General features: G+C 52.4%; 1 protein-coding gene across 1 annotated transcript; it reads left to right on the top strand.

The window, feature by feature from the left end:
• Positions 1-10,350: 10,350 nt before the first annotated feature.
• On the top strand, positions 10,351-41,414 carry TNFRSF21 (TNF receptor superfamily member 21; the record flags this gene model as incomplete). The annotated part of the gene is made up of 7 exons (XM_079549882.1): positions 10,351-10,383; positions 13,907-14,561; positions 16,266-16,763; positions 31,681-31,946; positions 37,734-37,787; positions 40,107-40,326; positions 41,185-41,414. The coding sequence occupies 7 exons, from the start codon at positions 10,351-10,353 to the stop codon at positions 41,412-41,414; spliced, it is 1,956 nt and encodes a 651-aa protein (XP_079406008.1).
• Positions 41,415-70,621: the final 29,207 nt, after the last annotated feature.

The following is a 70,621-nucleotide window of genomic DNA, read 5'->3' as shown; positions in this document are numbered from 1 at the left end:
AATGCAGACATCCTCAGAGAGGAGGAGCAGACTATGGGGACCATGAGAGCCAGTCATACATTTCCAAGTAAAACCACTTCATTGCAACACCACAAGAGAAGGACAGATAAGTCCCAGATAAAGAGGGTGGGAATGCACCAGGAGGATCTATGAACACGTCAGAAGGAAAAGAAAGAGGAAAGGGATGACTCAGAGAAGGCCTGGGCTGCGTTCACAAGAAGGTTCTTTGTGACGGGCTCATTCATTTTAAGTGAATCACAGAATCACAGAATGGTTTGGGTTGGATGGGGCCTCAAGGATCACGAAGCTCCAACCCCCCTGTGCCATGCAGGGCCACCAACCTCCCCTCCCTCAACTCCAAACCATTTCCCCTTGTCCTGCTGCCATCTCCCCTTTCCAAGAGCTGACTCCCCTCCTGTCTGCAGGCTCCCTTTAGGTACTGCAGGCTGCACTGAGGTCATCCCGCAGCTTCTCTTCTCCATGCTGAACAAGCCCAGCTCCCTCAGCCTGTCTTTGTCATGGAGGTGCTGCAGCCCCCTGATCATCTCTGTGGCTCCTCTGGACCCTACAGAAGGAGCAAGCCTCCTTCCAGGATGCAGTAACGGGGCAGTTGTGTGTAAGCCAGAGGAGGCAGTGATTTGGCTTTGCTTTGTGCTGACGAGGTCTCAGCTGGTGCAAGTCTCTTATTTAGGGTGCACTTTGAAAGCGATGTTAATTAATTAAAGAGATTAAGATACACAAAAGTAAAAAGGTGGAGTGGGTCTTCTGGCTGCTGCCCCAGCCCCTGAGCAAGCTGCTGGGTATGCTCCATTGAAAACAAAGCCAAAGTAACTAGAGCACTGTGTAATGCCTTCCCTTGGGGAAGAAAATTTGGAGGGAAAAAAATAAAAAAGGAAAAGAAATGTTTGCATTTTTGGCCCCAATTTCCATAGCTTTTTGCTACAGGAAACAGTTGTTAAGGATGACTGTGCCACATCGCTGCCCATGCTACTGTGTTATGCAAAGGCTAAAAGCACCATTAGCACCGAGGCTGCTGAGCTCACTGCTGCCTGGCACACAGCCTGAGCCCAGCGCACACAGCCCTCCAGAGCCTCAAAACCCAGCAACAGCCTTGTGGAAGCAGCAGGAGACAACACAGGAAAGCAAGGGGCACGTTCATGTTACAGCTCTGAGTTACGGCACACCAGGAAGTGCTACGGAGAGAAATGAATGAGGAAGAGCCTTCGTTGCACTGCTCACTACTGAGCACCACCAGTGTGAGATTTGTCTGGCTGTCAGAGCCCTGGCAGCTTGGCAGTAACCACCCCCAGTGCCCCTGGGCCTCACTGTCAGGGCTTCCATGCTTGCATCTTTGGGGCCAGAATGGAAAGTGCAATTATTTAGTTTATTAAAATTCAACCCCAGTAACTCAAATCTAACACTAAGGGCAGCTAAGCACCCAGATGCTGTGGGGCTGAACCTCCCAGGCATGGCCCCGTGCACCAGGTGCTGGGAAGGACAGGCTGGGCTGGGCCACTCCCCAGTCAGTTTCTGGAGGGAAAGAGAGCAGCAAATTGTGCCAAATGCATCAATAATTGCATTTCTAGGCTGGAGAGCTCCAGCTCCCTGGGGATGTGCACGAAAAGCAGGCAGAGGCACAGAGCCCGAGAGCGAGCTGTGCTCCACACTTTCCAAGAACAGCTGCTGGCACGCAGCTCCTGCACGGCACTGCTGGCTGCACTCCCTGGATGCACTCCTTCATGGGCCACTGCTCTCTACCTGCTTTGGGATGGCTCTGCTCACCATCAGGGGTTAGAGGCATCTTTGGGCTGGCTTTGTTGCTCTCCCAGAGCCAGCAGGGCACTGTGCCAGCCTGGGGTATCTGATGGCTCCTGTGGAACCAGCCCTGGTGGGTGCAGGAGCATCTGGGCTGTGTGCAAACAGCAGCCGCAGCCTCCTCCCAAGAAGGATTTCTTCACTGCATCACAGCCCTGGTGTGGTGGTGGGGAGAGCAAAACCCCTCGCAGGAGGGCTGTGGGTCAGACTGAGCCCCACGGCCCACAAGTGCCGTGCTCTACTTCTCCCTTTGGATGGGAGTCTCTGAATGGCTGCGGTGGGCAAGGACCCTGCGTCCCTCTGCTGCCCAACCCCCAGCAGTGCCGGCTCCACGGCCCTGGGGAGGCCTCCAAGGAGAAGCTCTCAGCATCTCTCCGGGGAACCTGGAAGGTTTCGCTGTGCTCTGTATGGCTGTGCTGCAGCTGCCCCCAGAAGCCGTCCTGTGAAGGCCAGTGCCTCGGGTCACAGAGCTCTGGTGGCACAAGACCACCCGAGGGACAGAGCACAGCTGAGCAGACAGAACTGCGGCTGCGAGCAGACCAGAGGGCATCCCAGGGAGGAGTCGGGTAGAGATAACACCAGGGTGTGAGACCTCAGGGCAGCTGGGAGGGGCGGCAGAGGAAACGGCTCTGTTAGCAGCTGAGGTGTGGGGGAATCGAAGAGCCGTGGTGCCTTGGCATGCGGGGCCCTGCCTCCAGCTTTCTCGGCATGTTCCCACCTCCCTGGGGACAACGCTCAGCCTCTCAGGCTGATAAACTTCTTACGTCAGCGCACGTCCCAGCAGATTCCCCCATCTGTTTCTCATCTCTGGTGGTGAAGGATCTCATGGGGAGCTCGGCCTGCTCAGCATCTGCTCTTGTGACAGCTCCATTCTGTTTGCGAGAGATGAACGAGCAGCCCTGGAGATGGGAAGTCCTGGGAATGTTTCATCCGTGTCAGCACGGCAATAAATCCTCCGGCCTGGGGAAGGGGCCTTTCTATCACAAGGGCCAGACCCTGAACCGCTGCTGTGGTAAGCCGGGGAGAATGGGAGCTTCTTGTCAAAGGAGCCAAGGGGGTCTTTGTCTTCACCCTAATAAAATAAATGGTGTCTTCTTACTTGTCTCACTTAATAAGGCCTTTAAAGGCACCGAGACCATGGGCACCACAGCTTGTCTGTATGTACTGTCACTCCTCAGCTGGTAGTGGAGGACATTATCCTGCCTTCCAGCACCACATGTGATGACCGCCTTCACCTCGGCTGTCGGCCATAGGGCTCACACACAGCAAAGGGGGCTCAGCAGGGCAGCCAGGGCAACCAGCTGGCAAGTGAGGACACAGCGGCCAGGCCACCCAAGAGCAGCTCCTTGCCACACTCGGCCTGCTCAAAATAGCTGTGCAACAGGACTTGCGTTGAGGGATATCACACCCAGGTATCCCCCCCAGGCTTTCAAAGCTGGAAATGACACAGGTCTGCCCTTCCTCCTGGCAGTACAACAGAGGACATGTAAGCTCCTGACTGCTGAGGAACTTGGAGAGAGCCATCATCAGGGCAAGTCCTGTCTGAGGCCCCCGGTGCTCCTACATCCATTTCAGAGTCGTAAGTGAATATAAGGAGGTTTTGGACTGGATATGATGAAAAATATTTCTACCACGAGAACAGGTCCAGCACTGACAGAGGACACCCAGGGAGATTGTGCTGCCTTCATCCTGTTCTGACCCCAAACCCAGCTCTGCTCCATCAGCAGTTGAGCTGGAGACATCCACAGGCAGGTCTTCAAGTGAAGCTACCCTGTGATCCTCATAGAATCATCAAATAGTTTTGGTTGGAAAAGACTTGCAAGGCCAAGTCCAACCATCGACACTACCAAATCCATGACTAAACTGCATCCCCAAGCACCACAGCCACACCTCTCTTCAACAGCTCCAAGGGGAGGGCTCTGCCACTTCCCCAGGCAGCCTGTTTTGAAGCCTAACCTTCCTTTCCACGAAATAATTCTTCCAAATGTGCAATCTAAACTTTCTCTGGTGCAACTGAGGCCATTTCCTCACGCCATATCATTTGTCCCATGAGAAAAGAGACAGTGCCTACAGCACCCCATGCCCACACGACACACCTGCGGCAGAGCCGGTGCCAAACACTGGCTCTGTAGTCTAGGAACAGGAGGCTGGTGACTGCCTATTGCCTCTGGCCGCAGGACCACCACGAAACCCACAGCTACCAGGTGGCCAGAAGCTGCCTCTCCCCCAGTGTGAGCAGAGGGAGCAGGAACCACTTAGCTCCATCCCAGGCACCCCCAGCTTGTGAGTCCAACCACAGCGCATTGTTCCGGGCATCAGCACCAACTCCAAACAAAGCAGGACACCATGTCGGGGTGGGATATGTCATCATGTCCGGAATGCTGCACGTCAGCCCAAGGAACAAAGCCTTGCAGGGGAGCGCAGGGGCTGTGCGTGCTCCCCCCACCTAGTGAAGGCTGCAGAAGGGATGAGCAGTGCAGACCTCCATCCTCTGCTGCAATCAGCGTGTGGTTATCCAAACCAGGGATCGTAAAAGTCCGCTGCTCATCTGGTAACAATAATGAACAGGGGAACAGCTCATCCCTTTGCTGGCACCACATCACCATAGAGTCACAGAAGCACAGAATGGTTTGAGCAGGAAGGGACCCCGGAGGCCATCAGCGCAGGCCTGCAGCGCACAGCACACCGCAGCTCCTCAGTGCTCAGAGCCCCGTCCCCTGGCCTTGGCTGCGTGCAGGACGGGGCAGCAGCACCTCTGGGCACCCTGTGCAGCGCCTCACCGCCTCACCGCCAGCGGCTCCTTCCTTACATCCAACCTACATCATTCATCAGGTGATCCAGACAGAAACACACACAGCTATGCTCCTCCGTGTTCCAAGGCTCTCCTCTTCTACTCCCGCTTGAATGCAAGGTGAATGGCAGTGAAAAGCAGAGATCCAGAAGCACTCCTGTTTCTGCGTCCAATTCCTCTCACCCTGTAATACTGAGAGCTCAACTCCACACGACTGCAATTAGAAATCCTGCATGTTAAATGGGCTGTCCTTGGGCTTTGACTTTATCTAAGACTTCTTCCAATAGAGGTCAATATGGAGCTCCTGCCTAAGAAGGGGAATCATCAAATAGGTGATGCTGAGCAGGGGATAATGGGCTGGCTGGTTGGCTCGTGGGTTGGTTGGATGGCTGGATGAATGGGGTGTTGATGAGTTCACAGAATCACAGAATCACAAGGTTGGAAACGACCTGCAAGATCATCTAGTCCAACCACCCTCCCATTCCTATCAGTACCACAAGCTACTAAACCATATCTGGTAGCTCCTCATCCAGTTGGATGGCTGGATGAATGGGGTGTTGATGAGTTGGATGGCTGGATGAATGGATAGATGGACAGGCAGACATCTGCTGCCCGGGACAAATGCATACATAGCCCAAAGCCTGACACCAGTGAACAGAGGTCAGCAGAAGGTTGTGGGATGGAGGAAGTAGCCAGCTTTCCTAGGAGGGCCTGGAAAAGCAAAGAGAAAGGGAGAGCTGAACATTTCTCTGCAAATTTTGGCTGGGATGCATGTTTATTGTTGTATTATTTGTTTCCCTTGCTTCTCTTCCTTTCAGAGAAGCATCGTTTGTTCATGAGTGGAGAAAGACAGGTGGAAGAGGTACGGGGGAAGGATGGTGGGATGGCAGTGGGCAAAGGCTCACAGGGCAGGAGAGTCCCCTGCGTATCCAGGCTGCTTTGAATGAATTTTCCCAGGCTTTTGGCTGAAGACTAGTAACGCATTTGGAAGGATCCTTGGAAATTAAGGCTGGCTGAAAAGCTGCCAGCAAGATTGAGAAAAGCTGCCCAGTGCTGAGGACGGACCCTGAGGGGGCAGTGAGGCAGGAGGGAGGTGTCCTTGCTTGAGCTGGATGCGATCTCTATGCTTTAGGGACCACCCTTAGCCAGTAGCAGACCCACTCCCCTGAAAGGCTTTTTAGAGGTATGACATCCAACTGTTGGTCTGACACATCAAAGCAGTGATTCATCACATCTGTATTGATTGGATTGCCATAAGAACGCAGAGAGCAACACTTTTCTTGAAAGCTGGTGACAAACCCTGTCTGCAGTGATGCTTACCAGTGGTGCTAAGATCTCCAGCTGGTTCTGTCTTTACTTTACACTGGGCATTAAGTCTCTGGGGATACATGAGCTTCTGCACTGCTAAATGGGAGCAACACCACAAGACCTTAAACTGCAACTATTTCTGGTCACTCAGCATCACATCCCTCCCTGCTGGGTGCAGCTAAGCAGGGTCACTCGGGAAGCGACATCCTCCTGGGGCTCCAAAAATACCCCAGGGCTGTACATCTGGCGTTCAGTTCTCACTCGAGGAAAAAAATAAAATAAAAAGTGCTGAGCCAAGCTGGGCTCGAGGTGGTGAGAGTCCTTAGCTGCTTTATCTCTGAGCCAGGACAGCTTGCCCAATCAATGTCTTTTTCAGCTGCTGAACCAACCAGCGCACACAGCCCAGGGAAGCTTTGCTGGGCAGCTTCAGCTGCAGAGACCCAGGGGAGAGCAGAAAGCAAACAAGGGCATCGTGCGACTTGCCCAGGGCACCGTGCTCATGGGGAGGCTGAGATGAGCGTCCAGGTGTCAAAATGTGGGCCTCGCTCCCATCCAGCAAAGCCAAAGCAAAGGCTGCTGGACTTGCAAAGCAAGACTTCTATACATCAACACCCCCAACCCCAAAGAAGTGTTCACCCTTCCTACTTGCATTACTTTTGCTCTGGGAGGCACAGACATGGCTGCATGGAGACAGGCAGTTCCACTTTGCAGCATTTGCTTTGGGACAGAAGGGAAGCTTCATCACAGCCACCCACTGACTGAAAAAGATTTGACATGCAAGTCCCCTGTGCTTTCCCTTCCTGCCAAGGGGTGAAGAAGCAGCTCCAGATGTGCTCCATTTGCAGAAGTATCTCCCCACTGTCACCTCACAGACACTGGTCTGCACAAGGGAGGGTGTCTCCTTGATACACTCAGCATTGCTGTCTGCTGCTGAGCTTCTCTTTCTCCAGCTGTGCTGGGAGAACGAATCCCCAGCCGTGTGTCAGCCTTTACAGAGGCCGTACAGCCAGGAGCCATCAAACCTGCACTTCACAGCGCCCCAGCTTCCTATGGGGATGCAGGAAATCCATCAGTGATAGCACACCTGAGATGGAGGAAATTCCTCCTTCAAGACCCTTCCCACTCAGCTGAATTGAGGTAACACATAAAAGCAACTCACAGTATTGCTGCTGGCAGAAAGTTTAAGGCAGGATCTGGAGACCCAGCTCTGTAACAGGACGTGCATTTCTTTTCCCACAGCAGAAAGTGAGAAAAGATCATTCCTGGGGCCATAGAATCCCAGCATGGCCTGGGTTGCAAAGGCCCACAGCGCTCCTCCAGTCCCAACCCCCTGCTGTGTGCAGGTCGCCAACCAGCAGCCCAGGCTGCCCAGAGCCACATCCAGCCTGGCCTTGAATGCCTGCAGGGATGGGGCATCCACAGCCTCCTTGGGCAACCTGTGCCACTGCCTCACCACCCTCGGGGGGAAAAACTTCCTCCTCATATCCAACCTAAACCTCCCCTGTCTCACTTTAAAACCATTCCCCTTGTCCCATCACCACCCACCCTCACAAACAGCCGTTCCCCTCCTGTTTATGCACTCCCTTCAATTACTGGAAGGCCACAGTGAGTTGGCAGAAGTGCTCTCCATCACAGGGTGGCTGCGGGAGCTCTCACACTCCTTTTAGGTTGCCAGTACCATTGCACCTCCAGCACCCCAGAGACCTTCCCTACAACTCCTGCTTTTCCATGTCTCTTGCTAGGAACCACTGTGCCTGTGTGTGTGTGCACGTATATATACCTATATGTGTGTGTGAAATGTATGTTCTTGCTGGGAATGGCTGCTCTTGGAAGATGTTTCCCTTCCCATTCCCTGGAGATCATAAGAAGGACCAGAAGGGTGAGAAATCCCACCCACGTTCTTCCTCCCCTCACCCAGGCTGAGCCCATGGGCTCTGTTGGCTTAGCTTCCTGATTTATGTTTACACAAGTGATAGATGTGGTTTCTGCAGGAATTTGGAAACGCAAATTTTCTCACACAGGGGCGATTTTGCTAGAACAGCTTCAGAAAAAGAAATTTTCTAAGGGAGATATGAAAGCGATGGTCCACATACAGAGAACGAGAAAGTCTAGAAGTAAATGACGTCTGCGCCGCTAACCTGCCTTCTTTCATCACAAATAAATGATGTGAAAATGTTCCCACACGGCTTCTGGTTTCCACAGGACCCAGCAAGCAGCAGCTGTGCAGTGCATCCCGCACCATTTCCCACATAGTGCCTTCGGTGAGAAACTTCCTCCCATTTCATGAACTCTGGGGAGCACTTCCAACAGCCAACTGCTGCACGCAGCCAAGGCCAGGGGACGGGGCTCTGAGCACTGAGGAGCTGCGGTGTGCTGTGTGCTGCAGGCCTGCACTGATGGCCTTCAGGGGTCCTTTCCTGCTCAAACCATTCCGTATTCTGTGCCAATTCTACTAACACAAGCATTGGCTTTTCTTCACAAGAAGAGTGAGACTGCAGCCTCAGAGAAGATGGCTTCTGGTGGCCAACCAGGTTGGTGGACATCACTGCATCACCTCCCCAACCCCCATGGCCCCTTAGTGAACAACAGCAGTGAGGTTTGCTGACTGTGATTAAAAACACCCCCCCTCTTGGTGTTGTTCAAGTCAGCAGTTCAGCGACTTGGCTGATCCCACAGCCCGTGACAGGCTGTCTTTGCATGACTCATGGGGTGGCACACGGGGAAAAAGGAACCAAAAGAAGGAGGAACTCCTTGAGCCGCCAAAAACACTGAACACGAAACTAAGCTTGCTCACCCACTTCCCCATTTTTTTGCCAAAGATGCAGAAAAGCAGCAATGCAGTGAGAGGAGAACTCCATCAGCAGTTTCTGGAGCAGACGGCGTGATCCAGCCTGAGCAGCGTGGCCTGTGTTTGTCACAGCCAGGGGGACGGAGATCTACAGGGCAGCCCATGCATTTCTGGATCATCCCAGGACTGCCTGTAGGTTCTGTGTAAATAATCATAATTGAAAGTGAATGGAACTAATTGGAATCTAAGCCAGGGCAGCAACAAGATCCATCTCATCGCCCATCCCCTGAGTCACTCCATGCTCCCGATTACTCTTTTCCAGCCAGAGCAACGCTGTCATGCTGCTGGCCAGTCCTACAGGGCTGGGGGGCTGCAGCCCCATCACCAGCCTGCCGTGCCCACTTTGCACCAGAAAGATGCATTTCTCCAAGCTCCAAATCCTCTCCAACATCCACAATTCCAATGTCTGCCCATGTTATCACCTGCCATTTACCCCCAGTATCACAGAATCATCATCACAGAATCCCAGCATGGCCTGGGTTCAAAGGCCCACAGCGCTCCTCCAGTCCCAACCCCCTGCTGTGTGCAGGTCGCCAACCAGCAGCCCAGGCTGCCCAGAGCCACATCCAGCCTGGCCTTGAATGCCTGCAGGGATGGGGCATCCACAGCCTCCTTGGGCAACCTGTGCCACTGCCTCACCATCCTCTGGGGGGAAAAACTTCCTCCTCAGATCCAACCCAAACCTCCCCTGTCTCACTTTAAAGCCATTCCCCTTGTCCCATCACCACCCACCCTCACACACAGCCGTTCCCCTCCTGTTTATCCGCTCCCTTCAAGCACTGCAAGGCCACCATGAGGTCACCTCACAGCCTTCTCTTCTCCAGGCTAAACAAGCCCAGTTCCCTCATCCTTTCCTCACAGCAGAGCTGCTCCAGCCCTCTGCCATCTCAGTGCCTCCTCTGGACCCGCTCCCCGAGCTCCACGTCCTTCCTGTGCTGGGGCCCAATACTTTGCATCATGAGCAGCCCTGGGCACCCTGTGCTTCCTGCTGGGCAGCTCTGCACCCTGGGTCATCACGTCCCTGAGGTCATCGCTGCCTTCCAGCATTAGATGGGACGAAATACAGGACAAGAGATCTGCTCGAGGTGGAAAAGGAGCCTTTAAACTGCACTGTAATCTGTGAAATCAACAAAAGGCTTCGTGAGCACTTCGGAAGGGTTTGGATGTGACCCGTGCTTCTGTGAAACAGGAAAGTCTCCTTTCATCTTCGTTGCTGGAGATTTTCTGTCCTTCGCAGAGGCTCAGCGCGGCGCTGCGCTTCGCAATCCGGCCCGCGGCGCTGCGCGCTTCCCCTCAAGCCCGCCAGGGGGCGCGCTCCTCTTCCCCGCGCCGCGATGACGTCACACTGCCGGCCCCGCCCCCTCCGCGCCGCCCCACGTGCACCGCCCCCGCCCCGCGCGCAGCCGGCGGCGCCGCAGGCAGGTGGGAGCGCGGCGGGCGGCAGGGCCCCCCGGGCCGGCCATGGGCTCCCGCCGCCGCGGGCAGCCGCCGCCGCCGGCCCCGCGCCGCCCCTCCGCCGCCGTATGAAGGAGAGACGCCTCTGACCGGGCAGCGCCCCGCTCGCTGCGGCGCGGCGGCCCCGGCCACCATGGGGGCTGCCGTGCTGGCCGCCGTCCTCCCGGTGAGTGGTGCCGGCGGGTCGGGACCGGGGTCGGTATTGGGGCTGGGGCTGCGGTTTTCACGGGGCCCGCGCCGTGTCCCTGCGGGGCCGCATCTCCTTCCGTGGCTGCTTTCAGGGATTCAGGGATGCGCCCAGACTCCCGTTTCCTTTATTTAATGCTATCGCTGTTTTATTTTTCGCTTCCCCCCCCACGCGGTGTTATCCGGGGGTTCATCTCCAGGATCGGCGCTTGTAGGCAGAATCCCATCGTGCTGGGGGTCCTGCTGGGGAGGGTCTGCCATCGGCACTGCAGCGGTGCGGCGGGTTGTGTAACCGGCAGCGCGTTGGCTCCCGCAGTAGCGGCTGTGCAGGAATTTAGGGGAGGAAGAGCCCAAAGCCATCCCTTCCCTTCCCCGGGGAACGGCGGCACCGCTTCGGGCGCAGAGCAGAACTCGGCGTGGCCGCGGTGCCCCGCAGGGATGCCGTCCCCATCGCTGGGGCGCTCGGAGCGGCACGGCGTGGGGCGTTGGGCAGCGCCGGGAGCTGCAGTGCTGCAGGAGCGCTGCCCTCCGAGAGCAGCCTGGCTGCTGATGTGGCACGCTGTTACTTTCGCTAACCCCAGGCCGGCAGAAATAAGGTGTTGCTTTTAATGAAGAAACAGTTCTTTGTCGAGACCCTCAGCACGACCAACTTTTTTCAGTCAGTAACGTGCTCCTTTCGGCAGGAGGTGGGGCTCCTCGTGTCTCTGAATTGCCATCAAACTTGGGGCCGTGCTCACTGGCACTGCTTCTTGTTTGATGTGGCTTCCCCTCCTTGCAGAGATGCAGGCTGTGCAGCCAGACCCGTGCCCATGGGCAGTAGTGCTTCAGCTGCTCCAGATCCTCACTCTTTTCCTTCAGAAATGGTTCCCAGTGAGCAGCTGATGATATGATGGCCCTCCACTGCCACTGCACAGCTCAGGCCCAGGGCCCATCCATGGCCTCGGGATGCTGCAGGGATGGGGCAGCCTGCAGCGTCCCATGGGCTCGCACTTGGGTCCGTACAAACTATTGACTTCACGTTGCTCATTGGATTTGTGGGATGCGTGGATGCAGTGTGCAGTCTGATAGCGGTGCTGCGTGACAGTGAGCATTAGGACTGACTCATCCAGCTCCTGGTTGTAAGGTGGGTCGTGCCTGCGTCAGCTGCTGGCTGCTTCCCAGCTGCCTCTCCTGCCTCTCCCATGTGAGTCCTTCAGGTGTTGGGATGGGTTGGGGCAGATGGGCAGCGACGTGGGTGCTGAGGTGTGCAGGTCCTGGGAGCCTTCAGGTTGGGCGTTCGGAGCCTCTTGTGCATGAAGAGCTGCACTGTGGGCTGTGTTACTCTGTGCTCTTTCTCTGGTACTGGAATATTGGACAGAGTCTGGTGGTAAGTAGGGCTTCCTCCTTTATCCTGGTGCTCCTGCCTCCGAAGCTGCACGCATCATCCCCAGGAGCAGTCAATGAGGATGGTGGTTGTGGCCAGCAGACATCCTCCTGCTGTACATGTCCTCCTCAGAGCCACAAGCAGTGCCAGCCTCCAGATCTCAGCAGCAGTTACTTTTAGGGAGCAGAAGCACCGATCTGGCAGCACAGCTGCACAGTTGCTCGGTGCTGCTGAGCCTTCCCTGCTGTGATGATGCTGTGGTTAGGTGTGGAGATGCCTGCGCCCCAAAGCTGCCGGCCCAGCACGGGGTGATGGCATGGGCTCGTGCCCCCGCACAGGGCAGCAGCAAGCCCTGCGAGCTGGATCCTGTTGCATCTGGTTTGCTAATTCGGCGTTGCGTCAGGGAGCTCAGGGTGGCAGGTTTCTGTAGTGCTTTGTGCAATCGCATCTTGGGGAGGCGGGGGGAGGCATGGTGTGAGCCGGCAGTGCCTGCCACAGCAGCCTCGCTCTTTGTTTTAATTTGACGTGCCGTAATTGGCCTGGCCACCGCAGGCTCCTTGTCAGTTCCTGCAGGCCTGTCTGCTGCCGCCTCTGTGATTGCTGCTTCAGGAAAATAACAGACCTGAGGTGTTTTGCACGGCCATACATTATTTAGCGGGTGGGACAGAACGGCGCTGCCGGACGGTGTGTTTTCCAGGAAGGGAGAGACTGCACCAAAAATGACGCGGTGCAGCTCTGCTGTGATGTGTTCTGCAGAGTCATGTTGGTGGAGGCTCTTGTTTAATGTATTCTTGCTGGCTGATAGCCCAGGGTATGTAGCGGAGCAAAAGCAAGGTCCTGTGCAGCACAGCAAGGTGATTTATGTCCGTGGCTGTTCCGCTGAAAAGCAGTAGGGTCTGTGGTCTGCATGCCTGCAGGGTAAGAAATCACCTTTGGAAATCCAAGGTAATGTTCCTCCTTCCCTCTGAGCTCAGCCTGCTGCTGCTTAGAAATGCATCTCCAGCTGCTTTGTGTGCTGAGTGAGGCTGGGGCAGCTGCACTGGAGCTGCCTTTTGTTCTCTGTGTGTCGCTTCTGCGGGCATAGCTGATGCTGTGCCTGCAGTGCAGAGGTCTTCTGGAAGAAGCAGAGGTCCTACCGCGTCCCTCGGGGATGGAGCAGCCTGTTGGTGTCAGCACACAGGGCTGAGGGGATCAAACTGTGAGGCTGGATGTAGTCATTGATGAGCCCAGCTGGCTGCCGTTGGGTGTCTAAAACTTGAGAACTTTTACCTGTATCTGATGCAATGAGGAACTAAGTTACAGCAGAGCCCCTAGGAGAGCTTAAGAATAGTGTCCCTTCTTCCTTTCCTGTTGCAATTAAGGCTGGTTTCAAGTGGTGAGGTCCTGGTACAGGCTGCCCGGGGAAGATGTGGATGCCCATCCCCGGAGGTGCTCCTGGCCAGGCTGGTGGTTCCACCCAGCCTGAGCTACTGCCTGAGCCCACAGCAGGGGATGGAACTGGGTGAGCTTTGAGGTCCCTTCCGACCCAAAACATTCAGTGGTCAAGGTGGAGGCTTGAAGCAGAGCCCTGGAGAACCATGCTGCTCGCACAGAGGTGTGTGGGTTGTGCCAGGGTAGGAGGGCTGAGAAGTCATGTGCCAGCCCAGGTTTCAACCTGTTCTGTGCTATTTAAAAAGGCAGATGTTTGAACAAGTGCTGCTTAATGCTTAGTGGAAAACAGTTTCATGGGTCAGCGCTGCCACCTGCATGGGTGCTGCTTTCTTGGCTCCTGCTGGGACCTCTCAGCCTTGAAATGCAGAGCTGGTCTGAGCGCTCTCAGGGTGGGCTGTATGCTGAGACACAGATAGCGGCGCTCGCTGCCCTGGCAGCCTGCAGTGTAAATGAGGCATAGTCTGAGAAGGGTGGTATCAGATTTAAGGAATTGTAGCTGATTTGTAATGCCCCGGTAGCCATCTCTGTGTCAGGGTGCTGGTGGAGCAGCCAGAACGCACTCCATCAGCCCACCCTGTTGTGGTGCAAGACCTCCTGCAGTCTCCCAGCCCTGGGATATCCCCCGTGGTCCCACACGGGTGCCGAAGGTATTTGGCAGAGGGCTCCGGGCGCGCGCTGCTTTCACCAATGTTTTACATCTGTCTTTCAGCTGCTCGTGTTCCTTGGCACCGCTGACGCTCAGCCCAAGCTGACCTCGGAGCAGAACGCCGTGAGCCTCCCTGCTGGCAAGTACCTCCACCTCGACCGTGCCACCAATCAGGAGCTGATCTGCGACAAATGCCCCGCGGGAACCTACGTGTCCAAGCATTGCACGAAGAGTACCTTAAGAGAGTGCAGCCCTTGTCCGGATGGGACCTTCACTAAGCACGAGAACGGCATAGAGCGATGCCACCCGTGCAGAAAACCCTGCGAACTGCCAATGATTGAGAAAACTCATTGCACTGCCTTGACCGACCGTGAGTGCACTTGCCTGTCGGGTACGTTTCAGATTAACGATACCTGCGTCCCTTACACAGTGTGCCCGGTCGGCTGGGGCGTCCGCAAGAAAGGAACCGAGACAGAAGACGTGAGGTGCAAGCCCTGCCCTCGGGGTACTTTTTCTGATGTGCCTTCTAGTGTGATGAAGTGCAAAACCTACACTGACTGCTTTGGGAAAAACATGGTGGTCGTAAAGCCGGGGACGAAGGAAAGCGACAACGTCTGTGGCTCCCCGGCGTCTCTTCCAAACACATCTTTGACTTCATCGGATGCAGAAGCGGATGGAGAGACCTACGAAGCTCCACCGACCGCTTACCTTCCCAAAGGTAACGTCCCCGATGAAGTTCAGCTGTGTTTTTGCTCACGGGGTTGCATTCCTGCTTCGGTTGTTTTTAGGCTGTCGAAGGGCAACCTGATCCGTAGTGTGGGTGGTGCTTTTGCTTTTTGGCCAGAACGTAGCTGTGCAGTACGTCAGGTTACCATTGCTTGTGTTAAACTACGTTTAATAGTGTTTTCCGTGAGACTCTGCTGATGACTGGACTTCTGGCTGTCCTGCTCTTTGGATTAAAAGGACAGCGTGTTCCCAGCTGCTTTTCCCATGTGTGTGTCGTGCCGGCACAAGCCTTCGTGTTTGTGGCAAATGGGAGCAGAGAGCAAGTGCAGCAGAGAAGCCCCAGCAAGGAGAGGAAAGCTTCTCTCTGTCAGACTGGTTTCCTGCTGGGTTTGTTGCTTTTGTGCCTGTGCTTTCCCTGGTTCCTTTTACCCTGCACTGTGCCACTGTATCGGCTTGAATGGGAACCATTGCCAGAACAGGGCTCTGGGCTGTGCTTATTAACTTCTTTTCTTTAACCACCGAGACTTCCATTATTTACCACTGATGGGACAGACTGACTTGAATTCCACATTCTCTCACTTAGTCAGAAATGACAGCTGGCCGCAGTCTTCATCTTATCTGTGCACAGATAGGTGAGTGCCCAGAGACCCCAGGGTTCATGCTGTTGTGTTCAGCACAGCTGCGGTAGCCATAGCTGACTGTAGAGGTGCTGCAGGACTCTTCTTGAGGTGGTGCTCAGCACATCTTATGGTGCCTGAAACTTTGCATTTTAACAACAAAATGCAACTTTTGATGCCCTTTACACCTGAGGAAGTGTTGACAGTGGTAGGCACCATTACTTCCCGTTTGTTAGGACTCAAAGCTCAGTTTGGTGTCGGTGCGTCACTGGGAGAGGAAGGGAGGGTTCCCTGAACTTTGATATCAACTGTAGACAATTAGATAAAAGTTAGTGGTTTCCCTGTTTGTGTACTGGTCAGAGTGTTTTGAGTAACCGAGTCAGAGACAAAAATCACAGTACAGATGATGACACCCACGCTCTGCCTCAGCTGGGATGAGACATAATTTTTAAAAGCCGAGTTTCCAGAGTAGGCTCTTGTTTTTGCTGCAGCAAGCCTTCTCATCAGACTGGCTGGGATGTGGGAGCTGTTTGTTGGTAAGAAAGCTCAATAAAGGTGGGAAAGAGGCTCTCGGAGTTTGGGTCATTTCTGTCCTTTCAGAAACCTGTTTAGGAGTTGAAGCACTCAAGCCTGTTTGCAGCATGGATATGTTTGTGCTGCTTTAGATTGATTGAGAGATACTATCAGGCTCTGCATTCTTGTTGTTTCTAGCCCAAATACCAGATTTTCCGTGATTAAAGGTAATGTTCATAAGCTAGGAAAGGAAAGCCAGCTCCCTCGAAGCTGCAGATCTTCCAAGAAGTACTGAATTAGGATCAAACACAAAGTGATTAAGAGCATCACTCAGTTTTGTGAGAGAGCTGCCACTGGTGTTAACCAGCAAGGGGCAACTTGATGTTGAACCCGACTCTGTAATGTAGCTGTCTGTTATAGAGCTGAACTTTAATTTCACCTCTTCCCTTTCTCACTGTCTCACTGGGCTTTGGCCTACAGGCCAGTGTCCAAAGAGGGTCTGGGCCAAGCCATGACGCCCCGTCACCCCTAGCGCTGCAGCGCTGACCGCTCCTTTTGTCTTGCAGGTCTGAACTCTTCAGTTTTTGATCTCACCTCCTCTCCGGAGCCGCGTGTGTCCAATGGCACAGCAGAGCCAGTAGCTGACTACAACGACACCTCGGCCAACGGCACGGTTGGTGCCCCTGGGAGCCTCTCCAGCGCGGGCGCCGCTGGCCAGGCACAGAGCTACCGGCACAAGCACAGCAGCCAAGCGGCGGGCAAGCAGCCGGCGCAGGAGATGGCCGGGGGTGAGAAGTCCAGCATCCCCTACAGGCCGCCCCGCAGAGGGCCGCCCAGCGTCCACCAGCACTTCGATATCAATGAACACTTGCCCTGGATGATCGTCCTCTTCCTGCTGCTGGTCCTGGTGGTCATCGTTGTCTGCAGCGTCAGGAAGAGCTCACGGACTCTGAAGAAGGGACCGAGGCAAGATCCCAGTGCCATTGTGGAGAAAGCTATTATGAAAAAATCCACCACCCCCACGCAGAACAGGGAGAAATGGATCTACTACTGCAACGGGCACGGTGAGCGGCAACGGCCTGGGGCTTTAGCAGCAGATCTGGGCAGTAGTGTTCTCTCCTCCTTGTGCGGCGGCAGTTCTCGTGGTGCTTTGGATGGGCCGTTCCATCTCTGCTCCCTGGTTGCTTTTCTGGGATGCTGGACTTCATAGTAAGGGCAAAACGCAGACCCGTGGTTCCTCAGCTGTTTCTTGGCTTCTCCCTATCCCTGTTCTGTTGGCTTCTCTCCTGTTCCAGGAGGAATTAATAACGAAGAAAACAGCACTTGCTCTCTTCAGCTCCTCTCCTGCTTCTACTCTTCATTAGAGGATCTGAAAAGAAGACCTTATTTATTTTTAATTGATCTCACCCTTTCCATTGCTCTTCTGTTTTTCTCCATCCTTATCTTCTTAGTGACTCAGGCATGCATCTGATTATCTTTTGTGCTGTCCCTTTTCCTTCACCACTTCTGTTTCTGGAAGGCTGAGTCATCCCTCTGCCTGTTGGCAGCACCTCAGTCAAAGCTCTAAATCCCAAATGCTGGCATCTTTCCCCAGCCCTTTTTCCTTGCTGGAGTGAGGAGAGTTATCCTTAACAGCCATAGGGCGCAGTTCTGCGTGTTCTGAGATCTTGGAGGTGCTGCTTCCCTCGTGGTTTCTATTCTTTGGCAGATGACTTCCTATGTGCTTTTCAGTGAGATCTGAAGGTGAGCTGCTGTGGTCATAGACAGGGATTCATAAGGGTCAGTGATAAAACAGTGGCATAAACGTGAGCAGCCTGTCTGAGCATCGCGTGCCCGTGCTCTCCCCAGCAGGATGTGTGGTTCTACCTCCTCAAAGCCTTGGTGACAAATTTGTCCCCTTTGTCTTGCAGAGACGGATTAAGGAGTAACAAACAAACGTCCCTCCACAGTTAACCTTTAGGAAGGCACTTTCAGCAAGGGACCCCAGCAAAGAACAGATTGGAAAATAAAGATTTAAAGGTTTAAGAGATCAGTGCTTGATGGAAGTCATCCTTGAGTGCTTAAGTACAAAGCAAAGAAGGCTTTGAGTAGGGCGTCTTGTTATGTTCTCTGTTCTCCTTCCTGCTGATTAACAGAGCTACACTTTGTTTGCCTTCATTAATGCATTTATAGAACCAGTAAGGTCTTGCTGGAATTAGCTGTGTGCCTTCTCTTGTGTTTGTGCTTTTTATTGGTTTCCTTTTAACTCTTGAATTCTTGAGGAGCTGTTTCTTGAGCTTATAAGCAGTTCCTTTTGCAATAAGTTTTAACAACTTTTTTTTCCTGTAAGATCTGCGCTCCTTTGTCCCTGAAGTCAGTAGTGCCTGAAGTGTGGTCCCTGGGGCTATGGTAAGTGATCCACAGCAGGGTTATGGAACCTTTTTAAGCACCTTTATTTGTGTGTGCTTCGGAAATACCGAGCTTCATTGCTTCAGCCACGGTTCATTGGCCAGGAGGTGCTGGCTGTTACTAAGCAGAATTGTTTCTTCTTTCATTTCCTTTCATTTTCCTTTTCTTTCTTCTCCCATTACCCTCATTACCAGCTCCCTGGGTTGGTTGGATATCTCCTTCCTTTTCTTGGAGCAGTGAATACTGTCCCCTCAAAGCAGAGATTGGATCTGTACAGCTCAGGGAATGATGGTGTTTTGGATGCCTTCTGACACGCCTGTACTACAGCTGGTCTTTGTGCAGCAGCGCTGGAGCTGCCTTTGGGCAGGGCTCATTTGTTCACTGAGGATGATTCAGGTTAAAGAAGCCATGCAGATAAGACAGGCTGATATGTGGTGAGTAACCAGACCGTGTAAGACTGCTCAGATATAACCACACCTCCTAGATTCTGCGTCCTTTGGAGGACAGTGGAATTCCTGGGTCATCCTTCCCAAAGCACATCGCCTCTCTCATCCTTTAACAGCTGAATTCAGCTAATGCATCAAATCCATCGTGTGTTCGCAAAGCTTTCTCCCTGTCTTGGGCAATAAGCTGATGTAAGTGCAGAAGCAGTGCTCAGTTAATGAGCTGGCCCAGTATCTGATGGAGCCCCTGCAGTCTGGAGGCCAATTCCCCGTTGCTCAGAGGCTCTGGTCAGGCAGTTGGGCACAGCCCTCCCAGCAGTTCTGGCCAGTCATGCTGGTGCCTGCTTGCCCAGCTGGCTTCGTGACCTGCTCCCACCACAGAATGTCCTCAGCTGAACTTGTTGCTGCAAAGGCAAAATGAGCACAAACCAATTAATGCTTTGTCTTGCTTTAAGGGCAGCTCTGATGTTGCCTAAATCACACTGTTTAGCTGGGACAGCCTCGCTCGTTAGTTCTTATTTGGCGGTGTTGCTCTGTTGTATCAAGCACGTAAATTGTTCTTCTCCACAGTGATATAGAAATCCCTCTTTGGATTTTGTGTTGACGTGTCTGGCTCTTAAGACCCTGTTTACTTGAAATGAGAGAAAACGTAGTAAAACAGCAGAACTGACTTTTATTTTCCGAGCAGCTGACCATGCTGCAGAGCTGAAGCATCTTGGCTTTGCTTTCTGCTGCTCCAGCAGTGCTTATCCCCAAACTGTGCTTTGTGGCTGTATCCTGAGGCAGCGTTTTGAATGAGGATATAGCCCAGAACTAACTTCAGACTCTTGCAGAGAGGAGATCTTTGCCCCGCCGTGCTGCTGGTGCCAATTGCTCTGCGGTGGGAAGCCAGCACAAAGCCTCTGTGCGTCTCTCAAATTGTTAGCCTGGTTTGTGGTCACACTGAGGTTGTATGGGGCAGCTGATTAGGCTTTAAATCATCTCTGTGGGCTGAGAATGAAGCCCTGGGCTCTGGTGCTGACAGGTTATGGGCATTTGCATGACCTCTCCACCAATACATGAGTTGGGTCGATAGAGTCATAAAAACACCCAAATTCATAGAGACCCTCTAGGATCCCCGAGTCCCACTCCTGGCTGCGCAGCACCACCCACAGCCTACGTTGGAGAGCCCCCTTTTCCCTAACCCCAGCCGACCCTCCCCTGCCACAGCTCCGTGTTGTCCCTCAGGCCTTGTCACAGCCTTGTCACTGTCACAGAGAGCAGAGCTCTGTGCTGCCCCTCCGTGCCCTGGGAGGGGCTCTGTGGGCTGCCATGAGGCCTCCCTTCAGCCTCCACGGCTTGTTCCCATAGGCTGTGCCAACAAGATGTCAGGGCAATTGCGCACAGTTTCCCCTCTGCTTCCTCCTAGTTGACCATCTCCTCCCTCTTAATCCTTTCAGTAAACAGCTTTAACCTTTGAAAGGGAAGAGCTGCTCTGATGCAGGTGCCGGGCCTGGCACAGAGGAGCCATGCTGACGGAAGTGCCCCACTGCATCCTCAGACGGGCATCGCAGCGATGGGTGGCCAGCAGGGCTCACCTCGTGGGCTTTGCCCTCTTTGGAAGGTCTGGGGCAGTCGATTCCTGTAAGCTGGGGCTCCGTGGTGAGGGCAGTGCTGCTGGAGCAGACCCATCACGCTGGGGGTGGGCTCCTTCCCCACACAGGAGTAGCCCAGGGCTGGTATGTGATCAGTACTTCTTTAGGTAGTTGTTGTAAGGGTCTTTCTGCGATAATGTAACTTGCCACGTGCAGGAACTACGGCATGTAAAAATACATATTTCTGCCCATCTACTGTTCTGGACTGTACTGCTCTGACAGAGCTCAGGTAAATGGGCCCAAAGCCCTGTGTGTTCCTGGGGCACTCGATACCCAGTAGCTGCAGCAGCTGTGATGCACTTGTGACCCAGCAGTTGCTGCGGCGGGGCATTTTGCTCGTGCTCATCCTCATGAGCTGGTGTCTGCCCCACGCTCCCTCTGGCCGCAGCACATGCCTTAAGTAACAAACTAAAATTAGCAGCGGTGCGGGAGGCCGGTGTTAAAACGGGACCCGTGTCCTCAGTGTGGACGTGTTCCAGCTAAGGCTGTGAATGACACTGATTCTCACTGGATTAAATGGTTCAGAGGTCTGAGTCTTCCCAGACCTCTAGTTTGTGATGACTAACGGCCTGAGCTAGCACAGCCGGCCTGCCTCCATGTCTATCCCCAGGGTGGGGGCTCTTCTTGGTGGTCCCAGAATCCCCAGGTCTCATCTGCACAGGATCTTGAAGCTGGAGCAGCACCAATGGTGCAGCCTTGCTGGGAGGAGTTGGATCTCACTGCTTCATCTCACCCTGCCGGTGGGACCTGGAATGGTAGGGGCAGCTTGGCCAAGATTTGTGAAGAAAGTAGTGGTTAATTGTTAGCGTGGAGCCTAAACTGTGTACAGGGAAGTGGTTTTAACCTTGTGTGACTCCTTTCTTTGAGAGCAGCCTATGTACTGGAAATACTGTTCTTCCAATCTCTTTCTTCATCAGCTTCCAAAGGGGAGGAATTGAACAATGAGAGTCTTTGTAATAAGAAAGGAGAACTGAAGCTGTAATTCTTGGCAACATCACATTTTGCATCAGTCTATGCTAAAGAAGATAGCAAGATAGCAATGAAGATAGGGTTGAAATAGTTTTTCAGTGGTTGTCTTTGATTGTCACCTATGGAGTATTAGTGGGTGAGTAGTAAGGAATGAAATGGGTTGTTCAGGAAGTTCTCTTTTGGTATAAAACCTTATGCATGTAGAGCAAGGTGCCTGAAATGATGTGCTGAGAGACAAGAAGAGGATTTAGTCTTTCAGCTTCTGAAATCACCGAAAAATGCATCTTGGCATTTCCTGCCAGGCCAGAGCTTTCATATTTTTTTTTTCGTTATAGTCTGGTAGATGCACATCATTGCAGTGGGCGGTGAGAGAAAAGCCAGGAAGCCTCTACTTAAATAATCAAGAGAAATGAGCTGGTCTGCAATGCTGTTTGCAGCAGGGAAGGAGGCTTGACTGCAGATAGAAGAGAGCTTGCCAGAAGTGGCTTTGGATGGAAATCCCATCTGGAAGCAGAGTGGGGAGCTGAGAAGCGATGGTGAACAGAAGCAGTGTGTTGGGATCTGGGGGTCTTGGTTGCTCAGCTGCCAGCCTGCAGTGCTGGGATCTTCTGGGTGGTGATTTTTTGGGGTATGATCCTTGCCTTGCAGCTCGGTAGCTGTAACACAGAGCTAGGCTAGAGCTTGTTCTGCTCCAAAGCACAGGCTTTCCAGGCTTGGGTGGTTGAGGAGCCTCACTAAAAAGCCCCATGGCCTATGCTGCAGCTCCTAAGCATCCCCATGTGAATATGATAATCGGAATTGGGTGGTGTTTTTTTAAGAGCACGTTGACTAAAAAAGCCTTCCTGCAGCCTTGATCTGTACAGATTCACCGCTAAAATGGTAAGCAAGCGTATGGAAACAACTCAGCAATGGGTGTTCTTCCATAAGCCTGCTTTTTCTCACCCTTCAACTGCTGTTCTTGCTAAAAGGGTAAGCCCAGCTGCAGGAGTGGCACAAGCATAAGCACAAACCTATGAGGTGGCTTCTTGCAGCTCAGTGCCACTTCAGGCCCCTTCCTTAATGCTTGTGTAGGTAAATGAGCTAAAAGCCACTTGGTGGATTGGTTTCGCAGTTATTTTCCCTTTGATCAGCTCCTGACTACATGTCTGCAGAGCATGGGGAAGAGAGATGGGCATACAAGTTGAATTGGGCTCCAACTGTGGTGACCTGAAGGATCGTGGGCAGGGTAGAGCAGCATCTCCCAAGGGCAGATGTGCCTGTTGCTGCTGCTGACATAATTTATTAATTGTGACTGTGCCTGGGGTGAAGGAGCTCTGTGCCTGTGTGCAAGCCCTAATACGACTTTGGCAGGCAAGGCATGAGATGAGGAATTAATGTTTGTCTGTCTGCCAAAACGGAGAGGCAAAAGGGTGTTTTAAAGCTGTCTTTCCACTGGGATCTGCAGATTATTAATCTGCAGATATCTATCTGGTCCTCAGATGTCAGCCTGTCCTCTTGCTCAGGATGAGGCCCACAGAGGGAGCTTATCGATAAGGCAGGGTTGTGCCCTGAGGAGTGCAGGTGCTGTGAATACTGCTGTGCTCCTTGCCTGGGATGCATGGAGCCCTGCACGGCGCTGTGCCCAGGTGGGATGTTCCATTTCAGAGTGGAACGAGGAAGCCCTTTACCTCCAGCTGCTTTCTGCAGTGCAGAGCTCTGCTCTGGGAGGTCTGGGATGGTATATGTTGAGTTTGAAGCGCTGTGTTCCTCAGACTGCTTGGTCTTCAACTTTGCTCAGGTTTGCCTCAAAATTGACCTTTCGGGACCTGACAGGGCTTTGTGGTGAAAGGGATCTCTGGAAAACACAAATGAGAGAGACAGACAGCGCTGTTCTGCTTAGAGAGAAGGAAACCTAATCATGGGTGGGTTTATTACATCTTGAGTCTCCCTGCATTAGCAGGCTGGAGGCTGGTGCTCCATCGCTTGTAATGCGGGCTGCTACACCAGCCATCTGTTTGCAGTGTGTGCAGGGCTGCCCTGGGAAGATGGTACATTTAATCTGAAATCTGCTCCAAAAAAACCCCAACAACCTCTGCCATCACCAAAAAAAAAAAAAAAAAAGAAAGAAAAATCAACCCAGGAATTTAATTGGGAATATAAGGAATTTGTGCCTGCCTGTTAGGCAGGGCTGAGCACTGATGGTTTGGTAGCTTGGCTTCTCTTGCAGAAAAACATGCTGAGAAGGTTTATTTGTGGAAAATCCTGCGCCAGCTTCTGCAGCGGGAAGGCTGTGATTTCTCACCTCTGTAAGTCTGTAGCACATAACTCCTGAAATAACGAGGCGGGCTTTCCCTTCTTGCCAAGTCTTCCTTGGAGGGGAAAAAAACAATCTGGAGGTGAATTTAATCCCCAGGCTGGTATCTGTGTGTGTCTGGATATTTATACGACCCTGGCCACAGCAGTGTGCTTGCTAAGGGTTTACCAGCCTGTCTGAGGGGAGTTATAATGAGGATTAACTCTGCAAAAGCTGTTTACAATCTAATAATGACATAGAATGCTTACTCTGACCGCTCTCTTTTAAACCAAAGGAAGAGCAGCTGTTCCCAGGCAGGTTGCTCTGCAGCATCCTGGGCAAGTGGTCGAGCAGAGAAGGGTGGGTTTACCGTGCAGATGGGTGGCTCGTGTAGGTCTGAGGGAGGAGGTGCAGACCAAGCGTGGAGCTGCTGCTGCAGAGCTGATCTCCACACAGCCTGCAGCTGTGGTGCAGGAGCTGCTGCAGCTCGTACCTCGTGCTGTCCTTGTCCCTGGCTCTGAAACGTCACACGTGGCTGATGGAGCCTTTCCTCACTGCTTCGGTGCAGTTACTGCCCCGAGAGCGCGTGGGAAGTGTTTGTCAGCAGTCCGCTTCCTGCCCTGGAAGGTTATTATGTGTGTTTGGTTTTTGTGTTTGGGGAAGAAAAAAAAAAAAGCAGTTTGTGGTTTATTGCCCAAACGGTGCTTTCTGAGGATGTGAATCAGTGGCTGCTGGGAGGATCTGACAGCAGCGATGCCCTCCATGGAAAGGACTAGCAATTGCTCATGAGCATTCTTAACTGTGTCCTTTATTCCTCTCTGCACAGTGCTCTTGTGCACTTGTGTATGTTTTCTAACCTCACTCGGAGACCTGGAATATATTTGTGGTGAGGGGATTTCCAGCATCTCCCCTTCTATTTGGGAAGGCGGTGAAATTTTCTCATTTTGGGAAAGTATTTACATCGGGGTTTGGGCTTTGTAAGCCCTGGTTTGGTTGAGCTGCGGACAGCTGGGGTTTGGGTGTGCTGCACCCTGGCTCTGCTGTACATGTAGGCTCTCAGTGTATTTTGGGAGGTATGAACAGGCTGCTGGGGCTGTGTTCAGTGTGAGTCAGTAAGATATTGGAGGAGGTGGGTGGGATGAGCACAGGCACAGTCGGGTTAGTGGTGATATGAAGCTTGGCTGAATGTAGGGGAGGGTTGGGCTGCATTGCCGTGGTTTGCCTGCCTGCCTGTGTGCTCAGCTGTGCCCTCCGCCTCTGTTACTCAGTGCTCTGGGTTTGTGCAGATGTTCAAATCTATCCAGCCCGAAGCAGGGTTTGTCACTCCGTGTGCCGCCCTGTGCTCAGAAACGGGCAGCTGGAGAAGGTGGTGAGATGGCCGCCTTTCCTACACATAGCTGAGACCCGGCAGCAGCAAGCTGCCAGAGGGGAGGAGATGATCTGTAAGGGCTGTCATGGGACTGGGTTATGTTGATTATCAAGTAATTATCTGCTCGTTGGGTGCATACGGTAATTAATATTGCCCTCTTCCAGCACACCTATGCCACGAGGATGGCGCTGGGAGCTCGGCTTAAACCAGGGCTGGGCTGGTGGGGGCCTGTGGGGCGGCCGAGAGCCCTTGGGCCAGCGGGCCCAGAGCAGAGCAGGCTGAGGGGAGGCCTGATGGCGGCTGAGCTCCGCTCTGCAACAGCGAGGGGCTGAGGGACGGCGCCGAACTGTGACAGGGGAGGGCTGGGGCTGAGGGCAAGGCTGGCTCAACAATTCTGGAAATCTCATGCGTGCTACAGGCCATGGAAGATCTCCTCAGCTTCCCTCGTTTCCACTTAAGCTGATGTGTTAACCCCTTTCTCCTTCATCATTAGTGGGACAGGAGGAGAATGACTTTGGCATGCTGTACAGACTTGAGCAACAGATTTCCCCTTGGAGGCAGCAACTTCTCAGCAGACACTGCTCTGAAGAATACCAAATGACACTTGCCTTGAGCTCTGAAACTGAAAATAATGATGGTTTTTTGTTTGCGAGAGGGTGGGAAGAGGAAGGGACGGATGTTTCTCTGTGGTTAGGTTGTGGTTAGGCTTTTCCATATGCTGCCAGGTGCTTGGGTGTAGCCTTCTGGCAGGGCAGCCCTGCTTGAGTTTGTTGAGTAATATCAAAGAACAACAGTAGAGAAATGGCCTGCTGACCCTGAGCAGCACTGGCCTAAAGGATCACAGGGGAACGCAGTTCACAGAATCACAGAATGGCCCGAGCTGGAAGGGACCTCAAGGATCACGAAGCTCCAACCCCCCTGTGCCATGCAGGGCCACCATCCTCCCCATTTCACAGCAGCCCAGGCTGCCCAGGGCCCCATCCAACCTGGCCTCCAACACCTCCAGGGATGGATGGGGCATCACAGCCTCTCTGGGCAGCTGTTCCAGCACCTCACCACTCTCACAGCACACAACTTCCCCCTGACATCCAACCTCCAGCTGCCCTCCCTCAACTCCATACCATTTCCCCTTGTCCTGCTGCCATCTCCCCTTTCCAAGAGCTGACTCCCCTCCTGTCTGCAGGCTCCCTTTAGGTACTGCAGGCTGCACTGAGGTCACCCCGCAGCTTCTCTTCTCCATGCTGAACAAGCCCAGCTCCCTCAGCCTGTCTTTGTAGTGGAGGTGCTGCAGATCATCTTTGTGGCTCCTCTGGACCCTCTCCAACAGCTCTCTGTCTTTAAGTTTGTTTCCAGCCTGCATATAGCTTAGCTATATGAGATGAGGGAAACTTATCCAAAACAAGAGAGTTATGAAAGCATGGAGAAGTCCTATGTGCTTGTGTGATGACCATCTTGGTGACTTTCATAAACAGATCGTGCTAAGCCAAACCCTGTGTGTTGTGGTGAGGCAGGAGATGGAAACGCGTGGGGAATGATGTTGTGTCTCATACAGAATAAGCAAGTGGAAGTCAGCTTGTGTGGGCGAAACAGAATTACAGGAAAGGTTGGGTGAAGGTGAGCTGGAGGCAGGATATGGAGTTCCACTGCAGTGTGCTTCTGCTTTCCATGGAGGCCTTCCCTCCAGCTTGGTGTCTTTGGAGGTGAGCTGGACACGTTTTCAGTGCTGCTGCTCACCTATGCTGCTCTGCAGGTGTCTGGCCATCCTTTGGGAGCAAGGCTGTCTCCAGCTGCTCTCTGTGAAGCAGGCTGCAGATGTGTCTGGGTCTGCCTGGTTGTGCCCATCTAACCCAGCATGCGTGTACACTCTGGGACATTGTGCTTACCTGCATGCTTATTGACCTTGGTCTTGTGCTCTGTCCTGTTGCTCTGGAGCTTCATGACCAGCCCTGGGAGCTGATCAGCAGGATCCTGGTGAAGTCTGAGCCATATCTAAGAGGCACTGCATGGTATCACTGTCAGTAACTGACAACCAGTTTCCTAGCAAACAACTTCAACTCTGAATTTAAACACAAAACTTTGACCTAGGTAGAAATTCAGGGATGATGATCACCTTAAAAAATTAGGTGCTTCCATGCTGTGGCCCACCACGCTTGCCTAAGTGCCCAGGATGTACCTGGGCATCCTCTATTGCTCAGATGCCACATCACATCAGTTCTGCTGGATGCAGCCTCATAGCAGCTGGGAAGATTTCACAGCAAGGGCTGCTCTTTAATTTCAGTTTCTTTTGAGGTGAGCCAAGCTGCTTAATAAATGGTTCCACAGGTGGAATCCTTGCAGGATTAGTAGCAGGGTGGTGGGTGCTCTCCCAGGCTGCTCCCATTCCCTGTCTAGGAGCCATGGTTGTAGGAGGAGATGGGCAGGACTGCCTCTAAGCCCCCTGTGATGTGACCACAGAGCAGGCTGTAGCTTCAGCTGTGGGCCACAGCTCTTGTTGGACTGTTCTCTGTTAGTTGCAAGCTCAGAAGAGCTTCAGCATCATGCTGATGTGGCTGTGAGCACCCTTTGCATAGGAAGAACAAAACAGGTGGCTTCAAGCAGTATCCCTTCCAAGCTCAACTGTTTTAGTTGGAATTACTGGGCCCTGAAGGGCTTCTAGTGTTGTCTCCAGTCTCAACCGACAGGAGAAGGTCCAGGGGTGAGGCTGGGGTTTTTCAATCCTTGCTCCCTATGGGAAGTCCCATGTGCTGGGGACAGGAGAGGGCAGGTTTCACAGCACTGCAACAGGAAACGTGCTGCTCTCCCATGGGCACCGTCCTGCCCCGTGGTGCACTCCAGCCCTGTCGGTGCTCCGTGGGGTAACTTCATGAGGGCTCTAGAAATATGAAAATAGTATGTCTGTAAGCTTATTATCAGCATTAATTTTAGCTTTGAAGAAGTGAATTAAGTTACTGTAAATGGCTCGAGGAGTAATACTTGGCAGTGTGCAGCGGCAGCTTGTCATGTAATGGTTTTAATCTTATTTTTCAGGGCAAGGGACGTAAATGGTTCTCCATGAGACTCAAGCCAAATCTGTGCTCGTCTGTCTTCCATATCTCTTAAGGGTTCTGTTTGCACAATATTGTAGTGGATATAGTGAACATGTGGGGCTTAGATTCATTTAATAGTTACAAGAAAATGAGTTGAAGGTTCTTACAATATTAAGGTAGAAATTTCCAAATTCGTTTTTAATGGAACATTTGTTCTCTGAAGATTATTACACACCATTAAGTTCTCTGCTCTGCAGCACGTTCTGGTGCCCTGGGATATTTCTGCCAGAAGATACAAACATGTTTGTGGGGCCGCTTTACTGAATTGTGAGATCCAGTACCCCAGAGTCGGAAATGTCAGTGGAGGTGTCATAAATCCTGGCTGGGGATGTCAGGGCACAGCGTCACGTCGCTGTGTAAAACCGGTGCGGATCAGGCTTTGACTGGCTGCCAATGCAGCAGCTATAAACAGGGGGATGGATCAGCAGTGAGTGTGCAGGTGGAAGCAGGGAGCGTAGGGGGCTTTTCCCTCTTTGTGGGCTCATGGTGCTGCCAGGGGCTGTAAACAGCAATGATGTTCTGTTGAGCAGCTTGCTGCACAGACCCTCCTCTGGATAGGGCAGCGCTGGCCCTGCTCGTTCCTCCTAGCATTCCTGTTTGTCTCCTGGTGCACAAGTTTTTCAGGGCTTTTCCTACTTCTTATTCCAGTTAAATCTTTGGATTTGGGTTCTTTTCTTCAGACTCAGGTGGTTTTATTGTGCTGCTTCCAAACAGCAGCCTGTAATGCCTAAAGGCACTTGGTTGGTTACTGGTGTGATGTGGGGTGCGTGCAGCTCCTGCTCCCAACTGACAGCTTGTGTGCCTTCCAAGGGCAAGGAGTGGGTGACTTTGAGGCACAGGCAGGTGACCTGTGCTGACGTGATGGCTGGGGCTTTGTATGAGTAAATGGGAGAGGCAGCAAGACCAGACCGAATGCCTGCTGCCAGCTGCATGCTGACATTTTATGGGCAGGAACATATTTCTTTTTATGTGCCTCAGATAATTAGCCCCATCATAAAGCGTAATAGCGTGTTGGCAGCCTTTTTTGTTCCTTTATGATGGGGAATATTGCTTTTGCCCTGGGTTTATTCTGAATAACAAAGAAGGTTTTCCCCCCAACCTTTTTTTCGTTTTTTTCTTACTATTTTTTTTCTTCCCCTTCCCTCCCAACCTTTAAAACAGAGCCCTGTGGCTGTTGCTTTTGAAACACAGAGCTGGGGGATCCTTGCCTTGCTGCTTGAGTGTAAAGCTGCTTAAGAGGCAGCTCAGCGATGCATATCTTTGCTTTTAAGCCCCTTTGCTGTCATGCTCTAAATGTGGTCGTTAATCTCTGTGTGTTGTTGCTGGAGCAGGAGGGCTCTTGGGGCACACCTGTAACTCCCTGATGTGAACATGTGAGTGCCACACCACTTCCTTGAACGTAGCAGAGATTGCATCGAGTCAACTGCTCTGCCTCGTCCCAGTGGAGGAAATGTGTTAGCAAAACGTTTGCAGCAGCACCCGGAGCCTTAAAACTCTGCCTGAAAGGAGAGATCCTCTGCTCTAGGCTGGAAGGTTGAGGTTTTACGCTACGCAGAAGCCAAACCATCACTTATCTGTGATGGCTGGTGAGATATTGCCTGCTCCTTTCGGCAGTGAGCGGAGTCAAACTCTGCTGGAGAGAGAAGCAGGCTGCAGTCCTCAAGCTGTCCACAGGTCTTGCTCGTATCTGTCGGGGAAGGAGGCTGTTGGGGTTGCATTGGGAGGAGGGCAGGGATGTGCAGAACCCCACGTGTGCTGTGGCGTTTCAGCTGCAGAGCAGTTCCAACAACAGTTCTGGATACTGTGAGCACAGTGGGGTTGTGGGTGCTGGAAAATGCTGTGTGGTTATCTAGCTCTGAAGTGAGAGCTGGTGTCTTTACATAGCAGTACAGATAAGCTTGCTTTAATAGAGAGAAGAGGGAGTTTGGTCATAAGTAACTCTAACAACCTATGGAATTTTTAGCTGAGACCTGATGGGAGATTTGAATTGAACTGCTTTAGATAGAAGTTGCTGAATTTCATACCAGCTGGAAAGACCCTGACTACAGTATTCCTCTGTGAGCAGCTATTTTTGCTGACAGACGTGTCCACAGATGGAAGAAGTAGTGTATGCAACCATGGGGGAATGCTGGCACGTGGGGATACCCAGAGTGTGGTAACTTCTTGGAAAATGCGAGTTTCATCTTGCAGATCCTTCAAGCCTCCCCTTTGTGGGGCTGTTTGAAACAGGGTAGTGTTCAGCTGGATAGAAACAGACTGTATGAGCTCTTATAGAAGAGGTATGGCTTTATTTGAAGGTATAATTTCTGACTGCTGAGCAAATGCAAGGCATGCCATTTGTATTGCTCCAAAACTCAAGGGATGAAATTCTCCTGCTCTTGAAACAAAGTGTCTTGAGCTTTCTGGGGGAAATCCTACCTTTTTGCTCTTTGTTGGGCTGGAACACCAGTTATGAGGGACAGCTGAGGATACTGGAGTTGTTGAGTCTGGAGAAGAGGCTGAAAGGAGACCTCACCTGAAAGGAGGTTGCAATGAGGTGTTGGTCTTTCTTCTCAGATACAAGTGATAGGAAACAGCCTCAAGTTGCATCAAGGAAGAAATTCCTCACAGAAAGGGTGGCTGGGCACTGGAACAGGCTGCCAAGGGAATGGTGGTGTCCTCATCTCTGGACACGTGGAATTTGGTAGTCATACATCTTACAATCACAGAACGGCCTGGGTTGCAAAGGCCCATGATGCTCATCCAGTTCCAACGCCCTGCTATGTGCAGGGTCACCAACCAGCAGACCAGGCTGCCCAGAGCCACATCCAGCCTGGTAGTGTCAGGCTGGTGACTATTTTAGGTCTTCTTTAGGTCTTCTCCAATCTAGATAATTCTACAGTTTAAATCTCATAGCAAATCTTCCATTCTTGCAACATTTCCTTGATGCCACCAATCTGCCTGGAAAATTGTTCTAAATACGGCTGTAGGTGCTGCGGGTGCTGTGTTATGAAAGCACCATTCATCTTGATAGAGGAGCTTCAGTGACTCATCTCGTAATCCAGCTTCCATTCAAAGCTGCAGCTGTGATGCAGGTGTGAGGGTGAGCCCACAGCAGTACGGCAGCACTGGCTGAACATCAGGGCTTTCTGTGCTCAGAGCTTGTAGGCAGCAGTCACTGCACTGTTCATTTTACAGTGCATGTGCCTCCATTGGACCAGCTGATGGATTTGCCACACTTTATGTGCATACAGGGGTTAACGGTGTTGAACACATTGTGGGTTTTGACCTCAGTGCAGCCTGCAGTACCTGAAGGGAGCCTGCAAACAGGAGGGGAGTCAGCTCTTGGAAAGGGGAGATGGCAGCAGGACAAGGGGAAATGGTTTGGAGTTGAGGGAGGGCAGCTGGAGGTTGGATGTCAGGGGGAAGTTGTGTGCTGTGAGAGTGGTGAGGTGCTGGAACAGCTGCCCAGAGAGGCTGTGATGCCCCGTCCATCCCTGGAGGTGTTGGAGGCCAGGTTGGATGGGGCCCTGGGCAGCCTGGGCTGCTGTGAAATGGGGAGGTTGGTGGCCCTGCATGGCACAGGGGGGTTGGAGCTTCGTGATCCTTGAGGTCCCTTCCAACCCAGGCCATTCTGTGATGATTCTATGATGGGTGCTCTTATTTGCAAAGCTGTGGCCTGGACTCATAAGCTGTTCCCTTTTGGTCAAGTCTTAAAAAACGAAACAAAAGCAAAACTTGTCCATTTGAGAATGAGAAAAGCTTGGCTGCAGGTTTGGTTTGCGTTTCCAGGAGGCTGCGAGTCTCACCACGCCTCACCTGTGGCTCTTCTGCCCTGCAGGCATCGACATCCTGAAGCTGGTGGCGGCCCAGGTGGGGAGCCAGTGGAAGGACATCTACCAGTTCCTGTGCAACGCCAGCGAGCGCGAGGTGGCCGCCTTCTCCAACGGCTACGCGGCCGACCACGAGCGGGCCTACGCTGCACTGCAGCACTGGACCATCCGCGGGCCTGAGGCCAGCCTGGCCCAGCTCATCAGCGCGCTGCGGCAGCACCGCCGTAACGATGTGGTGGAGAAGATCCGCGGCCTGATGGAGGACACCACGGCGGTAAGGCTGCGCGCGGTGCTGGCCTGCCTCGTCCATTGCCTTGCTTTGTTGAGGGCAGCCTGGGTGTGTGTAGAATCACAGAATGGTTGCAAAGAAGCACAGTGATCATCCAGTCCCAACCCCCTGCTGTGTGCAGGTCGCCAACCAGCAGCCCAGGCTGCCCAGAGCCACATCCAGCCTGGCCTTGAATGCCTGCAGGGATGGGGCATCCACAGCCTCCTTGGGCAACCTGTGCCAGTGCCTCACCACCCTCGGGGGGAAAAACTTCCTCCTCATATCCAACCCAAACCTCCCCTGTCTCACTTTAAAACCATTCCCCTTGTCCCATCACCACCCACCCTCACAAACAGCCGTTCCCCTCCTGTTTATACGCTCCTTTCAAGCACTGGAAGGCCATGTGCAGTGTCTTGCCCTATGCAGTGGGAAGGGTCTGTGTGTACCATTCTCCAGAACTGCAGCAGCTCTGGCTTTATAACAGTCTTTCCCTTATTTTTGGAAAATAATTGCTGCAGAGATCCTATGGCAGAGTCTTGGCTGGGGGTAAGTTTTTGGGAGCACAGATCAGCTGCCAGCCTTGGTGACCTGTTAAGATTGTTTTTGCCACCTCTTACTTTAGATGTTGATGTGCTTTTATTCTGGGGGACTCATTCTGTAGTGGCCTTCTGGAAAAGTTGCTAAATGTGGTGAGTGGAGATTCTTCTCAGTGTGGAAGCCACTGGGACAGTACATAGACTCATTCAGTGCAGGGTTCCTTCCCTCAAAGCAGTTGTTGAAACTCCTCTTGCCGGTGTGGAGCAGGGGGTTCCCAAACCCTTCACTGGCACAAGGCCATCCCAAATTGCCCCCTCTGAGCAGGACTCTATTTTGCAGTGCCATATAACCCTGCATGGCTTTCTGTTTTATTGTTTTTTTTTAACCCCAGTACAAAATCACAGATTCTGTGTTCGTAAGGTCCTCAGCTTGTGTTGAGTTCAGCAGCCAAGTGCTTTATAGTTTGCTCCGCTCAACTCTTGGTAATTAAGCAGTATGTCACTTCCTCCTTTTCCTTGTTAGTGTAGGGTTTTTGTTTGTTTTTTGAATATAAAAATGCAAGCCTGCGACAAGATCGTAGTCAGGAGACAAGGTAGAGAAAATTTGAGTCCTAGAAGTCTCTAGTACGTGTGGGTCAAGTTCCCAGCCCAGGCAGTGTGCCAGGAGGACACGTCGTCCTTTCGGTCTCCTCAAGCAGGTAGTAAACTCAGTTCTCCTGGTTACTGTTTTGGGTATTACAGTAAAGTGCTGGGCTAGGACATCAGATAAAGTGTGGGGTTGGTTTGTTAGCACAATGTCTAATGAGCAGACCTAGATTGTGCAGTGTTCAGTGCTCCTGAACATTGCTCTGCTCCAGCCAGGATTATCAGGTGCTCGTTCTCAAACAGTGACAAAATCGGGGTGGCGATTCTGGCGGCTGGGTTTATAAGGTATCCTGCTGAGACTTCTGATGGCTGAGCAACTTGCTTAGACATGTGTCCTGCAATCTGAAAGCCCCGTGAGCTGATGTTTCGGGGAATAAGCAAACCCAAATCTTGTGGATACTTGTACTAGGATTTTTGGGCCTTGTGGCTGTTCAGCAGGGCGCCTGGTTAGTGGACATAGTGCTAATGGGTTGACAGTTGAAATAGGTGATCTTGGTGGTCTTTTCTAACCTTAATGATTCTGCGATTGGAGACTTGGACTGAGAAAACAGTCGGCCTCCTAGGAGAAAACCTTACTGAATGGCTGCAGTGACAGCAGGTGGGAACAGCAAATAATTGTATGGGAAATGCTGCAGAGCCCCTAGGGAATGTGCTGGTGAGCAGCTTTCTGTCTGTTAGGATTTGAGATATCTCAAGTGCTCAGTTTCCTTTTTTAAAGAATCTCAGTAGACAGAAGATCTTCAGCTTCTTTCTGAGAGGAAAACAAGCACATTCTCTGCTTTGCCTGTAGTGCCTATACAGAAAGTGGGATTTTTTTCTGCTTTTTTAAATAAATACACCCAGGCCACGTTCTCCTCCCATCTATCTGCTGGGACTTCTTTGGATGAGTCTATAATGATCCACCATCCACGTGCTTGTTCCCAAAGGCACCGGACTGGTGGTTGCACTGCAGCAGGGTGTGGGATGCTGGAGCACCTCGGGGCTCAGATCCTGCAAGGTATCGCCTGCCGTAGCCTGTTTCCTTCAGTCAGATTCTGCAGTTTGGGTGTTGAAGGCCCTCGGGGCTGTTCCATGGCTGTGAGACACGGGAGGGAGGCAGAAAGCCATGGGAAGCGTGTTGTGCAAGGGAGCCCGAAGCCCTGCGGCCTCACGCCTACAACTGAGCTGCATCGTGGCGGTCCCAACCGGGGCAGCTTATTGCTAAACACCGGCAGCAGACGTTGTGGTTTTGTTTGGGTTTGATTTTAATTGCTCTGGTTTGAAAGCCTTTAATTAGCGCTAATCTGTTTGGCTCTTGTCTGTCCAAACGCAGCCCGGGTCGGGGCGGTTTCTCTCCGTACCCAACTGGTTTGATCTGAAGGAGTCGTGGCAGGAGTCGGTGCTGCATTGCATCCCTGCGGCAGTGAGCCGAGCTGAAGCGGTCCTGCCAAAAGCACAGGCATAAAAAGAGCTGGTAAGGTTGTGTTGTGGAGGGGAGCAAGGGCTCTCATAAGCAATGCAAATAAATGCATATGGCAGCTAATGGGTCGACGCCAGCAGCACGAACCAAGGAGTGTGCTGGTATGAGAAAATGATGGGAAATTCCCATTCCTTGTGGAGAACAGCTGTAGCAGGGCAAGGACAAGAAGAAAGCACCAACACCCCCCAACTGGTACCTGATAACACAGCTCCTGGACAGCAAATCAATATCCTGAACCCAGTTGCCCCTTGCCATTCCATTCTTTATTACATCATTGCCCCAGACCCTCTATCTAGCTTCCAGCTCCAGTCTGTGCAATCTGCAGAGGCAGAGCTGCTCTCTAGCAGTTCTCCATGCCCACGAGAGCCTTGGGGCTCTGACATATAAATATTTACAACCGCTGATAACGCAGGGAAAGCAAATTAATACAAACCTCTGGAGCATTATGGTATGTGACAGGAAGGTTTTCCTTTTGGGAAAGAAGAGCTCTGCTGATTGCTTGACGGCTTTTTTAGCTACAAAAGATTATGCTGGTTTTACACCATGCTGCATGAATTTAGGTTAAAACTGGATTAGCCCTCTGAATCACTCTGCAAGTTTCTGCAGCATTTGCTGATCCAGAAAATAGGAAGAGCAGGGCAGCTGTGGGGGAAGATGTTTGAGACACGTTGAGCTCCTGTTCAGTGCTCACAATGGACGTTTTCTCTTCCAGCTCTTGTGGAAGGCTTTGCAAAACCTCTCCCCTTGGAGCATGCTTGCCGAGGCAGGCATGTGGCTGCGAGGGGGAAGGGGGGGAAGGAGGAGAATTCACTGCAGGTCCCAGCAAATTGCAGTTTTGAGGGTAAAAAGGGAAAAGTTTCACATGGCACAGATGCAGAGTGGGATTTTCAGGGGGTTAAGAATGTTTGCAGGTAGCTCCTGAGCAGCATCCATGAGCTGTGCTGTGTTTGCTACTGCAAGCTCTGCTCTGATCCCTTATCTTTATGTTTATAGCTTTTCTGTTCTCAGCTGAAGCATTCTGGGGAGCTGCTGGAGGGAAGCAGCCTTGCTTGAGATGTTCGGCAGCAAAAGAAATAAATTAACAGCGGAGAGGAAGGCTGCAGCCCTGATCCCAGTGAGATTTAGGCCTGTGGCTAATTTCATCTTGCAGATAATCCTGTGAATCAGCAGATAGAGCAGAGGAAAAGCCCGGTATCGGGGATATATGGAGTTTGAAGCCATGCAGTTCTTGGGGCTGCTGGCGGAGAAGAGGATGCGAAAGCCCCAGCTGAGGCGATGGCAGTGCTGCTTAGTGCCTTCTCTTCCCCTTTCACAGGTCAGAGCCTTGGGGCCGGGATGCTGGCACAGCAGTGTTTGCTTCCAGCCCTAGCTTGGGGCGGTTCGGGCTCCCACAGATTTGCTTTGTTTCCTCTTTGTCACAGCAGAACTGGGCCGGGGCCAACGACTTGGCCCAGAGCTGCGGTACAGAGCTGTGGCACGGAGCGGCCAGGCGCTGGGAGGAGTAGGGCAGGGTGGGTTTGCTGTGGCAGCGGGTGTTGCTGGTTTCTGGTAGGTCTGCACTAAACCATGGGTTGGTTCTCAAGGAACCGACTCTGCTCTGCCATAGGGTGAGGTCTGGGGTGCTGTGTTGGGTGGGCCAGGGATCCTTTGGGCTTCTTTCCTGCTCGGGATGTTCTGTGAGTGTGGGTCTGAGGGCTTTCCGTGACACTGCTCGTCGCCCTCGGCGCATCCCCTTAGGTTCAGCCAGCCCGTCGCCCCTGCTGTCACTGCTAATCCCACCCTGTCCCCCCAGAGAGCTGATGGGACGTGACAGCCTCGCTTAATGGGAAAATCTCCAGTGCTGGAAGAGCACAGAGCTGTTAATCTGAACAGATCTCCCCTATGTGCCACAGGGAGAGCATCCCCCACGCCACAGCACCCCAGCACAGTGCTCCTGCACGCCGCCACGTCTCCTCCCAACCCCCCCCGAGCACCACGTGGAGCTGTAACAAACCTGGACACAGGGCTCCTGTCTGCCCGTGTCAACTTTCAGCTGGGGATCTGGGAATCGGTGACCTCAGCACTAAATTTATCCCATCCGTGATGACCGACAGCCACCCAACCTGCTCATCCCAGCACGTCCCTCTGCGGAGGTTTCTCCTCCCACCGCAGCCCCTTGTGAGTTTTCTCTTACAAAAATAGCATCTGTTTCATCTGTGTTTGCATTGGGCAGGAAAAACCCGACCTGACCCCAGCTGCTGCTGCAGGCTCTGTGCCCAGAGTCAGGCTGACCCAACAGCGAACTCTGGAGATTTTGGGGGCTTTACTGGGCAGGAGCAGCTCCAGCAGCATTGGAGGCTTGGTCCTCCCATGGTTGAGTACACACATCTCCTGAGGCTGCTGTCACTTAGAGATGGCGATCATGAGCCCTGCAGAAGTTGCCTGGAACAAGCAAGAACAAGAGCATCCCTCCTCCTCAGCATTTCTTCTGAATGTCGATTCAGCAGGTTGATAAATGACCTGCAAGGGTTGTTTTGAACTGACGCAGTCCCAGTTGGAGATCTGTCTGTGCTCAAGCTGGCACTTCTCTTTTTGTTGCAGTGGCTTTGATGACCAGCTGGTTGCAGCGGGGGGGTTGCTGGGAAGTGTCACCTCTGAGACTTTGTGTTTTATTCTTTTTCGCTCGGAGGGTGATGTCACACTGATCACAGGTTGCCCAAGGAGGCTGTGGATGCCCCATCCCTGCAGGCATTCAAGGCCAGGCTGGATGTGGCTCTGGGCAGCCTGGGCTGCTGGTTGGCGACCTGCACACAGCAGGGGGTTGGAACTGTGGGCCTTTTCAACCCAGGCCATTCTGTAATTCTATGGTATAATTCTTAATGCCTTTGCCCAGTCCTCCCTGATGTGAGCAGCACGGCTGCAGTTCGTCCCAGTTAATCTTGTATTGCAGTGTGGTGAAATAAAAGCATACGCAGCTGTGGCAAGCTTCCTGCTGCAGTGCAGTGCTTAACAGAAGATCAAAAATGAGCAGAGCATCCCAGCAGGATGGAGCTGCGCTTGGTTGCAGGAGGCTGCTGATGTGTCAGAGCCTCACATGGCTCCCTGCTGCAAGCCCTCTGCTGCTCGTGTGGCCATTCGCCTCTCAGGACTAACAGCCCCTCTCTGTGTGTGCAGGTACAGATGCAGCCTCAGTGGCAGACACAGGACTGCTCGAATGATGACGGAAAGGTGAGAAATGCGGTCGCTGTGGAAGGATGGAAGCCCTGCAGAGGGATTTCATTCTTTTTGCAGCCAGGGGCAGGGGCACGCCGTGGTTTCGCTTGAAATAGGGATTGCAGAGCTGGTTTCGGGCAGATGACTCACGGGCTGTGAATGGTTGTTTGTATGCCTGTTCCACGGGCTTCACCTCAGAGCAACTTCTTACTTTCCCTGCCCTTTCAAAACCTTCATTCCCACTTGCTTTCTTCCTGCGGTTTAAACATTAACACATCCAAGCATCCTGTTTGCTTTGCCTAATAAGCTCACCGGGGCTCAGCTATTTGGAAGGCTCCGGGGCTCCGAGGACGCCTACAGACAAATAACCCCGGGTGCTTTTCTAGCATGCTTTAGCAGCTGTTTAATTAAACTCCAAATAACTCGCACGCTTCTGGGAAGTGTTTTCCCCTCTGCTGGGAAGGCAGGCTGGCGTTGGCGGTTTCCCCATGCCCTCTGTTTTGGGGTGTGGAAGGGTCAGGTCCGCTTCAGAGATGGGGACTTGGCTTTCCAGCTGGGTGTTAAATGAAATTGCAGAGGGGAGAAACAAACCTGTTTGTTTTTAGGGGAAACGGGAGCATATTGCAGCTTGGAGAGCAGCCAGGGCAGTGTGTTCTCCCCAGTAATGGCTGCGGCTCACCGATGCGCTGCGTCAGGGAGGGAGCTGGAGAGGAGAATGCTGATTCTTTTAATTAAAAATTAAAGCTGACATTTATTTATAACTTGCCTATTGCATAATGTGCTGAGCCAGAACAATTCCTCCCTGTTTATTTTCAATGGGGGGGAAAGGAGGGGAAAAAAAGCCCCACTGGAACACAACCCTTTTATTCCTCCACACACAGGCTGAAATGTGAATTTGATGTGAACAGGCTCTCAGCAGACATGAATGTGGGTGGTGAATTCCTCGATGCAGACAAGGAGTGCGTGGGTACAGCCATGTCTGTGCCACTGGGGCTGTGCCTCCCCTGCATGGAGGTGGCTCTGCAGCTCATCCCTCATCCACACGTTGCTTTGTAATTCCTGGCATCGAGTGGAAATGCAGATGGGCAGGAGTGGCCAGGTGCTCCTTCTGCAGGAGGAGGGAACAGGGCTGTGAGATGAATCTGGGGAGGGTGGTTGCACATGAGAGGATGTGAGTGGAGCAAGCATGTGGAGTCTGAGTTGAAGTTAAATAGTCTGCAGTCCTCAGAGCGGCCTGGTCACCTGCAGAAAGGCGTAGTGCTGGCCAGGGATGTGGGAATGCTGTGCTGAGCTTCTCCTGTGTGCAGGGAAGGGACATTGCTTGAGGTCCCCACCCCAAGAGGATGCTGAGACACCAAGGGGCCACAAAGTGTTGGCTGTTGAAGCACAGGAAGTAAGATGTGGAGTTGGAGGGTTCAGATCTCCACTGATGTGATGCTGCTTCCCAGAGTGGCACTTCTGCCTCTCCATGCCTTTGTGGCCATGGAGCCGAATGCAGTCTCCTGGTTTGGGGCATGAGTGAGAACTGAAGGTGCTGAGATGCTGTTGTGGTCAACCCTGGGTCCTGCACATCCAGGCAGGATGGATTTCTCTATAACACATTAATGGGGTGCTCACGAGTGCAAGGGCCAGACAGGGCAAACAAATTATTAACTTGGAATGTGGCTCAGCATCCCAGCGAGGGAGGTAGGGGGGGGATATAAATCAGGAACATTGTGTCCCAACAGCTAAAATCCCAATGATGCATGAGGAACCAGAGTCTGAGGCCACCAGAAGTGCTTTGGCATTAATATCATGTCAATGAGCATTGTCTGGGGATGTCACCAGGTGGGTGGAGCAGCTCTTGGTTGAAAGCACGGAGCCAGGCTGTGCCTTGTTTTTAGGGAATGAGAGTTGTGGAGTAGTTTTGGGTGGGGGACAACCTGCTTGAGAAGCTTAGCCTCCGAGAGCTCTGCTTTGGGCTTTAGTAACCCCTTCCCTGAGCAGGAGAATGAGAAGCAAGTTAAAGTGATGGTAACTGGGCAGGCTGTCTGTGCGTGCCACCCCAGTGCTGTGGTTGCTCTTGCTGGGAATGCAGGCTGCTCTGCCCCCCGTGTGCTGTGCCGTGTGCTGTATGCCAAATGCTAGCACTGATGCCACAAGTCACCTCTGGGGTGGCAGGTCCCTAATGGAGCTCGCTGAACACAGAGGGCTCTCACAGGCGTGGGCTCTCATAGCTTTTTCTAGGGGTGGGCTGAAAGCTGCCGTGAAATCCCTTTGGGATGCAGGTGTTTGGAGCACCAGCTCAGCACGTAGCATCCTCACCGCTTGATTTTTCCTCCGCTCCCCTTGCAGCTGGAAGGTGACAAACTGGCACTGCCTGTGAGCCCCAGCCCGCTCAGCCCGGTGCCCACGCCCAGCACTAAACCTCCCGATGCGGCCGTCCTCACCGTGGAGCCCTCTCCTTCAGAGAAGAAATGCTTCTTTGTGGACGAGTCGGAGCCCCTCCTGCGGTGCGACTCCACCTCCAGCGGCTCCTCAGCGCTCAGCCGGACCGGCTCCTTTATTACCAAAGGTACCAAGATCACCCAGAGGGGTGGGGAGGCAGCGGCAGGGCTGCAGCAGTACCCAGCAGTACGCAGAGTTACAGCCCTGCCGTCGGCACACACAGCTGGCCAGCGAGCACGGAGGGTGTGATGCCATTAAAGCAAATAACTGGGGGAAACCAGCTTTCCAGGATATGTTTATCACACGCTGAGTCAAGACCGGGAGTATCCTTAGAGAGGCTTTCCAAGGGAAAACGCCTTGAAAGGGTTTTAACTCTTCGAGGTGATGTCAGAAGTGCAATGTCCTTGGATGTCTGTGGGACCTTCTGGCTTTCGGTCCTTGGGGATGGGTTATTGCGTGAGATGAGAACAGAAAAACGCCATTTTGGAATTCTTGTCTTCATCTCTCACCCTCGGTCCCACTTCCCACACCGTGCATCTTGAGATGTAAATCACCATTAGTCACTGTGCCTTATGAGGGCGTTTAATTTCCTGCATTTAATTTGCTGTGTTTAATCTTCGTTATCTTCTGGTGACAGTGAACCGCTGAGCTCAAGCGACCTGACTAATTTATGCTGTGGTGCAGAAGTGAAGCTGACCCAATGAGAACAACTCAAAATAGCAGAGTTTAGCTTTTTGGCTCCCCTCGCCATCCCCTTACCTTTCTGTACTGGCCATTCAGCAGTTATTACCGCTGTGTTTGCTCTAGCAGGATCCCAGCTTTGGTGCCTCTGTCTCCATTCCTCAACGCATCGTGCTGCAGCTTTCCCTCGTTTCCCTTCCTGGTGCGTCCCTCTCCTGAGCAGGGAGGGGGTCGGGCTGAGGTCTCCGATGGGGTGCAGGCTTTCCAGGAGGCTTTTTTAACCCCCTGCTCCTTCTTCCTACAGAAAAGAAGGACACAGTCTTGCGCCAGGTGCGCTTGGACCCTTGTGACCTGCAGCCCATCTTCGACGACATGCTGCACATCCTGAACCCCGAGGAGCTCCATGTGATCGAGGAGATCCCGCAGGCGGAGGACAAGCTGGACAGGCTGTTTGAGATCGCCGGAGTCAAGAGCCAGGAAGCCAGCCAAACCCTCCTGGACTCTGTCTATAGCCACCTTCCTGACTTACTGTAGGCACTGGTCACCGCGCTCTCTCCGAATATCTGCTAGAACTAGCTTGGCACTCGTTAAGATGACCGACAATGCGCAGGCAGGTCTGCTGTAGAATCCATGGCCAGTATTTTCTCTGAGGTGTCCCTGGTTTCTGGAGGGGGCGGTTTGTGAGCACTGCACCTCTCAACCTTAACTCTGTTGCTCAGTTAAGTCTTTGCACCCTTTGCCCCCTTCGGAGTCTTTCTCTTGTTCCCATTCCAATCAGATCAGCTGATGCACTTTAAAATGCAGTAAGTGAACTAAAAGACCACGAATGCAGTGTCGCCTCTAGGCACTGAGTCTGGGCTGCTCTGTAGCCCGTTCCAGTTCTGTCAAAGCTGTTGCTCCAAATGACCGTCGTCTGCTACCTCCCTTCCACCGGGAGTGGGAAACGGTGAAACACACAAAGCCAATTCTTGCTGGTTACCTTAACGCACCTCAGCTTCCTCCCTGGTTGACTTTTTTTAATGTACTATCACACAGCTCATGCTCATTGCTGAGATTTTACTAGCACGATTATTTATTGTACGGTTTTCACCTGGACAACGCATTGTGCTCCTATAAGCTGAAGCAGAAGCAGATGAATGGAAAGAAGAGGCTCAGTTCCACCAACCTTCCTGACAGTCCAACCAAGCGAGGAGCATCCTGCCTGGCCCCCAAAGGACAGCGGGTCGTGGCAGCACCAGGTCTGGGACCTGGGGACCCCGCTGGTGGTTCTGCTCTCCGTGTGCCGTAAGACTTCCCAAGCTATGCTTTTACACTTGTGTCTCTTGTTTTTTATACAGACGTGGCCGATAGGTTAGGTTCTCCAAAGACCCTGCCCGGTCTTGGATAGTCTCTTCAAATCACACTTCACTTTTTATTAAAGAGAAAAGAAGGGGAAAAAAAATAAAAGTTTAAAAAAAAAAAAAAAAAAAGCTGCATCGTAAGAAGTCTGTCTGATTATATTTGCAATTATTATGCTCCCGTAATGAACAGTCTGTACTATGCTCCAATTGACAACATGATATGAGGGTGGCGTGTGCTGCCTTGTGGGAAGGGGTGGGAGTGGGGAAAAGGGGAATGAACTGAAAAATTGCCTTCCAGTGTACTAATTTATTAATAAATACTAGGTGTTTGTTACTTGACCTGACTCAGTGTTAACCTCCTTAACACCCTGCTTGGGGGCACTGAAGGATTTTGCAGTCAGTGGGGATTCAGCAGGGCTCTGGTTTAGGGTCATTTATGTTTCTCTAAATGACTTGGATGTAGGACTGGAAGGTGTTTTGAGCAAGTCTGATGAATTGGGAGGAGCCGTTGACTCAGAGTGTGGAGAAGCCTTGCAAGAGATCCAGACAAATTAGAGAGCCAGACAGACACCAACTGCATGAGGTTTACAAGAAGTGTACCTGGGAAGGGGCAACCCTGACTGCATGCTCTGCTGGGGGGCCGAGGGGCAGGAGAGCAGCCCTGCAGAAGGGATCCAGGGGTCTCGATCTGCTTGGAGCAGGACTGCTGGCTGTGACGGGAGGTGAAGAGGGAGATGAGGGTCAGTGCTGGGGGAGCTTCTCCTTCGGGCTGTGCTAACCTTGAGGTCAAAATGCGATTGCTTTCAGCTGAGAGCGGAGCCACGAGGCGCCAGGGCTGCGGGAGCGCTGCAGTCCCATCCCAGCCAGCAGGTGCAGTCACTGTGCTGTGCAGCAGGGGATGCTGCCACCTGTCAGTTCCACCCCAGCAAATGGATCAGATGGCTGCTGAGGCTTCCCACGTGGGTTTTTGCAATTTGTTCTTCAAATGTACCAATTTGCTTTCCAAAAGGCCGTTTGAGCACTTGGGGCTGTGAAGTATTCATTCTCCAACCTGCAGCTGCTGTGCTGATTCACTGTGAAGCACGGGCCTGGAGCTGCAGCACTTGTGTTAGTGATGCTCTTCCCATTGCTGCTTCCAGATGACACAGCCCTTGTTGTTCTGCTGCACAAATGGAAGCCTTAATGGGACACAAGCTTCTGCTTTATAATGCTGTCACTTTGTACACTTAGCTGCAGAGTGTTTTCTGCTGTGCTTCCCTTCTGTCTGGCATCAAAAGTTGCTGTTAGGGAAGCATACGTAGGTGCAGGATTCACCTCTGAGCACAAGGATCACAGAATCCCAGCATGGCCTGGGTTGCAAAGGCCCACAGCGCTCCTCCAGTCCCAACCCCCTGCTGTGTGCAGGTCGCCAACCAGCAGCTCAGGCTGCCCAGAGCCACATCCAGCCTGGCCTTGAATGCCTGCAGGGATGGGGCATCCACAGCCTCCTTGGGCAACCTGTGCCACTGCCTCACCACCCTCGGGGGGAAAAACTTCCTCCTCATATCCAACCCAAACCTCCCCTGTCTCCCTTTAAAACCATTCCCCTTGTCCCATCACCACCCACCCTCACAAACAGCCGTTCCCCCTCCTGTTTATTCGCTCCCTTCAAGCACTGGAAGGCCACAGTGAGGTCACCCCACAGCCTTCTCTTCTCCAGGCTAAAATAGGATCGATGAGGTGTCTCCTATGGAAACAGCACAAAACAGCAAAAGTGCTGGGAGGGCTGGAATGGGATTTGTCTCAGGAGGTGATCAAGAACCATGGAGATGTGGCACTGAGGGCCGTGGGCACGCAGGCAGGTTGGCTTTGGTGATCTTAGGGGCCTTTTCCAGCCCTAATGATTGCCCTTGGCTGGGGAAGAGGCACTGGGCTCTGTGGCTGCAGCACGTGTTCGATGCAATGCAAAGCAATGTAAGCATGGCTGCGTGCCCAACGTATGCCTGATTGCTAGAAGTGTTATTTCAGAGGCAGAACTGAATGCCATCCTGATGGTGAAGGGTTTTATTCCATGTTGGGAGAGATTTGGAGCTGTTGATCCGCCTTGGGCATGCATTGGCGAGGGAGGAGCAGCCAAGCAGAGGGAAAGGCATGCATTAACGGACTTACTGATAGCTTTATGTAAGCACAAACCACCTGCTGCAGATAATCCTCAGTGGGTTCCTGCAGTGGGTGCCTGGTCTGGCTGGAAAATGGAAGATTTGTCCTTTGCTGACAAAGGTCCAAGCTAAAGCCATGGGCTCTACATGCCGGAATCGTTGTGCCTCCCTCCCATGGTCCCATGGAGCACAGCCTGGTGCCATGCGGTGGCCAGGAGAGGATTCAGGTGTCTTCAGCTCGGTGCACACCTGCAGCACCACTCTCTGCTTGGCTTACACTGAACGTTGGTCTGGTCCTGGCTCCATCTCCTCCTATCTCCCTCTGAGCTGTGACCTCCAACCAGCCTTATGCTGCGTGCATAAGCATTTCTGTGCCATATATATAGGTATAAAAACAGGCATATGTGTGAAAAGTATTTGGTGTATCTGGGAGTGTGTGGGGGAAAGTTCTGAGAGCAGCTGCACCCTGCTATTTCCTGGTGCTTCGGGCGTGGGAGGTGTGAGGAGCCACGGGGCTGCTGCCCACACCCATCCTCTGTGCTTCTTCTGCTTTGAGAAAATAATCCATGGGTGGGAACGTAGAGCACGGGTGGGTTTGTGACCTGCAGGCAAAATGCCTCGGGCTGTTCTTGTCCTTGTGCATGGCCGGAGGCACTGGGGGCAGCACTCAGACCTGCGTGCTGCTGCCCCTGCTGCGAGCTGAAGGGGTGAAGCTATTGAGAACAAGGGCTTAGCAAGGCCAAGCTGTGAATATGTGGTGTGAAACATGCTTTGCCCTGCTTGCTCAGCCATGGGCAGTGTTTGTGTTCCCGTACACTGGCCTCCTGCATGTGGGGACAGCTGGCACCGGGGGTTCTGGTGTTCCCTGTGGCAGAGCTGCGCCCGTAACCAAGCCCTCTGCGCAGGGATCTTTCCTAATGTACTTTGCTCCTATGAATAACACAAGGGAGAAGTTTCCAGGGCAACTGGAACAGGAAAATGAAGGAGTCATCATCTATGTATTCATCGAGGATGGTTGGTGCTGGCAGCATCCCGGCTCGTTTCTCAGAGCAGCCTTTGGGATGAAGCTTCCTGCTCACTAAGACAGTATTTAGAGGTTTATGGTTTCCTTCTGAAGGCCAATTTTGCCTTCCCAGCTTCCTGCCTTTCCTTAATTGATACAATCCAGAAGAAGGGGAAAAAAACAAAATGAGGGCAGCAGCATCCAAATGAGTGAGATCTGCTGGAGTGGGAGATGCTGGCCGGCAGCTGGGGCAGGGACTGCGGGGTGTTTCTAGAGCCTGTACAAATGGTCGCCTTTCTTTTCCGCAGTCACAGCATGATTTCATGCAGAGGGTGGTGAGGCACTGTTCACAGGTTGCCCAAGGAGGCTGTGGATGCCCCATCCCTGCAGGCATTCAAGGCCAGGCTGGATGTGGCTCTGGGCAGCCTGGGCTGCTGGTTGGCGACCTGCACACAGCAGGGGTTGGGACTGGAGGAGCGCTGTGGGCCTTTGCAACCCAGGCTGTTCTGTGGTTCTATGATTCATAGCTGAGCTGGGCAGGAACCTCTGGGACCATGTGGTCCCCCTGTGCTTCAGCAGGGCCACCCAGAGCAGTGCCCAACACCATGGCCAGGGGCTCCAGCAGGTCTCCATGAGCACCAGGCTGATGCTGAGTCTCTGAAAAGCTGAAATATCCCCTGTGTATTCGTTAAATATATGCTGTGAGTTGAAATTCTCCCCACGTATTCACCAAACACACGTGGGCAGTCGAGCCATCCCCGTTGCTCAGCGTGACCCAGATGCACCTTCTGCTGCTTCACACCTGGCTGCTGGTGATGCCTGCTGCTGATGTCCCTGTGCCCCAAGTGGTGCCACCAGGAACTGTGTCCCTGCATTGGCTCCTGCTCAGGGCTGTTGGATGTGGCTTTCAGCAGGCTGCATGGAGACATCTTTACCTCTTGGTTGATGATATGTTTGTCATACATCACTGCAAAAATTGGCAGTCGGAGGGAACTGCAGCACAGGAGCCAGCTGATGCGCCCCAGGAGGCATCTGAAGGTGAAACCAACCCGGGCTGACTCCTTTCTTATTTCTGCCCTGCAAAAATGTCCTCTGCAGCGATCCTAAATTTGGGTCCTCCTCCATCCAGCAGATTTGCTGGGACCATTTTCACATAACTTGATAAAAACGTTTCATCGGTCCTCATCCCAAATCTTCTCCAAAATAGAAAAGTGTGAAGTAGCCAAACATATCTAATGTGGCTTTGTTCTTCTGACTACAGCTACTTACAATGAAAAGCTTTCATGCTGGGACACTGAGCGATCCTCCCACTCTCAGGGAGCAGAGTGGTCACACAGGTTGTGGTCTCTGTCTCCCCTCTGCTCTGGGGGACCCCCAGAAGTGCCATGCAGAGGCAGGAGCCCCAGCTTGTGAGCAGCACCACCAATTATGAGCTGAGCCAGGCACAGCTGCTGCCCAAACATCTGCCCACTAAGCAGGTTGTTGGATCACGCCTGAGGAAGTGGAGATGCACTTCTAGGTCCTCCTTAGCCCAAGGGTATGGCTCGACAGGAGCCAGCCTGCCTCCTGTTCTCTGGAAGCCTTCCACCTCTGTGCAGCTACAGACCTGGCTTCAATGCCAGGAGGGGAAAATTCCCTTTTTATTGCTGGAAACATCATTGTTCCTCAGCTTGCCTCATCAGTAACCTCAGAGTGCCTTGTGTCCAAGCCAAAGGACTTCAGTGTTACTGTAAAAATCCACCATATTCTCCTGTTTTCTTCCTTTCCTCTTCAGTTCTGAGTTGGGGAGGGATTGAAGTTGGCCTTTAGGACTTTGAAGCTGTAGGAGGCTATGAGTCAGACCAAGAGGAGTCCCTGCTGGGTATAAGGAGGAACGTTTTCTCGCTGAGTGCAGAGGTGGCTCAAAGAGATGGGGCCATCTCCATCCCTGGGGGGGTTTGAGACATGACCACACAAAGCCCTGAGCAACCCCACCTGCCCCAGAGCTGGCACTGCTTGTGCTGGGAGCCCCTGCACTATGAACCATGTGGTTCTCTCTTTGCTTTCCCTGTATGGTACAGTGCCATCCAGAGTGCTCTGCTAAAAACACTGAATGTGTTTTGCTGGAAACACAGCAGTGCAATAGGTGCAACCTACAGCTGAGATCTGCCTGGCTCCTCCAGGCTCACAAAGCTGTGCGTCTTCTGCAGAGCGTGGGCACGTGAGGTTTGTGCTGTGTATGATAAGAGCAGCGTGCAGGTAGGCAGTAAGGAGATTGAGGAAGAGATGAGCAGCTTTGTCTAAGAGATGTTTATGGAAGGCGGTTTCTGAAGCAGAGATTTCATACCACGGCTTGCGTGGCACAACCATCCCGCTCACAGCATTGCTCCAGCAATGGAAATCCCACATCTGCCCTGGGAAACCATCCTTAAGAAAGGCAGAATATTACCTTTCCCATTTTTCAAGCTGAGAACCAAGCTCACGTATCACTGAACATCTCAAGGAAGGGTCCTCCGTGTGAAATGTGGTGATGGAGTGGTCGCAGTGGGCCCAGGCACTGTGCTGGAGCTCCCTCTGGCCGCGGCCCATCCCCATGGCTGCCCCTGGGTGAGCAGGAGGGCCAGCAGGGTGAGGTTCGGGTGAAAACTTGACCCACTCAGCTGTGTTTTGGGACAGTAAAGAGGAAGATGCTGGGCTGATGTGGTGAGGTTTGGGTGGAGGGAAGGTGTCTTTAGCTAGAGTGAAGCAGTGAGAGCAGTAGGCAACGAGATGTATTCATCTCCCTGATGGTGAGTCTGTTCTGCTCGCCCCACTCAGCAGCTGCACCCCAGGGAGCCCTTCAGCTATGGGACTGTGAAGAAGCCCTGTTGGAGTGGCCGAGGGGACCCTGCATGCCATCAGAGTCACCCGAAATGACCCCTCTGTGCAGCTCCTGGAAAACAAGTTGCACAATTAGCGCTGCGGCGTTAACGCACGCTGACACAGCACTGCTAATTATAGAGCTGAGGCTCAAGGAAGCACTGCACCGTTAGCACTTCTTGGGCAAATCTGTCAGATGTGTGTGCTGCACTGATCTGCAGGGCTCAGAGCTGCTCCCACAGAATGGAGGTCACAGCAAGAGGCCGTGGGGACCTGCTCTGCAATGGCAGGGAAATGCAGCCCTGCAGTGAGCTGTGGGCTCAAGTGCTGCAAGGCAAGGAGCTCCTGCCAGTACTTGAAGGGAGCAGATAAACAGGAGGGGAACGGCTGTTTGTGAGGCTGGGTGGTGATGGGACAAGGAGAATGATTTTAAAGTGAGACAGGGGAGGTTTGGGTTGGATATGAGGAGGAGGTTTTTCCCCCCGAGGGTGGTGAGGCAGTGGCACAGGTTGCCCAAGGAGGCTGTGGATGCCCCATCCCTGCAGGCATTCAAGGCCAGGCTGGATGTGGCTCTGGGCAGCCTGGGCTGCTGGTTGGCGACCTGCACACAGCAGGGGTTGGGACTGGAGGAGCGCTGTGGGCCTTTGCAACCCAGGCCATTCTGTGATGCTATGATTCCCACCACCCACAAGTGTTTCTGGTCTCTGTGCTTCCACCAGGAGAGAAGGGAATAGCCTGAGTGCAACCTGCTGCTGTCTGTAACCTCCATCACTGAGCCAGCAGCGTCTGAGCACCATTTCTCTCTAAATGTGCAGCTCTCTCCTTACAGGGGAGAAATATAAGATAAAAAGAAATGAATGTGTTCAGATCAGAGCAACCCCCAGTTGTCCTTTGCTTGCTGATTTTGGAGGGTTGCTACCACATTAAAATCCTCCCTACTATCATCCTCACTGCAATGCCCCCACGGCCCGTTGTGCTCCCACACCTCGTACTGTGGGTAACATCCACGACCGCTGAGCACTGAAGCTCCCACAGTGGGTCAGATCCAGTCCTCACGCCCCAGGCTGTGCTGGGCAGGGAACCAAGGCCAGAACCTTTCCAACTCCAGGGATTCTGTGATTCTATGATCGCATGCCACTGCCTGACTTGGCAGCTGGGTGTGTGGGTGTCAGTGAGCTCCGGAACAAAGCGATCACATGCACGGTGTTTGGTGGGCACAGGCAATGCCATGGAGCATTCGTTAAAGGTGCCACTTAGGGAGCAATTTCCCATCTGCAGAAGTTAATAGCGTTAAAGCCGCCACTCGGCTCCCGCAAATGTGGCTTTACGCTGCAAATCTCTTTGAGACTCATAATTCAATCCTATTTGGGAGCAAGTTCCTTAGATTTAGAGCAATGAATATTTAAATGTGAGCAGTTGAACCGTTTTCAATTTCTGACATCGTTGGTGAATCAAAAACTGAATATGAGCCAGCAGTGTGCTCATGCAGCTTGGAAAGCAAATGGTGTCCTGGGCTCCATCAGCAGAGGGGTGGCCAGCAGGGACAGGGAGGTGATCGTCCCTCTCTGCTCTGCTCTTGTGAGGCCCCATCTGCAGCACTGCGTCCAGGGCTGGGGGCCCCAGTACAAGAAAGACAGGGAGCTGCTGGAGAGGGTCCAGAGGAGCCACAGAGATGAGCAGAGGGCTGCAGCACCTCCACTACAAAGACAGGCTGAGGGAGCTGGGCTTGTTCAGCATGGAGAAGAGAAGCTGCGGGGTGACCTCAGTGCAGCCTGCAGTACCTGAAGGGAGCCTGCAGACAGGAGGGGAGTCAGCTCTTGGAAAGGGGAGATGGCAGCAGGACAAGGGGAAATGGTTTGGAGTTGAGGGAGGGCAGCTGGAGGTTGGATGTCAGGGGGAAGTTGTGTGCTGTGAGAGTGGTGAGGTGCTGGAACAGCTGCCCAGAGAGGCTGTGATGCCCCGTCCATCCCTGGAGGTGTTGGAGGCCAGGTTGGATGGGGCCCTGGGCAGCCTGGGCTGCTGTGAAATGGGGAGGTTGGTGGCCCTGCATGGCACAGGGGGGTTGGAGCTTCGTGATCCTTGAGGTCCCTTCCAACCCAGGCCATTCTGTGTTCTATGGTAGCTGGGAGCCAGAAGTTCCCCTTCTGTTGGTCTGCCATTTCTACCATCTCTTGTTTCTCCAATTCACTTGGAGACATCTGTGAAGGATCCACTTTTCTGATTAGCCACGCAGGGCTTCCTAGAAATGGAGCACTGCAGCACGTGGTTGCTGTGCCCTGGGAAGCACACAGCCACACTGCATGCACAGCTCTGCTCATGGGACTGCCTCCCACTGAATGTGTGATCCCACATGTGTGATAGAATCATATCATAGAATGGCCTGGGTTGCAAAGGCCCACAACACTCATCCAGTCCAACCCCCTGCTGTGTGCAGAGTTGGTTTTCCTCCTGAAGCAGATGGCAGACGTGGCCTCTCTCCTTCTCCACAACTTTACATATCCATGGCTGCTTCTCTGCTTGATGTGTTGTGCAAAGCTGAGGTCACAGAGCTGCTGGAGGACGAGGGCAGCGGGCTGCTGGCTCCCTGAGCTCAGTGCTTCCTCCCAGGCAGTCGCTCCCCATCGCACAGGAGAAGAGGTGAGCAAGAAGCAGCTTCTGAACTGGGCAGGAAGCAATCCAGTGTTGGACCCTGGATTCTGTGCTGCCTCTTTGTTCAGCATCAATTTGATGACAGCGTGGCCTAGCTGAATCTGAGGAGCTCTGGGACTCCAATAACTTCCATTACAAACCCTCTCCCATGTCACTACTCACCGAGGAGCATAAAGCCAGCAGGATCACTCTGCCTTCCTGTGCTGAGAAGTTCCCAGCTGTTTTGTTTTGCACCACACTCTTGGTCCTTCGTTACCTCTGCATCACCCATCCCCGTATTTACCTTCAGAGCGACTCTTCTCACATTTGGATTGGTTTGAATTTGGGAGAGTCTTCTACAAAGCAGTTCCTAACTCCTGTAGGCATTACATTATGGAATAACTTAATGCTGTGCTCTGCCATAGGGGTAAAGTCATAGTGCTAGTGGGGTGGAGGTGAATGCATTTTGGTGGGGAATGACATCAAGCCTCGAGTGCCAGGGGAGATTCAGGTTGGATGTTGGGAAAATCTTCTCCCCAGTTTGCAGTCAAGGGCTGGAATGGGCTGCCCTGGGAGCTGGTGGGGTCACCAGACCTGGAGGAGTTCCAGAACCTTGTGGATGTGGTACTGAGGGACATGGTTTGGTGGGAAATGCTGGTGGTAGGCGGATGGTTGGACTGGATGATCTTGGAGGTCTTTTCCAACCTTGGTGATCCTGTGATTCTGTGATTCCTGAGTGTTTGACAGAATGCCTTCATGTGCACACTGCTCACATGGGCACAGGATGCGTGGCACTTCACAGCTCTTCCAGTGAGGATGGGGAAAGGAGAAATCAGTATAAGGAGAGGAAAGTCTGACAGTGGGAAAATAGAAGGGTGAAAGACAAGAGAAATAGAAGAGAGCCTCTGCAGAAAACTACAGCAGAACTCAGCCATAGGATGGCACAAATCCCTCTGGGTTCATTAACCACTAATGGAATAGATGAACAGAATTTGTCACACACTTAAGGAGCATTTGGGAAAATGAATCATAGAATCATAGAATCATAGAATCATAGAATGATGGAATAGCTCAGGTAGGAAAAGCCCTTAAAGATGATGGAGACCAACCCCAGCCCAACCATCCCACCCCAACTCTACCAGCCCTCCGCTAAATCATGGCCCTGAGCACCACATCCAAACGGTTTGAAACACAGCCAGGGATGGGGACTCCACCACCTCCCTGGGCAGCCCATGGCAGTGCTTAGCAGCCCTTTCTGTACAGAAGTGTTTCCTGACATCCAACCTCAACCTCCCCTGGCACCACTGGAGGCCACGAAGAAATAACGTGGGAAGAATCTCACACCCTGTAAACATCTTTCCTTTCTCATAAGCACTTCATGCCCAATTCCCACGCAGAGGCGAGCTTTCTGAGGTCTTCTTCACCCCTGGGCTTTAGCAATCTGAAACAGCACAGAGAGAAGCCAGGGGCGTTTCGAACGGCAGCAGCAACCACCGGCAGTGCTCAGCGCTCAGCACTGGGTGGCAGGCTGTCCCAGGCAGGGAGCAGGCAGAGGCGAGCGGATTCGGTCCTCAGTCACATTACTGAGGAAGAAGTTACTTCTTGTCTCCAGTTAGAGGTGGGACGGAGGGCACAAGATTTCTGTGGGGCCTGCAGTGAAATGGGGGGAGCCGTACCATGGAGAACAGGGGATCCTTGCTGTGAAAGGCTTCTGCTGGGTCCAAGCTCTGGTCGGAGAGCAACTCCCAGTGTGGGAGGCAGGTGACCGAGGGCAGCCACAAGCAAGGGAAGGGACTGTGCCCCTCTGCTCTGCCCTCGTGAGGACCCAACTGCAGTGCTGCGTCCAGGCTTGGGACCCCCAGTACAGGAGGGATGTGGGGCTGTGGAGAGGGGCCAGGAGGATGCTGAGAGCAGCTCTCTATGGAGAAAGGCTGAGGGAGCTGGGGGTGTTCAGCCTGGAGAAGACTCCAGGAAGACCTTATTTCAGCCTTTCTGTGCCTAAATGGGCCTATAGGAAATCTGAGGGGGGCTCTTTGTCAGTGATAGCGATAGCACAAGGGGTAAAGGCTTTAAACTAAAAGAGGGGGGAGATTTAGATCCAGCATTAGGAGGAAATTCTTCTCTATGAGAATGGTGAGGCACTGCCACAAGCTGCCCATGAATTTGTGGATGTCCCATCCCTAAAAGTGTTTGAGGCCATGTTGGATGCAGCTTTGGACAACCTGACCTATTGACAGTGTGCCTGCCCATGGCAGGGAGCTGGAACCAGATAAAGTTCAGGTCCCCTCCAGCCCAAACCATTCTAGGATCCTAGGTATGTCTAGGTATTGGCATGTCTAGGTATTGGCAGAGCACTGAGCACATCCCTCCTGGTGGTTTGCATATCAGCACCAGGGCCAGACTGGAGATGACACAGCTGAGGGCTGTCCCTCTTCCTTTGAGGATCTCAGCGATTGCTCCAGCCCATGCACCACGGCTGATCCATTGGCTGGAGGGCTGCTCTTTGCTGAAACCCTCCTGCAGTATCTGGGACTCCCAGCAGTCCTCACTGCTCTCTTTGCTGCAATGCCTTTGTTTTAGTTGGCAGAACCCAGAGCTTCCCCTGCCAAGAGCAGATGTCATTTATTGACTGCTTGAGCCACATCTGCTCCTAGGACATGCAATGTCAGGATCAGTGGTTTATATCTGAGACACAGAATCCCAGCATGGCCTGGGTTGCAAAGGCCCACAGCGCTCATCCAGCTCCAACCCCCTGCTGTGTGCAGGTCGCCAACCAGCAGCCCAGGCTGCCCAGAGCCACATCCAGCCTGGCCTTGAATGCCTGCAGGGATGGGGCATCCACAGCCTCCTTGGGCAACCTGTGCCAGTGCCTCACCACCCTCTGGGGGAAAAACTTCCTCCTCATATCCAACCCAAACCTCCCCTGTCTCACTTTAAAACCATTCCCCTTGTCCCATCACCATCCACCCTCACAAACAGCCATTCCCCCTCCTGTTTTTATGCTCCTTTCAAGTACTGGAAGGCCACACAGGCAAACCCTTCCAACCAGATGGGCTGCACAGGAGGAACAGACTTTGATCTGCACAAGACTACAGCTGTGCCTGGGTGCTGTCCTAGAAAGCAGTAGTTGACCACAGGCACAGCCACACCAAGACCTTTCCACTCGGGGAAAGTTTGTGGTTTTGAAAAGCTAAACATACACATGAATTTGGGTCCATGTCTGATCCTCACTGATTTACCAGTGCAGATGGAGCCCTGGCCCACCCCCTGGTGAGGGGGCTGCAGGGGCATCTGTTTGCTCATGGCTGTCCATGGTCCATATGACCACATGCATTGGCTGGGATTGCTGAGCAGAGCTCCCTGTGAGCTAACCCTTCTTGTGATTATGGGGCTCCTTACCCCAAAGTTTAGGCAATTTGGAAAGCAAGACCTGTAGAACAGCAGAAAGCGATCTGATCCTGTGCGAGCTGCTGCGCTACCTTGGACACCAGCACCAGAGCCTGGGCGTGCTGCCGTGTGGCATTAAATGGCGTGCTGCCTTCCCCTCAGCCCAGCTGAGAGCAGCCCAGGTTCATTAAGCCAATTTGCATTCAGATCTATATGAAGTCATTAAGAAGTGCCAGACACAAGAGTGAAACTGGATGAAAGCTTCACCGGTGGGAACAATCAAAGGAAATCCCAGTGCTTGAGCTCCAGTTTGCCTCAACAGAGTGGAATTCAATTAAAGGCTGATTTAATTTGTTTAGTTCGGAGAAAAGGCAGCTGACTGGGTGTTGGACATTTCTTTGGCTCTGAATCATCCGTAAATACCAAGGGTTGTTGTAAGCAGGTTGGAACCAACGCACTGGCCCAAGCCCACTGCCAGCCTCCAGCCAGGGAGCAGAGAAGGCAGAATCAGCCCTCACTGATGGAGAGCTGACACGGAGCTGCTCCCAGGGCTCTCTAGGAGAAAGTCCTCCAGACTTTGGCTGCCTGGGGTCCGTGCTTTCCTCCAACACAGCTGGTTGTGCTGTGAGCCCTCCGCACAGCACTGCAGCTACAGATGCAGCTTCTCACCTCAGCAGCGTTTGATTCAGCAGTTGCCTCCCTGTGGACCCTGAGATAAGGACGGCCCCCAGTTGTGATCAGGAGATGATTGGGCATCCTGTGTTACTTATTATCTTCCTGTTCTCATTTTCTTCTTTTGAGAAAATGCTATCTGTTAAATCAAGCGATTCATCCTCTGCCAGCACACGGGACAAGCAGTGCCCTGCTTGGTTTCCATATGCCAGGTTTCTGGCTGGGGGCACTGGAAATGGGTGGGTTCAGAACAACCCCCACATCCCAGCACACCCACAGTCACTGCTGGATGGAGCAGCACGAGTGCCCAACCTTTGGGCTGTCTGCCTGGGCCACACAGAGCAGAGAGGAATTGTCTTGGGCCACATATAAAACATGTAACAGTTAAGGCACATAACTATCAAAACTATTTTTATTCTTTTTATACTTGTCTATTAGAGCATAAGAAAAAAAAAGAGAGCAACAAAAGCATAAAAGCCACAGGGAATCACTGCTGTGAGTGCAATGGGAATGGCAACACGGAGCTGCCTCGCCTGCAAAACAAAGCAGAAACTCTGACCCTGAGCCCATGGCACAGCTGTGCTGCTGATAAACACGGGCACTTGCTCTGCCTGTGGAGTCAGCTCTTGGAAAGGGGAGATGGCAGCAGGACAAGGGGAAATGGTTTGGAGTTGAGGGAGGGCAGCTGGAGGTTGGATGTCAGGGGGAAGTTGTGTGCTGTGAGAGTGGTGAGGTGCTGGAACAGCTGCCCAGAGAGGCTGTGATGCCCCGTCCATCCCTGGAGGTGTTGGAGGCCAGGTTGGATGGGGCCCTGGGCAGCCTGGGCTGCTGTGAAAGGTGGAGGTCCCTTCCAACCCAAACCATTCTGTGATTCTGTGATGTGTGCCCTCTGACCCAGTGATCTAGGATCCAGCCATGTTTCATTTAATCCAACCCTTCTGTGCTAAGTGTGTGGCTCTGACACAACAAGCACTCTCCCCACTGCTGCTGAAAAGAAGGCAGTGCTGCCTCAGAGCTCTCCTGGCCAGGGATGGTCACCAAAACCTGACAACGCCTTTTGCCTTTTGCCGTGGGGCCCATGGACCCACAGCAGCAGCAAAATGCAGGTAGGGAGCAGGGAGGCTGCTGAGAAGAAGCCCCATTCTCAGCAGGAAGCTGTCCCTTAGGGGGACAAGGGAGCATTTTCTCATCTGCTGAAGTTGAATTTGAAATACGCAGCCCCATAGGGGAGGAATGAAGTGATTGAAATGGATTTGTCCTTCACCTCTTCAGAAGCCAATTGGGTGCCGTGCCTGACCTCACGTTAGAGATGTGTGCGCAAGGCTCTCGCTTGTCTCTGCTTGTCTGTGCAAAGGTTCTCTGCTTGTCTGCGTAAAGCACAGACTCATTGGCAGGACTGAGCAGAACTCCTCACTAACTAAAATATTTGATGGGAGGAGATGTAGATTTTCTGCTGTACCTTTCAAGCAGGGAAATCCTTTGGCCGTGGGCTCACCAGACATTTTCCCATCTCCTGTACGTGACACATGAGCGCATGAGCAGAGCTCATCTCTCCCTCCTGCCCTTGCCCACATCCTCCCCCCATCCCCTGCCCTGTGCCACCCCAATTGCTCAGCCAGCTCCACAGGTGCTGCTGTCCATCCCACTCTGCCTGTCCCAGCCCATGGGCTGCACAGCAGCCCAGCACGCAGCCCCAGGCTCTCTGTGGCTCACTGAGGTGGGCAGGGGGTGCAGGCAGTGCAGTGCCTTGCAGCAGGGCAGCTGTGGGGCAACAGGACAGCTGTGGGGCAGTGGGGCTGCATGGCTGTGCTGGGGCTTTTTGCCCCTCTGAGTTACCCGCTGGGGAGAAGGCCTGGGAAGCATGGTGAAGGGATGGTGCTCTTCAGGAGAGCTGTGTTCCCCAAAGACTGAGTGCTGCACATAGCTCAGTGCCTCAGTTTCCCTACTATGGAGGATGCTGGAGGTTGGTGGAGTTGCTGGGCAAATGCTGAGGCTGGTACAAATCTGTCAGGGTTTCTCTAGTAGCTCTAACACAGCAGTTGACAGACACGCTGTTGCCAGCCAACTCCTGCAAACTAAACCTGTCTTCCGCAGCACTTGGCAAAGACTTCATTTAACACTAAATAAATACAGCATTCTTGGAACCACTTCCCTTTAAGATGAGCAGGCTGGATGAAAGGCTTCCCTGGCTCTTCCAGCCACAAGATTTATTTTCTTGCTTAACGAATCAACGCTGTTGGATGTCTGTGCCTCAGGTTTTCCTTCCTGCTTCTATCATGTCTGTTTATCAGAAATTATCACCTGTTTACCCGAGATAAGGCAAACAGTTTGCTCATCTGAGCCTTTCAGAGACACCCTACAAACATCCTTTGTAGTCTGAACCGGACAGGCAGCATCCTACAGCCCCATGTGGGTGCACAGCTCACGCTTGTTGGATTTGTTGATGCTGTGAGTGAGATCAGTGTGCGGCTCCAAGCAGCAGAGACGTGGAAGTTGTGCTGTGCTCTGCGGGGAGCATCTGGCCAACTTCAGAGCTTGGAACCAGAAGGAGAAAGCAAAAGCTGCTCTCCTCAGAGAGCAGTGGGGAAAGGCACCTCTCCCTTCTGAGCTGGACTTTGGGCCATGGGCACATTGTGGCCATGCACACAGACCCACGTTGCCCCATGGCACCTCTCTTCTTGCTGCTGGATGTGAGTAACCAGCGATCCTGCACTGCTCCCTCTGCTTGAAAAGCACATCTTTGTGGGGGCAGAGGAACACTGGGGTCTGTGGGGTGACAGCACATCTCCCTCCGCATTCCTTGCTGGGGTTAAGGGTACGGCCAATGCTTTCAAGTGCAGACTAATCACAAGGAATTTATCTTGTCAGCTTCCCTTTCGTAACAGGAAGTGTACCCGACAAACAGTAATTGTAGGAAATGTACAATGACCAAGGCAAAGGTAGAAACTTTGCTCTCAGTCATCACTGTGTGCAGATGGGACAAGGAGAAAAGTAAAACACTAGTGGATTTTCTTCATGGACGTTAATCTTTTTTTTAATGAGAAGTTATTTTGTCACAAAAGCCAGCTGGCTCTCTGGCTGCTTGGGAGCCCTGCTCACCAACACTGGTGAGCCCCCAGGGAATCCCATATGGAGGATCCTAGGGCATCCCTGCAAGGGAGCCAAAGCATCTCAAACCCCTGTGGTCCAATTTTGGACACCAGGAATCCTCAGCAAGCAGCAAGAACTATGCCCAAGCTTGCTAGAAGGCCCTCAGTGCCCATGGAAATGCATGGCTCTGGGCATTTGTTTCCAATTCTCAAGTTCCATAGGACTTCAGTATTCACTGATTTGACTGACAGTCAGCTAAGGTGAGAGGAACCACTCACAGACATGGCTAACACTCTGCTTCAATTCCATCAAGTATCATTTATCAGATCATTAAAATGATGCATTTTGCTTATTTCAAAACATTTTTTCCCTACATTTCCTTCTCTTGGAAACCCTTTTAAGGATTCTTTTTTGAGGTTTCAGAGCAAGATGTACTTTTCTATGCCCTGTGCTGACTTTCAGCTGGAGAGGAAATCCAACATTCAACCACCTCTTGGCTCAGCTGGGTTCAGCCTCCATCCTTCAGACCCTCAGAAGGATTGGCTCCAAACCTGGGCTGGGGAAGGCCCTGCAATGCATCGGCCCATCTGTAAGCATCACCCATCTGTAAGCTCAGGGCTGTGGGGATCAGGGAGGAAGAGTCCCAGAGGAGATCGCAGCACACTGCCAGCCTATGGGGCTGGCCCCCTTCTCTCCCACCCTCATAAACTAAGGAATTCTGCTAGTGAAACCATGCTAATGTGAAACTGGGGTGAGAGGAACAACAAGCTGAACCTTTGCTGTCCTGTCTGTTTAGCTGAAATTCATGAGGAGCCCAAACCCATGCCCAGCATCAGCTGAGAGCACTGAATGCACACCCTAACCTGGGAGCAGCGACTGTTTTCATGTACACAGTCCTCTGTTGATATTTCATCCCGTTTTCATTCCAACAATTAAGAAAGAGCCCTCTTTGTGCTGCAGTAATAAAAGGGCCAGGTGTGCTGGTTAATAAACAGACAAACCTATTTCAACCATAAATGGCATTTTTAGGCCATGTTACTCTGATAGCTCTGTACCGTCCTGCCCCGTGTTCCCCCGTTTCTCTTGGAGGCTTTTTGGGATCTGCAGTGAGTTTCTCCCCACATCTGTTCTACAGGGGATGTTTCTGCAGCAGGCCACAATCCCACAGACTTCTTGGCCATTTCTCGAGAAGAGCTCTGAATGTCTAATGGGAGAAAAGAAGTTTGGCAGAGGTCACGGCACACACATGCAGCCCATGGGCTTCCCTTTGGCCTGTCATCCTCAGCAATGCCTCTGTGCTTGGGTGACATCTGCACCTCGCCATGGCCAAACTCCTCAGCAAAGAACCCCCAGAAAGCTTCAAAGTTGAACAGAGAGCAACCAGTAAGTACTGAGCTCAGTGCAGGCCATGAGTGCTGAGCTATCGGCGTAGGCGGTGTCTGCTCAGGCACTTTGGCACCATCAGCAAGGGTACGGATAACAAACAGGGAGCCTGGAGCTTGAACTCACACTCCTGCAGGCAATAAGTTTTGCCCACAGAATTGCCTACACTGAAAAGCACAGGGACTTTCCAGCAAAAGCTCCTGGTGTGACACAACAGCACACACCCACAGCCCATTTTTCCTACTGACACACGCAGCCTTAGCATGTCCAGGAAACGCTGACGGGTCTGTGCCACCGTGCTCGTCTCAGCCAAACCTTTTCAGGCTCTGTTTCCAGTTACCCAGCAACACCTACATCATTCTGCATGGGTGGCAAAGATGCCAAGCTTAACCTGTAGAATCAGACTAGCATGACTGCATGCCGCAGAGGCATTTTTTGAGCTGGCAGATGAGAGAGCTCAGGGCCCAAAAGAAGCTCAGCTGTGGTCTTGGATCTGGGGAGCTCCACTGCAAATCTGGCATTTGAATCTAGTCCTTTGGCTTCTGATACCAAGGTAAGAGTTTTCTATGTTAAGATTTCTTTTTGGCTGCTTAAATCTCTGCTAATCTCTCTCCTCCTCCTCCCACCCCTTGCAAAAAAAAAGTGTATCCCAAAATAGCGAGGTATTTCTGCAATACAACTACATCTCTGCGTGCCGCAATGCTCCCAGTAGTCCTTCCCCACATACTGCAATGTGTAAGGGCAGGTGTTGTCATGGCTCTACAAATTCTTTCCTCCCTTCCTTGGGTCTCTGTCCGAGGTCATGTCTGCAGTGATGTGGCTGTGTGACCTGGGATCAGACTGGCAGGAAAAAGCTGACTGTGAGAAAAAACTGGAGATGCCTCAGTGGAGATCATCCTTGGCTTAGGAGGCACACGTAAGATTTGCCCTTGGCCCCAGTCTGAGCCACGTTGTGCATCTGCCTGCGCTCAGCCCTGCACCTTGCTAATCCCAACACCAGCTCACTGACTTGACCCTACACCTTGATCTTGGGCTTGCACATTTGCTGTGGACTTGTCTGGTGATGGGACTGTGGCCCAACGTGGTCACTGTCACCAGCCCTGCTCTGCTTTGCTGGCTCATCTGCCTTGGGACTGTGCCCATCACTGAGGCCAGTGCCCTGCTAGCCTTGGTGCAGGCACAGCTCCCAGCTCCTGCCTGAGAGCAGCCCACTCCCCTTATTCGCTGGCAGTGTCTCCTTTCTCTCTGGGTTAAGGAACCATCCAAGGAATCACAACCAGGCCCTAGGTCCCTCAAGCAGGTGCCTTTCTTGGGAACCTGTTGGTCTTTGGGAGTGTGCTATTGCACAGGGAACAGAGCTGTGCTGGAGGATTCCATGCCAACGGAAAGAACAAACTTTCAGGGTTCAGTATTATCCAGCATTTGGGATATCTAGTAGGTTATTCTGATTTTTAAGAGGATTCTTAAATTCTTACATCCCCATTTACTTTACCCATTTACTCAAAAGCAGCGAGAGGTTGGGCATGAAGCAAGGACATTTGGAAGCAGGTAACCAGCCATCACAACCCCACGCTGCTCTGAGCTGTCTGCCAGGTGGGGCTGGGGTGGTGATGTTTATCAGCATCTCCCAGAGAAACAGCTGAATTGTGCCAGATTCCTTGTGCTTTGCAAAGACAACAAACTGCACCCTTCCTCAGTGCTGTTACCAGTCAAGGTTGCCCCATTTCACAGGGCTGTGAGCAAACAAGGAAGACTCTGTTAGAAGGTGGGAATTCCAGTCATTGCTTGAAGCAGAGCAAACAAGTGTAGGCAGTCAGATGAACCGTACCTCTCTTTCAAGTAATGCTGGCAAAAGCCTGCTGAAGTCCTCCCTGCTGAGAGCCACGCTGCCTTGCCCCATTGCTCTGGCTCCTTTGGCATCGCTGTCTCACACCCAGGACACCGACCTGGGCTTTCTTCTCCAGAGCCCAGAACACTGTCCTGGGAGCCATGCAAATGATGCATTTTTCCATCACTTGATATCCAACAGCATCTACTTTTACCTGTGCAACCTGGTGTAGGGAATCTGCTTTGGCAGGGGGGTTGGACTCGATGATCTCTGGAGGTCCCTTCCAACCCCTGCAATTCTGTCATTCAATTCTGTGATACTGCAGTCCCACCAAGTCCCACCGTACGCCCTGTAATACCACAACAGCGAAGCCCCCAGGCCTGCCCTAGACCTTCCCATGTCCCTGCTGTGTCTTTGCTCCCAGCTGTCTCCTGTATTCCCGTAGTGCCCTCTGAGGCCCTCCCTCCCAACAAAATGCTGGCTGCCATCCCACCAGGGCAGCTTGGCTACTGGCATGATGATGGGCTTTTCCATCCCCTTGGCCAAACCCTGAAGCTCCTGGTGTTTGAATAGCCAGGCATCTTTTCCAGCTGCTGAGCAGCCAAGCTAAGCAGACAAGCCAAGCTAAACAGACAAGCCATGCCTGTCCTTTGTGTCATCCTGTGGGTCTTCTCTTCAGCCTCTGACATTCAGGAAGCATAGAGGTATTTATTACTGTTGAGATGGTGAGAAACAATCACAGCTCTGTCTGTGTGATCATCCCAAAAGGCACGGAAGAAGGAATTAACAAACATTAAAGCACCCTAAAAAAGCACCTATTTTTTTTTTTTTAACAAACATAAAAACACATCTCTCAGATTACTTTGCCTCTCCCAGTGCAAAAGGCGTTGTCAGGTTTTGGTGACTTTACCTGGCCAGGAGAGCTCTGAGGCAGCACTGCCTTCTTTTCAGCAGCAGTAGGGAGAGTGCTTGTTGTGCCAGAGCCACACACTCAGCACAGAAGGGTTGGATTAAATAAAACAGGGCTGGATCCTAGATCACTGGGTCAGAGGGCACACATCACAGAATCACAGAATGGTTTGGGTTGGAAGGGACCCCAAGGATCACGAAGCTCCAACCCCCCTGTGCCATGCAGGGCCACCAACCTCCCCATTTCACAGCAGCCCAGGCTGCCCAGGGCCCCATCCAACCTGGCCTTGAACACCTCCAGGGATGGACGGGGCATCACAGCCTCTCTGGGCAGCTGTTCCAGCACCTCACCACTCTCACAGCAAAGAACTTGATGGTGAAGACACATAATGGTGAAGACATCTCATTCATGTCTGTAAAGGAGGAAAGCGATCTGATTCATACAAGAAGTGTCTGCATGCCCAGAGGTTTCTTTTTTGATTCATCATTTTCTATGGGAAAAGGAAACAGTTTTCTGGATGCCTGTCCTGTGCAAATAGAAATTACTCTGTGTTTGCCTTTCTCTGGGCTTTGCACCCCCAAGTCCATGGCTCCTCTGGAGGGATCTGGTCATGCTGTCTCATGACCACTGGGCTCTGCAGGTGTCTGGGAAGTGGCTGTGTGACCACCATGCTCTTTCATAACTGCATGATCATGAGCACGTTCTGACACGGTCAAAAGGCCTCTTTTCACTGGAAAATGTATGCAAATCTATGAGCTAAGTATAGGTGTAACCCACTGAAATGTGCTTCTGTCAGCACACATTAAATGTGCATCAGTGCAGCTGAGCAGCCCATATGCTTCCAGCTTGGAGACTCCCACAGATAGCAGACTCCTTTCTCTTCTCCGTGAGACATTCAGCATGGGAAGTGCTTTGCAGGACCTGTCCCTCCGAGGTGCTCTACCTAAAGATCACATGTGACACTGTTGTGGATTTGGCTGGGATGGAGATAGTTTTCTTCCTTGTAGAGGGGATGGTGCTGTGTTTTGGATTTGGATGATGAGAGCAATGCTGGTAACAGTGATGTTGCTGAGCAGCACTGCACACAGCATAGGGCCTTTCTGCCTTGCTTGTGTGCCTTTATCTCCAGCCATGGGTTCTCACTCTCTTACCTTCCCAATTCTCTGACCATTTGTGTTTGTCACAACGATCCTGCTCGCCCCTGTGCCACACCAGGTGAGGTGCTACCATCCTTTCTGCCCCGTCCCACCTGTGTACCTTCAGCTACTGCCCATCCTCTGCTTTGGAGCAGAGCTGTTGGTCTGTACACCATCGCTGTGAAGGAATCCTCCCAACTGAGTGGTGAGGCACTGGCACAGGTTGCCCAAGGAGGCTGTGGATGCCCCATCCCTGCAGGCATTCAAGGCCAGGCTGGATGTGGCTCTGGGCAGCCTGGGCTGCTGGTTGGCGACCTGCACACAGCAGGGCGTTGTGACTGGATGAGTGTTGTGGTCCTTTGCAACCCAGGCTGTTCTGTGATTCTATGCACAGCGTCCTGCACTGCACCGAGCCCCACAGTGTGCAGGGTGCAGCACTGCAGAGCTCTGCACACCCACAGCCCTCAGGTGGCCATCTCTATTTGATACTGCACCATTCAAAGACATTTCCTTTGTTGACCATTGTCAGGAGAAAGGGTGGGAAAGCAGGCGGTTTTCTGGAACCGTCCGTTTTAAACCAGGACCTGCTAACCCAAAGGAAGTTGCTTGAAGTTTCAGAAGAGATGGCTGGGTTGTGCCTTCTGGGAAGGGACTCAAAGGTCCCCAAAGGAATTACAGCATTTTCTGCTAAGAGAAACCCAACAATCACACGAACACAAAGGCCACCAGTTTCAGGCGTTTTCCACTTCCTCTATTGGTTTCCACAAGTGCTCAATGAGTTCTCCATCATCCTGCACCAGTTCCTTGTTTGGCCCACATCTCTGCACTGGGACTTCCCATGGGCTGTGAGGGCCCTTGTTTGCCTATTGTTAATACTGCTTTTAGCACATGAGCCTTTATATAACCCCAGACAAAACATGTTGGGGAAGGCGCATTCCATTAAAGCACCCTTATTCCTCATTTAATAGTTAAAGAGCTCCAGAAAAGGTAAGGCTGTAAGTAGGTCCTATATTAAGTATGCCAAATTGGTGTTCCTCAGTGCTGAGCCCAGAAATGAAGAAAACTGAAGCCTTTTGTAAAAGGCAGCTTGTTGTGGACACAACCGTGCCAAGTATTAATGAATCTCACGGCAGTTGGCATGAACGGCTGATTGGAGGGGTTATTAAAATGTGGACCTTTGCTTTTAAATTAAATCCATCCAGCTACAGTGGTTCACATCTGTTCGTTCTGTGTTCTCCCGAGAAGATTACATACAGACTTTGCATTTTGTACCTCCCCACTCAGAGGCAGCCTGGGCTGCTGGTTGGCGACCTGCACACAGCAGGGGTTGGGACTGGAGGAGCGCTGTGGGCCTTTGCAACCCAGGCCGTTCTGTGATTCTATGAATCCATGATGATTGCATGGCACATTGTTGTATCATCATTCTGCTATGAGGAAGCAATTCATGCAAGTGTGATGAATTAGCCCAAAAATGTTAGTACAAACTGAAGTCATTTAAACCTCAGTGAAATCCATAGTGTTGAGGAAGACAGAAACCCACAGGGTTGAGCTGTGGCAGTGTACATCTGCAGTACTCCAAACACCTGAATCAATTGTTCTATCACTAAAATGTGTTCCTGGTATGTCAGAAAAGAATGTAATCTTTGGGGACCTTCCCCATCCAGATAAATAACGGCTGCAGGGAGGCAGAGCTGAGCACCTCAGTCCTTTCGGTATGGAACTGTACAGCCTCAGCACCGCTGCTCCTACATATACTGCTGCAGCCAGATGTATAATGAGACATTTCATTACTTCCTTCCTTCGCAGCCGATTAGAACAAAGTGAGTCCGGATGTGCTGTCCCCACTCGAGGTTAAATGTTTGTTCTCTGCCAGTCTCAGGGCAACTGGGACATCCCTTTGCTGCCCCTATGCGTTGCAGCTCACCCCGTGCTGTGCCAGCCTCACTGTGCCTGGACATGAGTTTGCACTTGGGCAAATCAAATTGTTGCTGGATGCTGCTGCTGCTGAGCCATGTTGTCGGCTCTTATCTTGCAGTCCAAAGAGCCACTCCATTTTGCATAATACAGCCAGACACCAATGAAGGGAAGCTTCATCTCTCTTCTCTGGAAACGTCAACAATGCAGACACCTGTTTCTGGGATAGAATTTGGACTCCCTTTAGTCAATAGAGAGCATAAGCATCAGTTCTGCACCAATTCAGATACTTCATTCTGAGTGGTTCTAGGTGTTTATCCAATGCTATGCCAGAGCACCCATTTTCCTGCAGCTCCTACACATGACAGTACAGCCCTCCCCAGCTCTTCTTGTGCATCTCAGTGCTGAACAGGAGCATTTCTGACACCTTGGGGGTGAAAAACTCCTCCACCCACCGCAGAAAACCAGGATGCAGAGGGAAATAAGCCTCAACAAAATGAGGCTGAGCTATAAATATTCCAGAGGGATTTCTGTATACGTTTTAATTCAGGGGCTCTATTTTAAAGAAATAATCACTCCATCACTCTAATCAATGCATCACAGTAGTGCTATCTTTCCAGAACATCCCAACCATTGTATTTCACTCATCCTAACCAGCAGGAGATAAATGGGAAGAGAACTTCCAGCTCCAGCCAGACAAAAAGAAATCAAACTGAAAAGTCCACTGAAATGAAGTGGTTGCTCTTATGTAAGGAGATATGGAACAAAGCCAAGTGTCCATTGCAACAGAAAGTACAGCGAAGGCAGGGTATGCTCCCTCCCTCTGTCTTTTCTCTCCTCTCCTTTTTCCAAAAAAAGCTGTATTTCATTAAGCATATTGGTGAAGTGTGCTCATCAGTGTCCCTGCTCGTTGTCATTGGCAGCTCACAAGGGATGACCCGTGCCCTGTGCCATCCGACAGGCTGATGCTGGGCCACACTCATGCAGTCCTATCATCACAGAACGGCTTGGGCTGGAAGGGACCTCTAGTTCCACTCCCTGCCATGGGCTGGGTTGTGAGCCACAAAATCAGGCAGTAGGTCTTGCAGGAATATCAGAATTGAGCACAGGCAGGAGAGATGAAAGCAAAGTGGCCATCACCCTGTCCTTTGTTTCACCAGGACCCCATGGACCGCTCCCAAGCCTTACCAGCCAGAAGTCATTCAGTTAGTGCACAGAGATGGTGCTGAGAGCTGTGCTGGCAGCAGCAGGGCTGCACACTGCCAGGTGGGGGATACATGTACATACATCAGGGTGGAGATCAGGAATTTCTTCTCCAAAGAGCAGTGGGGCAATGGCTGCACAGGGAGTGCTGGGGACACCGTCCCCATAGGGTTCCCAGGACCGTGGAGATGTGGCACTGGGGGATGTGGGCAGTGGGGTGGGCTGGGTTTGGGGATCTCAGGAGTCTTTTCCAACCGGAATGATTCTGTGATTCTACGGTATTCTGCGAGCAGTTGTCCTGCTGGATGCTCAGAAGAAAGAATCTAAAGTGCCAAAAGTCTGCCAAGCACCTGGATGACTTAGGCTGCAGATCGCTGTGTATACAGTAACCAAAGGTGTTCCCTTACTAAAAAAATCCTTTCTTTTATGGCCACACCATAATGACCCCCAAAGTGCTCTCCGCATCTCGCAGTTACACGCTGCAGCAGCTCTGTGAGTCCCCCCACCCAAATGTCCCTTCCGCCCACTGTCCCCACGGCAGGAAATCACTCACAAAATATTTCCCAGGTTCCTTCCTGGCCAGGGGTCATCTCCGTGGTCCGGAGCAGTGGGAATCACTCTGTTCCCTGACACAACAAGCGGAGAAGGAAAACCTGCCCTGCCCACAGAGTGCGGTGCTTCCAGCCCCGTGTTTTTCAGCTGCAACCCCACCCCAGCTGCAGAAAGTTCCCACTGGCCGCAGGAAAGGGAGGTCACGGCGATCTGTGGATGCACACAGAGGTTCTCAGTGCCGCTCACAGACGGCGTGGTTCACTCCAGAAAGAAAAGCAAAAGGAAAAGAAGGAAACCTCAGCGTGACAACCGACGGCACAGCACACATAAGGTGCGTCCCGAGCCTCGGGGAAACAGAGGGCAGGGAGGTGGGCAGCGGGCAGCACTGCATGGCAGCACCTCGGGGAGAGCACAAAGCCAGCGCCTGGCTGCAGTATGGCCGATGGGATGGAATGGCATCGAGCTCCTGTTGTGCTTTAATTGCTCAGGACGGTGTCTGAGGGAATGCCCAGGGCTGGGTCTGGCCGTGCAGAGCCCTGGGAATGCCGCAGGCACTGCGGGGAGAGCGGCAGCCACAGCAGCCTCGTTTTGTGGCGATGCGGTGGTACAGACTGCGCTGGCGGGGACTGCATGGTGCTGCCATCTGCCAGCACGGATGGTGGCATTTAACGGGGGCTGGGATCAGTCTGGGTGAACTCAGGATACAGAGGGATGTGCGTGGTAATGCAGTGCTAACCTGGTCTGTGTTACTGTGTCATAAGGCTCACTATGTGGTTTAGGAAAAGATCAGGTTCTGGGCAGCCTGGTCTGCTGGTTGGCGACCCTGCACATAGCAGGGGGTTGAAACTAGATGAGCATTGTGGTCCTTTCCACCCCAGGCCATTCGAGGATTCTGTGATTCTATGATAAATATGCTGACTGCATTACGGGTCCTTTTGGTCAGTTTGATGCTGGCTCAGGGCTGTGGCAGGACTCTCAGTGCAGACAGCTGGCACAGTGTTTCTGCCTGCCTGCAACACGGTGCGTTTGTTTCCTTCACCAGCAGTCTCCAGCATCCCCTGCAGCTGGGATGATGCAGGCAGGGGAGAGGGACTTGGAGCACCCAGAGCCAGGGGCTGGGAATGCTGCAGGTTGCATTGTGTTTATCTTGTTTCTGTTCTGTTCTACATGTGTTCTGAGCTGCTTAAACTAAACCCATTTCCACGTGGCATGTTGGAATGCTGAAGTGCTGTTCTCAGCGTTCAGGCAGGGGACACAGGGATGCTCCTATTGCTTTCTCCTGCATTTACGACTGTTTACAAGGGTGGATGGTGATGGAACAAGGGGAATGGTTTTAAAGTGAGACAGGGGAGGTTTAGGTTGGATATGAGGAGGAAGTTTTTCCTCCAGAGGGTGGTGAGGCAGTGGCACAGGTTGCCCAAGGAGGCTGTGGATGCCCCATCCCTGCAGGCATTCAAGGCCAGGCTGGATGTGGCTCTGGGCAGCCTGGGCTGCTGGTTGGCGACCTGCACACAGCAGGGGTTGGGACTGGAGGAGCGCTGTGGGCCTTTGCAACCCAGGTCGTGCTGTGACTCTGCGATTGCTTTGAATAATCCTACTCCATCTCGGCATCCCTGGTGCAGCTGTGCCTACCAGTTCCATAGGGACTAGGATTGCATGCAAAGATGGCTGCGGTGGGAGCTCCTGCAGCCCTGGGTCCCAATCCCCATCAGCAGGAATGTGCTGCTCTCCTCTGTGCACAAGGACCTTGCAGGTTTGGTAGAGAAGGGTTTGGTGTGAATGCTGCAGCTCTCACCACTATGACAGCTTTATGGGAAGCAGTGACATTGCGACAATCGTGGAATCATAGAACTGCTCAGGTTGAAAAAGGCCTTAAAGATCATCAAGTTCAACCACAACCCAACCATCCTACCCTAACTCTAACAGCCCTCCTCAAATCATGGGCCTGAACAAGGGAAGAATGCTAGGAGCTTGGAGCCCGAGGCTCCATTCCTGCCTGCTCCATCCCCTCCTGTTGCAGCGGGACTTCTATGTTTCACAATCCTCCGATCCTACTCTCACCCAGGAAATTCCTCATTACTTCTATGGTTCAACCCGTCTCAGGACACCTGGCAAAATCGGGGAACAAAGTCTTCCACAGGCAGTGCTGGGCACAGCCCAGGTGGGTGCACAGCAGTGAGGGCAGAGCTCGGCCCGCCGGACCTGGGCGGCGCTGCGCAGCGGCTCTGCGTGGCTTCCCGCTTCAGCAAACAAACAAGCAGGGGACGTAAATAGGCTTGAGGAAGATATCTTTGTCCCCATCTCTTTGACTATTTTTATTTTTTTAACACCTCTTGACAGCCTTAATAAAGCACTTTTCCAAAGTCTGAATTGGAGACGTGGGAAATTCCTCCAACTAGGCAGAGCTTCCTCGTATTGTTAGCACACAAAAGGCACCGCGGCCTTTACTGGAGCTCCTTTCCTTAACCCATTCATCCTGATCAAGGAATTGCTGCTCGCAGCAGAAGGAACAAGGGATTGCAGGAGGCAAGCATGGAGGTGAATGGCATCGTCTGCGAGAGCAGTGTCATCTTGGGGCTGTACGAACGGCAACTGCAATGATTTGCTGCTGGAATTAACTTCAGCCTTGCGTAAGAACCATGGATTTTGAAGACAAAATGGGATGAATTTATGGCAAAACCGAACTCTTGGAAGAAATGCAGTTGCAATTTTGCTGGAATTCATCAGGACTGTTGTCTCAAAGGGTCCAGTTGCCATTCCTGAGCTGATGTTAATGCGTGATTATGCAGTTTGTTTCTCAAATGGTTTTGTACATCGCCCCATACATGCAGCTGCCACCATCACATCACCTGACCCAGCACCTGCAGCAGTGCAGCAGGCTGCCCCCTCGTCTGTGCCCTGCAGACTCCTGCCCATGGGCTGGGACAAGAGAAGTAGGGAGCCCAGGGTCCTGCAGTGGGCTGGGGGTGCTGCATGAGAAAAGCAGGCGAGATAGAAGATGCAGGAGCAGGGAACATGCAAAAGCTCTTGCCAGAGGTGATTTGCAATGGCCTGCTGCTCTCCAACAGAGGAATGATCCATTCTGCATACTCGGCTGGAAAGAGCAGTTCCTGCAGGAACCCACTGCAGCAGGCTGTTTAGTAATTACTGCGCTGTATTTGCATGCTACAATGCTTCATCAGTGGAACTTCTTAAGTAAGTTTTGACTACATGTGCAGCCCATTCTGAGGGCTCGTCTCCTTATGGTTGTGGCTTCTGATGGCCATCCCATTCCATAAGACAGATCTCATTACCTTAACCCATAATTTCTGCACTCAGCACATAACTGTTCAAACAGCACATCAACTATTCAAACTTCAGTCCAGAGAAAGCCAAGCAGGAAGGGTGTAAGGAGCCTGGCTGGGAAGGAACTTAATTTTCATCATCACAGCCCAAAAGGGGCTGTGGCTAAGATTTTTTGCTAAAATAGCATTGAGGGCACATCGATGTTTTGTTTATCACGGAACACTGCTGCACAGCATCAAGGCTTTTTCTGCTTCCTGCTCTAGCTCTGTAGCATGTAGGCTGTGGGTTGGTGGGGGACGGAGCTGAGAATGCTGCTCTGAACTGGCCGGGCTGAGGCTGTGGATGGATCCCCCACGTAAATCTTGATATGAAACATTCATTTCCAAATGACTTCACAAAAAGCATAATAGGGCTGTGATCTAGTGTGCAATTTA

Source organism: Tetrao urogallus (assembly GCF_951394365.1).
Source record: "Tetrao urogallus genome assembly, chromosome: 2".
In the NCBI taxonomy this organism is placed as follows: domain Eukaryota; kingdom Metazoa; phylum Chordata; class Aves; order Galliformes; family Phasianidae; genus Tetrao; species Tetrao urogallus.
The sequence above is the reverse complement of the archived record's forward strand: the minus strand, read 5'-3'. Positions and strand labels throughout refer to the sequence as shown.